The sequence below is a fragment of the Echiichthys vipera genome (assembly GCF_963691815.1).
Source record: "Echiichthys vipera genome assembly, chromosome: 20".
NCBI lineage: Eukaryota > Metazoa > Chordata > Actinopteri > Perciformes > Trachinidae > Echiichthys > Echiichthys vipera.
Genome location: NC_139845.1, coordinates 22675519 through 22747607, shown reverse-complemented (window position 1 = coordinate 22747607; position 72089 = coordinate 22675519). Strand labels below are relative to the sequence as shown.

General features: G+C 41.7%; 6 protein-coding genes across 6 annotated transcripts in view; 3 read left to right on the top strand and 3 right to left on the bottom strand.

Annotated features, from left to right (window-relative positions):
* Positions 1 to 45436: 45436 nt before the first annotated feature.
* On the top strand, positions 45437 to 46015 carry LOC310962881 (histone H1-like; the record flags this gene model as incomplete). Its single annotated transcript, XM_083935490.1, has 1 exon — positions 45437 to 46015. The coding sequence occupies one exon, from the start codon at positions 45437 to 45439 to the stop codon at positions 46013 to 46015; it is 579 nt and encodes a 192-aa protein (XP_083791616.1).
* Positions 46016 to 47272: 1257 nt separating this feature from the next.
* On the top strand, positions 47273 to 47647 carry LOC310962811 (histone H2B-like; the record flags this gene model as incomplete). The annotated part of the gene is made up of 1 exon (XM_083935389.1): positions 47273 to 47647. One exon carries the CDS (start codon positions 47273 to 47275, stop codon positions 47645 to 47647), a length of 375 nt encoding a protein of 124 aa, XP_083791515.1.
* Positions 47648 to 49055: 1408 nt separating this feature from the next.
* On the top strand, positions 49056 to 49466 carry LOC310962810 (histone H3.2; the record flags this gene model as incomplete). Its single annotated transcript, XM_083935388.1, has 1 exon — positions 49056 to 49466. One exon carries the CDS (start codon positions 49056 to 49058, stop codon positions 49464 to 49466), a length of 411 nt encoding a protein of 136 aa, XP_083791514.1.
* Positions 49467 to 51061: 1595 nt separating this feature from the next.
* Positions 51062 to 54676, bottom strand: LOC310962829 (histone H2A-like; the record flags this gene model as incomplete). Its single annotated transcript, XM_083935426.1, has 2 exons — positions 51062 to 51291; positions 54487 to 54676. The coding sequence occupies 2 exons, from the start codon at positions 54674 to 54676 to the stop codon at positions 51062 to 51064; spliced, it is 420 nt and encodes a 139-aa protein (XP_083791552.1).
* Positions 54677 to 60050: 5374 nt separating this feature from the next.
* Positions 60051 to 60638, bottom strand: LOC310962809 (histone H1-like; the record flags this gene model as incomplete). Its single annotated transcript, XM_083935387.1, has 1 exon — positions 60051 to 60638. The coding sequence occupies one exon, from the start codon at positions 60636 to 60638 to the stop codon at positions 60051 to 60053; it is 588 nt and encodes a 195-aa protein (XP_083791513.1).
* A 2367-nt stretch (positions 60639 to 63005) lies between these two features.
* Positions 63006 to 72089, bottom strand: part of LOC310962911 (histone H4-like) — a gene marked incomplete at both ends in the record, with an annotated part of 9411 nt that continues 327 nt past the window's right edge. Inside the window, one exon of the mRNA XM_083935523.1 lies at positions 63006 to 63166. Coding sequence (XP_083791649.1) covers positions 63006 to 63166 — 161 coding nt within the window. The remainder of the gene's footprint in view (positions 63167 to 72089) is intronic.

The window sequence follows — 72089 nt, the reverse complement described above, 5'->3', positions numbered from 1 at the left end:
AGCAGCTCTTTCAGTTCTTGTGTTGCCTTTATTAATTCCTTTCTGTTTGGGAAACACTTGCTGTGTCAGTGACAAACACTAACACTCACTATCCCTCTTCCAGGACAAAGCTACTTTATTTACAGCCCACAGCTGCCACTCAAGGGACTTTACAAAGATTGAATGACAGTTTTTATACAGAGGCTATAAGTCTTCACCGCAGCAGCTCAGGTTCAGCTCCCACCTGCAGAACTTTGCTATGTGTCTCAACTCTCTCTCTCTCTCTCTCTCTCTCTCTCTCTCTCTCTCTCTCTCTCTCTCTCTCTCTCTCTCTCTCTCTCTCTCTCTCTCTCTCCCATTGCCTATCAACTTTCAGCAGAACTATCAAATAGAAGCCCCCCAAAAAAGTTGAAAAAAGATCTAGGAAGAAGAAAAAGAGGCCGTTGACGATTGACTATTAAGAACACACCGTCACTTCTTGCAAGATTATGCTCCACCTGTAGGAAAAGGAGTGCAACTAAGAAACAAAACGTTGTCACCCGTTGATGCTTCTTAAAGCCATGTTACACCAACAGCTACAGAAAATACATTCACTCCAACGTGTCACAAATTAAGTCGAAGGTTATCCATAGGAAATGTAATTTAAAACAACTAAATCAGATAACGTTTTCCAAACTTTCACACTACTTCCCAGGTTTTCCATAACCAGAGGAGTCTCCATTCTTGTCTTCAGTATATGGTTGTAAATGTGGCTCTAAATGGATGGAAAATGTGAATGTGGAGGCGCAGAGAGTAAAACATCCTCATCCAGTGTATCAAGTACACATTACAAAGGAGGAAGCTTTCCAGAGGCAGTTAAACACGTTTTACTTTGTCATCTTTATTTTTTTCATAAATATTAACTAAAAATATAAAAACCCACACACTTCTAAATCTGGATTAGCGGGTTAAAAGAAATAAACTGGTGGATTATTTTCACAAAACAGGGTTGTACAGAAGCCTTTGATGCAGAAGAAGAAGAAGAAGAAGAAGAAGAAGCAGAAGAAGCAGAAGAAGAAGAAGCCGTTAGTTGAATCCGAATAACGGCAGAAAAAACGATGATTGTTTGTTCATCAGAGATGGACCGACACCGGAAACAGCTGGAGGTGGTTATCAAACCGGAAACGAAGCTGCAAGGAGGTTTATTTTCTTTCTACTGCTCTGCTAATGATGCTAAGCTAACGTTAGCTACAGCATTCAAACACATGCAGCCTGTTAGCCGCAGCAAGCTGAAGTTTCTCAGAGCATTTGCATTGATCCTCCAGGATTCATTCAGAGTCTTTACTGCCATCTTGTTCAAAGTGTGACGTTAGCCGCAGTAAAGAATACAGTTTCCAGGACAGATGAGCTTCAAAATAAAAGTCCAGAAGTATTACATATATGTAATCAGAACAACACACAATGATTGAAATATTTAATAATAACATCCAGTTAACTTTAATGTCCATTATTAAACCTGGAAACGAAAGCTTCAAAGCCTTTATCAACACAAACTCAGAGGCGGAAAAAGTACTCAAAGTGGAAGTAGTAATATGTGTAGAAATACTCTGTTACAAGCAAAACGTTAGCTAAGACAAAAGTACAAAAGTATGAGCATCAAAGTGTATTCAAAGTGCAAGAGTGAAATTTTGCATCATGCATATTGGTCCTTTTTAAGAATATTATATTATACAGTAAAGTGAATGTGTCTCAAAATTGTATTTAGGTACAATATTTGAGTTCATGTACTCAGTTACTTTCCACCACTGCACAAGCTCCAAATAAGTTGTTTCTGAAGCTTTCCATCTCAACCTGGGCCGTCCTCAGGGACTCTGTTGCTCAGATGTCATGGAGACGTCAGTAAATGACAAGTTAAAATGTCATTAATGTTGTGAATCACTGTGGTTGGACATCTTTTCAACAAGTAGAGAAAAAAAGGAATAGTATAGAAAGAATGAAGCAGCTCTTTCAGTTCTAGTGTTGCCTTTATTAATTCATTTCAGTTTGGGAAACACTTGCTGTGTCTCTGTGTCTCACCCTCTCTCTCTCTTTTCCCATTGCCTTTCAACCTCCAGCAGCACTATCAAATAGAAGCCAAAAAAAAGTTTAAGAAAGAGAGGCAACATAAAAACAGTTTTCATAAGAAGACAATTGATATCCAGGAACATGCTGTCATTTATTGCAGGATTGTGCTCCAGCTGTAGAAAAAAGGAGCACCACCATGAAACCAAACGTTGTCACCTATTCAGGGGCATATGTAAGGACGGTGCTTCTGGTGTGACGCACCGGGGCCCTTGACATCCCCGTGCAAAAACACAGGGCAAGATTACACTGTTCCATTACCATTCATTCATTTGATAGCCTGTGAACAGTTCCTTAGTAAATAACGTGAAGCTGACTGGTATTTCTCCACGTTCTCATACGTCACGGTCATGGTGGTATGTAATCCCACCCAATTCATATATTCATATATACACAACGCGTAAGCTCTGTTGTGCTAATTATATTTCATATAATTATATATTACTATTTATTATATTATAATAGCCACACTTACACCATGACTTGCATTATAGCCTACTGGCACATACGTTAAATGCTAACCTAGAGCGGGAGGATTCGGGCTGTGAATGTCGGCGTTTTACAGTCAATGTTCATGGTACTGTGTTGAATATCAATTTAAATCATAGATCATAAATGTTGCCTCCACTTCACTCCCAGAGCCGGTGTAATCTTCGTTAGAGACACAGAGTGCCGTGTCAATCTCTACCCTCTAAAAACCCTGTCCCCGTGACAAAATTTTTAAAAATGACTCTGAAACAATCATTGCAGGTATTTAGACATATATACAGATGGATCCTAAGATGAAAATGAATAAGTAGGAACAGGTGTATATATTCCATCAATGCACATCAATATTGTGAAAAGGTTACCAGCTCAAATTTTATTCAGCAGGGATGATGGCAATCATTACTGGTTTTCAGTGGGTGGAAGATGTTTGACCAGATAGAGAAGTGATCTGTGTTTATTCATTAGCAGCCCTTCTAAGTATACAGAATTCTAACTCTAACGGACAAGACTGTCTTTTAGAAATACTAAAAAGCTTATATTGATCACACAGAACATGCTTATCTGTAATGTTTGCTGGGTTCCTGCCCATGTAGGTATCAAAGGGAATGAGGGAGCTCACAAAACTGCCAAGAGAGCAACAAAAAATAATATTCTAATAGAAGTTAAAGCAATATTTAAAAAAAGAAGTAATAAAAAAGTGGCAAACTATGTGGGACAGAGACATCACTGAAAGAAATTTTTATAATATACAAAAAAGTGTGAGTGCAAAAAAAGGAAAAAATAGAAGGGAGGAAACAGCAGACAAGAATGTGAATAGGACACACAGGATTAAACATAATTTATATTTATATTTATATGAATATAAATGAATACAGATAAAACGTTGTTTTTAATAGGACAAAGTGGATCGTATGGGTGTGAATGTGGACAAACAGAAAGTGTAGCACATGTATTGATGGAGTGAGAGAGATACACAAAGGAGAGAATGAGACTGGCTGGTAAAGTACATATCATTTCTTATTATATCATTTTTTATTTATTTACCCATTTATTTTATTCCCTCTTTCTTTTATTGTGAAAAGACATAGATGGTAGTCTTACATACTCCGATACAGTTGGTGGCGGTATGCACCAAAGAAAATGATGGTTGCAACCTGCCAACCAAGAAGAAGAAGAAGAAGAAGAAGAAGAAGAAGAAGAAGAAGTTTCATATTTCCCGACCTAAACACCGGGAGCAGTCAGAGGAGAGAAGCCGTTAGTTGAATCCAAAGAACGGCAGAAAACCCGATGATTGTTTGTACATCAGAGATGGACCGACACCGGAAACAGCTGGAGGTGGTTATCAAACCGGAAACGAAGCTGCGAGGAGGTTTGTTTTCTTTCTACTGCTCTGCTAATTATGCTAAGCTAACTTTAGCTACAGCACTCACACACATGCAGCCTGTTAGCTGCAGCTAGCTCCTGAAGTTTCTCAGAGCACTTGTATTGATCCTCCAGGATTCATTAACTGTGGTCAAGTGAGCTGTCATTCGTTTATCCGTCTTCAAACCAGTCTTTCTTATATTTGTAGTGCGCCCGTACTGTTAAATATAAATATATATATATATATATATATATATATATATATATATATATATATATATATATATATATATTGAAACTGCTCATAGGAGCTGACATGAAGGTAAACACTTTACTGTCATTCTGTCTCACCCTGCAGTATAAAACTCTGACATGAAGGTAAGGCAATATAAAACTTAGTTACTTACTTGACTACAGTGATTAATTCAGAGTCTTTACTGTTAATGATTTGTTGTGTTCATGAGTCAAAGGAGCAGCAAAAGCAGCTGTGACTGTTTCCACTTCTTCTTCCACGTCTTCAGGAGCTGTGAAAGAGCTGTGGACTCACACTGATGTTACACCACTCTTTCAGTTCATGAGAACAACTTAAGAATCACTACTTTCCCTTGGGGAGGAAAATATAATAAATACTTATGATTCATTCATCATCCATCATCTTTTATGAGTTGATTATTGTGTGAGAGAATATCTTTACGGCAGTCACTTCAGGGTGTCGGGTCATTACAATGTTTTTGTGTTCAGATGAGAGAGTAGAAAAAAGAGATCCAGAGTCCAGATCTAGAGTTAAGATTCTCATCTCTCATCTTCATCCGCTTATCCGGGGTCGGGTCGCGGGGGCAGCAGCTTTAGCAGGGGACCCCAAACTTCCCTCTCCCGGGCCACATTAACCAGCTCTAACTGGGGGGTCCCGAGGCGTTCCCAGGCCAGTGTGGAGATATAATCTCTCCACCTAGTCCTGGGTCTTCCCCGAGGCCTCCTCCCAGCTGGACGTGCCTGGAACACCTCCCTAGGGAGGTGCCCAGGGGGCATCCTTACTAGATGCTCGAACCACCTCAACTGGCTCCTTTCAACGCTAAGGAGCAGCGGCTCTACTCCGAGTTCCTCAAGGGTTGGCTGAACTTCTCACCCTTTCTCTAAGGGAGACTCCAGCCACCCTCCTGAGAAAACCCATTTCGGCCGCTTGTACTCGCGACCTCGTTCTTTCGGTCATGACCCAACTTTCATGACCATAGGTGAGGGTAGGAACGAAGATTGGCCGGTAGATCGAGAGCTTTGCCTTCCGGCTCAGCTCTCTTTTCGTCACAACGGTGCAGTAGAGCGACTGCAACACCGCCCCCGTTGCTCCGATTCTCCGGCCAAACTCACGCTCCATCGTCCCCTCACTCGTGAACATGATCCCGAGGTACTTGAACTCCTTCACTTGGGGTAAGGACTCATTCCCTACCTGGAGTAAGCAATCCACCGGTTTCCTGCTAAGAGCCATGGCCTCAGATTTAGAGATGCTGATCCTCATCCCAGCCGTTTCACACTCGGCTGCGAACCGATCCAGTGAGTGCTGAAGGTCACTGACCGACGATGCCATCAGGACCACATCATCTGCAAAAAGCAGAGACGAGATCCTCAGCCCACCGAACTGCAACCCCTCCCCACCACGACTACGCCTTTAAATCCTGTCCATGAAAATCACGAACAGGATTGGTGACAAAGCGCACCCCTGGCGGAGGCCAACCCCCACCGGAAACGAATCCGACTTACTCCCGGGGATCCGGACACAGCTCTCACTTTGGGTGTACAGAGATTGGATGGCCCACAGAAGTGACCCCCTCACCCCATACTCCCGCAGCACCTCCCACAGTATCTCCCTAGGAACCCGGTCATATGCCTTCTCCAGATCCACAAAACACATGTAGACTGGATGAACATACTCCCAGGCCCCCTCCAGGATCCTTGCGAGAATGAAGAGCTGGTCCGTTGTTCCACGTCCAGGACGGAATCCACATTGTTCCTCTTCAATCTGAGGTTCGACTATAGGACGAACCCTCCTTTCCAGCACCTTGGAGTAGACTTTACCAGGGAGGCTGAGTAGTGTGATACCCCTGAATTGGCACACACCATCTGGTCCCCCTTTTTAAAAAGAGGAACCACCACCCCGGTCTGCCACTCTCTTGGCACTGTCCCAGACTTCCACGCAATGTTGAAGAGGTGTGTCAACCAAGACAGCCCCTCCCAACCCAAAGTTTTCAGCATTTCTGGACGAATCTCATCAACCCCTGGGGCTTTGCCACTGTGGAGTTGTTTGACTACCTCAGTGACTTCCGCCAGGGATATTGACAATGATACCCCATCAGCCTCCAGCTCTGCCTCTACAAAAGAGGGCGTGTTAGTCGGATTAAGGAGTTCCTCAAAGTGCTCCTTCCACCGCCCGATTACCTCATCGGCTGAGGTCACCAGTGTCCCGTCTTTACTGTAAACAGCTTGGACGGTTCCCCGTTTCCCCCTCCTGAGATGTCGAATGGTTTTCCAGAAGCACCTTGGTGCCGCCCGAAAGTCCTTCTCCATGGCTTCTCCGAACTCCTCCCACACCCGCTGCTTTGACTCTGACACAGCAGAGGCTGCAGCCCTTCTGGCCTGTCGGTACCTTGCAACTGCCTCCGGAGTCTTCTGGGATAGCATATCCCGGAAGGCCTCCTTCTTCAGTCGCACAGCTTCCCTGACCACCGGTGTCCACCACGGTGTTCGAGGGTTACCACCCCTTGAGGCACCTAAGACCTTGAGGCCACAGCTCACCGCTGCAGCTTCAGCAATGGAAGCTTTGAACATTGCCCACTCCGGTTCAATGCCCCCAACCTCCACAGGGATGCCAGAAAAGCTCCGCCGGAGGTGTGAGTTGAAGATCTCTCGGACAGGGGCCTCCTCCAGACGTTCCCAGTTCACCCGCACTACTCGTTTGGGTTTACCTGGTCTGTCCAGAATCTTCCCCCATCCTCTGATCCAACTCATCACCAGATGGTGATCAGTTGACAGCTCTGCCCCTCCCTTCACCCGAGTGTCCAAAACATGCGGCCTCAGATCAAATGATACGATCACAAAATCGATCATCGACCTTTGGCCTAGAATGCTCTGGTACCACGTACACTTATGAGCATCCTTATGTTCGAACATTGTGTTAGTTATAGATAATCCGTGACTAGCACAGAAGTCTAATAACTGACGACCACTCAGATTTAGATCAGGGAGGCCGTTCCTCCCAATCACGCCTCTCCAGGTGTCTCCATCATTGCCCACGTGGGCGTTGAAGTCTCCCAGCAGAACTATGGAGTCCCCTACTGGAGCCCCATGCAGGACTCCATTCAGGGTCTCCAAGAAGGCCGAATACTCTGAACTGCTGTTTGGTGCATATGCACAAACAACAGTCAGAGTTTCCCCCCCTACCACCCGCAGGCGTAAGGAGGCGACCCTCTCGTCCACCGGGGTGAACTCCGGTTTGTGAGTATCCCCACACCCGCCCGGCGCCTCACACCCTGGGCAACTCCAAAGAAGAATAGTGTCCAACCCCTATCCAGGAGAACGGTTCCAGAACCGAGACTGTGCGTGGAGGTAAGCCCCACCAGATCTAACTGGTAGCGCTCCACCTCCCGCACAAGCTCCGGCTCCTTCCCCGACAGAGAGGTGACATTCCACGTCCCAAGAGCCAGCTTCTGCTGCCCGTGTCTGGTCCGTCGAGGCCCCTCACCTTCACTGCCACCTGTGCAGCAGCGCACCCGACCCAAGTGGTTCCTCCTGCGAGTGGTGGGCCCACAGGATGGAGAGGAGGGAAGTGCCACATCACTTTTTCGGGCTGTGCCCGGCCGGGCTCGGTGGCAAACCCGGCCACCAGGCGCTCGCCGGCGAGCCCTCCGTCTGGGCCTGGCTCCAGATGGGGGCCCCGGGCTTCCTCCAGGCAGGATCTCTCTTCCTCTTTGTTGTTTGTTCATTGATTCTTTGTGAACCATTCTTAGTCCGGCCCCTCGCCTGAGACCACTTTGCCATGGGAGACCCTACCAGGAGCATTAAGCTCCAGACAACACAGCCCTCAGGTTCACAGGGACACACAAACCTCTCCACCACGATAAGGTGATGGTTCCCGGAGAGGTAGAGTTAAGAGCTAGAGTTAAGACTGTTTATCTTAATTCAGAAAAAGGCAGATACAAATAACAGTGCGTGTGTGAAATGGGTTTAATGAAATATTAATATGTTAAATTCAAAGGTTCATCACAGTTCAATTAACAAAATAAGCCCCCAGCACAGCGACTTCCTGGTTGATCCAATGAGGACGTGGCAAAAACTGCAGTTGTCTGAGTGCCCACTAGGGTAGTTTGCACAATAGACCAATTTCTCATTGACCCCCATGTTAAACAGGCCGTTTTCACAGCTAAGTTAAACCTGTTTAAGGCCTGGGACACAAAACATTCTAGTCTGTATGTTTAGAACACTGAGGGGGGTGATTTTTATTGGAGGTTAAAGACAGGTAGAGGTCCTAGGTAGAGAAGAGGACCAAACCATTACTTCTAAATACATGGGGTGTACAGAGGTTTGGAATTGTTACCTTTTGTCAGAAAACAGTGAAATTATTTCACTTAACATGAAACATTTTATTAATAGAAATTATTGATTAAGGATGACAGGTTAATTAAAATAAAATTTCCTCATGTTCTAATATTTTAGGGCCCCTGTCATGGGCCTTTAGAATCGTCCTAGCCTTTCCCCCCCATTACAGCGCCCCGTTATCAGAAACTGCTTTCCGACATAGTTTGTAGATTGGCGTCTTTAAAACATCTGTTTCTCTCAAAGCTAAACCACCTCCAATGCAAGTGAGGATGATCCACGTTTAGATATAAAATCTACCGTTATCGACTCTAAGGCTGGCAGAGTGTTTTTTCTCCTGGTTGGGTTTGTTCACTAATTTTTCATGTGTACATCAAGGTGCTGCTGAAGCTTTGCTCTTTGGCTCCGCTTGTATTTAGGGCAAAGGGGGGAGAGGAACAGCTTAAAGCAAGCAGTGCAACGTTCCCCTGTAAGCCCTGTACCCTCTTCATATATTGACTGATACATCTACATAACACAGAAAAAGTGCTGTTAAAATATATGTATTTCAATAAGTAATTATAGACCATATAAGTCAATTGTTAGCGTAAAAACTACAACCCATCCACGTTATATACTTTGGTAATTTGCGTGCGTAAGGCGGTTAGTAAAACCACAAATAGATAAACATTTTTTTTATACTGTTGGGTAACGTTAGTCAATATTCTTCTTCTTGTCTTCTTCTTCTTCTTTTTTTCTTCTTCTTTTGAAAAGGTCTAAGCTTTGAGAGAGAAGCAGAGAACCATAAACAAAATTATTTAAATATTCTACACTATTTGACAAATTATTTTATTTCTGAAATTCATTTTATGTTCTCTCAAATTCCTATTTTTGTTGGTTTTCATCAGTAGTATACATGGTTAGAGTGTGAACAAAGTACAGTTACCTCTCATGGCCACATGGTGCCATTGTTAATGCAGGTTTGATATGTTTTTTCCATATCTTTACAGAAGGTATTAGCTCTTTTATTGTTAATGCAAACAAAAAGTGCTGCTAATTTTATTTTTGATATTAAACATACAACCTGGTAAAATTATTTCAGTGTCTACCATGCGACCCATGGAGGTGATTCAATCCGGACCCGCAGGTCCACAGGCACGACGCAAGTGGCTGCTTGAGTGCTGCACAGATAGTAGTTTGAAAAAGAAAGTGTTGGTATTTGAAAAAGTAGATTTTGCATTTGTTCACATAATGCATGCATTACTCAATTTGGCATAACAGCCCCAGCTAGTGGCCGATTGACCTCAGATATTGCACAGAACCTCAGTGTGGAATGGGACATGACAGACACATGTTTTGGACTATTACAATTCTTTCGATAACTTTTCATCAATAGGAAAAAAAGATAATTCCTGCAAAGTTTTGCAGTGATTGGACTCTCAGTCTAGGAGGAGTATGAAAAAATAGGTTTTTCATTTTTGGGGGTTTTGTGCAAAAATAATAGGCTGAAATGTGTTCTAAATTTCAAGATTCAGTGCCTTTCAGAGAACATGTGGCTGTAAAAAAAGCAGTTTGCAATTTACGTGGAAGTTAGAGCACCGGTCTATACCTTCCCTGAAAGTTTTGAAAAAGTAGCTTTTGCATATATCACGATCCTGCGAAAAAAAGTCTAGGCTTGAATGGGTGTGGCCTATATCCTGAATTTCACGTAAGTTCAGGGAATGCCTGAATGTAAGAATTTTCAATGTGTGCGGTACGATGTGGGAGTCACAAGCAAAAACGCAATCAACTTGATTATAGCGCCACTTGCTGGTGAACATGTCATTTTTAGTGTCTGCCGTACCTGCGGAGGTAGCGTTTCAACCGTCATTTGTGGATGCAGAGACAAACTGTCCACAGACAATGGTTTTTGGAAGTGTTACTTAGCCCATGCAGTGATGTCCATTACAGAATGGTTTTCTGTTTTTAATGCAGTGCCATCTGAGGGCCTTGAAATCACCAACATCAAATGTTGGTTTTCGGCCTTGTCCTCTGCGTACAATTCCCTCCTGGGAATAAGTCAAGTGTTTCTATTTCTAATGAGCAAAGTATTTCTAAGATCACAATAATGCTCACATTTTTGTTTGTTTGTTTTTTCAGCTTTACCTTCAGATGTCCAGAAAGTGATTGTTGGGGAAGAACATCAGCAGGAGTGGAGCTCCAGTCTGGACCAGGACCAAGAGCCCCCATACATTAAAGAGGAACAGGAGGAACTCTGGATCAGTCAGGAGGGAGAGCAGCTTCAAGGTCTGGATGAGGCTGATATCACCAAGTTTCTATACACTCCCGTCCATGTGAAGAGTGAAGATGATGATGAAAAACCTCAGTCCTCACAGCTTCATCAAACACAAACTCAACAAATAAAAACTGATGGAGAGGACTGTGGAGGACAAGAACCAGCCAGAAACTCAGATCGGGATACTTTTGACAAGACTAGAGACTCTTCTGAACGTGAGACTGATGACAGTGTTGATTGGAAGGAGACCAGAGAACCTCAGTCAGGTTTAAACTCTCTGAATAATGATCAAGTTCCTATCAGTGATTTGAGAAGTAGTGATTGTGGGAAACCATTTATCTGCTCTGAGTGTGGGAAAAGATTTGCTCACAAGGGACATCTGAAGAGACACGTGATGATACATACAGGAGAGAAACCTTTCAGTTGCTCTCTGTGTGGTAAAGGTTTCATTGAAAATGGAGAACTGAAGAGACACTCAAGTACCCATACAGGAGAGAGACCGTTTAGTTGCTCTGTATGTGGTAAAAGTTTCATTCAAAGTGGAGAACTGAAGAAACACTCGATAATTCATACAGGAGAGAAACCATTCAGTTGTTCTGTGTGTGGCAAAGGTTTCATTCAGAAAGGTAATCTGAAGAGACACTCAATAATTCACACAGGAGAGAGACCGTTCAGTTGCTCTGTGTGTGGTAAAAGTTTCATTGTAAGTGGAGAACTGAAGAGACACGCAATAATTCATACAGGAGAAAAACCATTCAGCTGTTCAGAGTGTGGGAAACGATTTTGGCAAAAAAGACATCTAAACAGACACATGGGAACTCATACAGGAGAGAAACTATTCAGTTGTTCAGAGTGTGGGAAAAGATTTTGGCAAAAAGGACATCTGAAGAGACACATGAGCACTCACACAGATGAAACCTTTCAGCTGCGGCAGTGAGGAAGAACTTCTTTTTAACCTGCAGAAACCTTAAACTGACCCTGGTTCTGATGAACGCCCATAAGAGAGAAAGAAAGAGGTGAGAAAGCACAAGTTTAGTTTATAACATGCATTAATGAGACATGAAGACATGGAGAGAGCAGCTCAGAGTGTAAGAGTAATTCCCCAACGCTGCAACAGGAAATACTCTAGGACTGTTTAAGAATGTTTATGTTTACATTCTTGAAAAGGTCCATAGCAGCATAACTAAAGTCACGACAAACCTGAGCCAACCCTAACTATAAACTTTATCAAAGAGGAAAGTTTGAAGTCTAGCTGAAGGCTCTGCCTCCTATTCTCTCAGTCTCACTCTAGGAACCACAAGTAACCCTACGTTCTGAGAGTCTAGTGAGCTCTTTAAGATATGATCCTCTGACCATTAGGAGCTTTGGAGATGAGGAGAAGGATTTTACAGGGAGGCAGTGCAGAGAAGCTAATCCAGAAGAAATCGGATCTCTTTTCCTGGTTCTTCTCAGTATATGAGCTGCAACATTTTGGATTAAGTGAAGACTCTTAACTGATTTATTGGATAAGGAGTTACAATAATTCAGACGTATGTAACGATAAACTGAACTCACAATTCAATATGATTCACAATACTGACTTCACAATAGGATTCTTTTAACAAGATGAGATTGGAGACAAATAAGTAAAAAAAAAATTAAAAAAAACTTGATTGGAATCTACTAAATGCAGACGAATTAAGTCTTCACCCATGTTCCTAGTTTGGAATTTACATGTTTTTTATATATATATGTATATATATATATACATATATATATCAGCATATCTACATGTTCAGGCAGAAGCTGAGATCTCGGCACTTTGACCCAGAGTCAGAACTAAACATGGAGAAGCAGCATTCAGTTCACATATCTGGAACATACTTCCAGAAAACAGGAAACTTTTAATTCGACTGAAGACTTTTCTGTTTGCTGCTGCCTTTCAGTCAACAATACTATGTATTAACTGTTTATAATGCACTGTAACTTCTATTTCTAGTTATATTCATATTCTTGGTTTTATTAATGTTTTAAATATTTTATTGGCTTGATTTTCATTTTTTCTATTATTTTATCTAAATGTCAATTCATAGGTTTCTTTCCAATTATGTGAATGTTTTATGTAAAGCACTCTGAATTACCTTGTTGAAAAGTGCCATACAAATAAACTTGCCTTGAGTACGTTTACATGAATATCCTGTTTATGATTGGGTTGAATGGTGGTAGTAAATGTACAGTGCTGATAGACCTTGCTGCCATCTTGGCACCTCTGTCTGCTGAGTAGTAGTGTGAGTCTTGTTTTAGAAGTGCTCACAGTACTATCACTGCTGCTGTGGCTGTGACAAATGATCTCATCCGTGCCTTGGACAGAAAACAGCATTGTGCAGGTCACCCCCCAAAAAACTCAGCATACAGCGAAGCATGAATTTACCAACATGAAGGGGTGATATCTGGCTGGAACAGGTTCAAGAGTGAAACAATCTTCGGATGTCTCCCAGTACATTTAGGCACCTGGATGCCTTAAACCATGGGTGTGGTTAAAATAATTGAATTCATAAGGTAACACAGCGACACACGGGACATGTATGAGACGTGAACTGTGGTTTTCTGGGTGACAGTCCGGTGTTTTTTTGACCCAATCAACACCTCAACCTCATCACTACACTTGCTCTTAATTATGAATCACCCGCTCTGAGCATCTAATATTGCTGCAAATGGGTTTACAGTCGAAAGCCTGGTGCGTTTCATACAGACGTTCAAGAGTCTCTTCACTTGCTGGAATGTTTGGTTGGGCTACAGTCCCACCACAGAACAACCAAAAAAATGACATTCCATTTTCATTTAGGCTTACAATTTAACATACAGCCTGTTAACGTGTACAGCAGCTTCAAACATTGAAAAGACACATTCATTAGCTATAGAAATTAACTCTGCAGGATTCAAACTGTTTCCTCGTATTGATAGCTACACTCAAAGAAAGTTTGAAGTCTAAGGTTTGCAGGTAAACTGATACTTTCCCAAAAATCTTAAAGCAGAAAAGTGTCTTTCCTGAGTTTGTAGTTTGTATTTTCTCAGCTCTACCGCACCGTTGTGACGAAAAGAGAGCTGAGCCTGAAGGCAAAGCTCTCGACCTACTGGTCAGTCTTGGTCCCTACCGTCACCTATGGTCATGAAAGCTGGGTCCGGACCGAAAGAAAGAGGTCGCGGGTACAAGCGGCCGAAATGGGTTTTCTCAGGAGGGGGGCTGGAGTCTCCCTTAGAGAGAGGGGCAGAAGTTCAGCCATCCGTGAGGAACTCGGAGTAGAGCTGCTGCTCCTTTGCATTGAGAGAAGCCAGTTGAGGTAGTTCGGGCATCCGGTAAGGACCACCTGGCCTGGGAACGCCTCTGGATCCCCTAGTTAAGTTAGAGCTGGTTAATGTGGGGAAGGGAAGTTTGGGGTCCCCTGCTGGAGCTGCTGCCCCCGGGACCCGACTCCGGATAAGTGGTTGAAGACGAGTGAGTGATGAGCATTGTAAGAATGAGACAACGTGTGATCTTCCTTTAAGAGCTTGGTTGAAAAGTGGTTATTGATGTCCAGTTGTAGTCTGAAGATGGAGGACCATTCATCACAGAGTTTTAGCTCAGAAATTGAAATTCTTTGTTTACCAGGCTTCTATCGGAGCAGCTCAAGTAATGACCATTGAAAACATCTCAGAGCTTATGTCTTCATTCATGGTTTTGGTTCTTTAAGGTACGGTAAATCAAGAAAGGAAAGGTTTTTCTTTGATATGCTAATAAGAGCTACTGGCTATGGAATAAAAAAATTATAAAGTGAAAAGGGAGATTGAAGCTTTGCAATCTGTTCTTTGACAGTGATGAATGAAGCCCTTTCTTTCTCATATGAAGTCCAGACAGTGTCTGATGAATCAGGTCCTGACACTGTCATTAGTTGCCCTTCCTCACATGTAGCATCTAACAGGAGGCTGTCCTTGTCAGAAGCATTCTCATTTACTGGAAACACTCCGTTTGAACCACACTGGGCCAATTTCTGACCTGTGTCCTTAAGAAAATTATTGTGGAATTGAAAAGCCCTGCTGCTGTAGATAGAGTTTAGATTTTGAACTGAAAATTAAATCCACAATAATCCTGTGTAAACACATTTTAATATTAATAATAATAATTTAATATTTGACTAATGAGCAGAGGAACACAATGAGGAAACATCAGTGACATTTTCTTCATTGGTTTTACTCAGTCGATCAAACAACACAGTGACATGGATCCAGTTTGATCTGCATGTTCCTGATCCGGACCACTAGTCTGTGTATCCCGTCGTCGTGGACCGGCTCCGTCTGACACACTTGGTCCTCCCATTTCAGACTTTCTATCTCTTATTTGTTCTCTGAAGAGCCACCTCACATTCCACTCAAAAGCTGTTCTCTCTGCTGCTTGTGCCAATTCATATTTCTGCTGTCAGAGCTGCTGACAGCTGCCCCCCGGGGACAAATAAAGTTTTTTGAATTGAATTGAATTGAATTGTATATGCTACGCACATACACATAAAGTATATTATATACATACATACACCCTAAACATACTACATTTACATATTAAAAGTCCATAATGTGCAGGGGAGGTGCTGGGCTCAGTTCTCAGTTCTCCTCCTCTGGAGGTAAGTCAGTATGTGTTTATGACGAAGTCACTGTGCATGACAGTCTGCTGTAAACACATGATGCATCCTGTCTTCCACAGCTTGAGAGACATAATGCCATGTTTATTTCACCTGGATGACTGGACTAAGATAAAGAAACTCATGGAATATCTGCACAGTATTGGACTGTAGAACTAAATATAACCAGCTGTTAAAATAACCGTTATAACAAACTGGAGAGGGCACTGCAGAAGAATAAGAAGGATTTTATTTTGACGGTCCACCCCGGAAGTGACGTTTGATATTTCTCCACCGAAACACCGAGAGCAGAGAGCGGAGAGAAGCCGTTAGTTGAATCCAAAGAACGGCAGAAAAACCGATGATTGTTTGTTCATCAGAGATGGACCGACACCGGAAACAGCTGGAGGTGGTTATCAAACCGGAAACGAAGCTACCAGGAGGTTTGTTTCCTTTCTACTGATCTGCTAATGATGCTAAGCTAATGTCAGCTACAGCATTCATACACATGCAGCCGGTTAGCCGCAGCTAGCTCCTGAAGTTTCTCTGAGCAATTGTATTGATCCTCCAGGATTCATTCAGAGTCTTTACTGTTAATGATTTGATGTGTTTGTGAGTGAAAGGAGCAGTAAAAGCAGCTGTGAATGTTTCCACTTCAAGTCTTCAGTAGCAGGGCTGTAGTGCTACATTTGTTTACTACCGGGGCGCACCTGTGACGCACGCGCATTCTTAAAACGGCCCACCTTTTATAAAGGCTGTGTAAGCTACTGTGAGTCTACATAGACCTGATATGAGTCAACCGTTTAAAGGCCTCTGTACACAGAGATTTATAACTGTTGTTATATCATGAATACTTAAACAGAACGTTACGTTATTTTTTGGGATCACGGACAATTTTTCGGGACTTTCACACCGCAAATAAAAACATCAACCAATAAAACCACAAAGGTGTGCTGCTGGACCTCATTCATCTAAGGATCAGACGGAAAACTGTTTGACTTTCAACATCGACAAAGGCAACGCAGATAGCTTCACTTCTTCCGCAATGACCTTTCACAATAAAAGCTCTGGACACAAACACTACACAACAGTTAACTTTTTACCAGAGGAAATTTAAATTCATTCAGAGAATTTCACTAAAAGGAAAACTAAAGTATCTCAGTTTGAGCTTTTCCTGCTTCGCCTTCCTGACTGTTCAGAAATCAAAGGAGGAGACGCTTTTATTTTGTCTCCTGGACGAAGTCTCTGGAGTGAACCAGTCACTTCACTCAGCAGCATCTCTCTCTTGGATGAGAGGTGAAACGTCTTCCTAGACAAACAACCAGTCCAGTTGTTTTTGACTGAAATTGCTTTGAGGATAACGATGACCTGGACGAATGAGAACATTCACATGCTTATGCAGTAAAATGATAATACTAACTTGTTGACGGTAGTGGGTGGGTCTTTTGTGATTTTGAGTGAGTGAGTGTCTTTTGGTTAGTTTCACAGAAAATGATGACGGACACCACGGTCCACCAACCACTTAATGTGGAGCAAATGATGCCGGTCACAAGTAGTCTTTCATGTCTTCTAATTGGCTGTGTGAGTGACCTATGAGCTTGCAGTAAAAAGAATACAAAAGAGGAGAGTCTGCCATCTCTGGCAATATATAGATCAGGACTTTGCACTGTATAATCGCTAAGATATTGATATAAATAGTGAAAAAAACATCAGAAGGACGCGCGGGTGTCGTCCTCAGGGGGTTAAAGTCAGATCTAGCCTGTATCTGAGGACAGAATGGGTGTTATGCTAGCCCCCACCACAGCGACTTCCCGCTTGATCCAATAAGGATTTGCCAAAAGTTGCAGTTAGTCCAGTGGCCACAAGGGACAGGTTGCATGATAGAGCAATTTCTCATTAACCCCCAAACAGGCTGATTTCACAGCATAAATAAAACTATTGCAGGCTAGGTACAGAAATACATTCTGGTCTGTATGTTTAGACTTGGAGACTTAGGCTTAGACTTCTCTTTATTGATCCCTTTGGGATGAACTCCCGCAAGGAAATTGAATTTCCAGCAGCTTACAAAAACACGAGGGAGGTATATATATATATATTAAAAAAAAAATATATAGGATAACCAATAAACTCTTAGCTACATAAATACAGAAAGTATATAAAAAAGCACTGTATATGAGATAGATGTAAGAATACAGGTAAAATAAAATTCATGGGAAATGACATCTGAAATGTAGAGGAAATGTTTAAGATAAAATATGTATGACTGTATGTGACAGAAATTTTCTGGGGCATCAGAAAAGCAAAACAGGATCACACACAGAATAACATCCCACTTCAAAGACAGCAAAAATGCACAGTGCCTATGGCAAGGCATTCAAACTATCACAGACTATAAGCCTGCACCAAAGAGCTGCCAGTGTGACACCTCTCTGCTCAACAACCTGTACAGCTTCTTTGCACGCTTCGATGTACAAAACAACACTCGCCCACAGAAAACCCCAACACCTCCCCATGACCAAACTCTGTGCCTGTCAGAGGACACTCTCTACCATCAACGCCCGGAAAGCAACAGGCCCAGACAATATCCCTGGTAGGGTACTGAAAGACTGTGCAGAGGAACTGAAGGATGTCTTCACTGACATCTTTAACACCTCCCTGAAGCAAGCCATTGTCCCATCATGCTTCAAATCCGCCACCATTATACCTGTGCCAAAGACATCATTCCCATCCTGCTACAACAACTACCATCCTGTGGCACTGACACCCATCATCATGAAGAGCTTCGAACGGCTAGTCCAGTCACAAATCAACCACGATCAACAGAGGATGCAATTTGCTCTGCCCTCCACCCGGCCCTCACCCACCTGGAACAGAAAGACTCTTATGTGAGAATGCTGTTCATAGACTTCAGTTCCGCATTTAATACCATAATACCACAACAGCTCATCTGCAAACTGGACAAGCTGGGCCTCAGCACTTCACTCTGCAACTAGCTGCTCGACTTCCTCAGCGAGAGGCCACAAGCCGTACATGTTGGGAACAACACCTCCAGCACCATCACCCTGAGCACGGGGGGCCCACAAGGCTGCATGCTCAGTCCTCTGCTCTTCACTCTACTGACACATGGCTGCACACCAACTCACAGCACCAATCACCTCATAAAGTTTGCGGACGACACAACTCTGGTGGGTCTCATCACCAAGGGTGACGAGACACACTACAGGAAAGAGGTAGACCTTCTGACCACGTGGTGTAGGAACAACAACCTCCTGCCAACCCACCACTAACCATGTGCTGCACTCTCTCCACAGCAGCCCCGTCGACAACAAGAAGAATTGACAATAATGCAGACTTTTTGACTTTGATACGATCTAGGATTTAAACTGATTTTTAACACAGTATCATGTTCATAGACTGTAAAAGACCAACCCTCACAGCCTGGATCCTCCAGATGCTCCAGATTAGCATCTAGTGTATGTGCCATCAATAGTAGGCTGTATTGCAAGTCAAGGTGCGGCTATTTAATTAGCATAACAGAGTTAATTTGAACACTCCTAAACTGTCTGTTGGCGCAGTTGATCGAAGAACAAATCATCTTGTCTCTTATGGTAATATCACCACACGAATGACTGCAGTCCAGGTCAATGTTGGAGCTACGTAGTGTTTTTGTGTGTCACATCCGGAAAGAGTCAGGTGGGGTGGTACGTAAGCAGAATAATTAAAACAGTTTTTCTTCACCTGTTGATGGAATGAATGAACTGAGAGGGTGATGGGGGAAGGTCCTATTTTACTGACCGCTTTTGTACAATAATTTACACTGTTCACGATCTGTTTTTTAGTTAAATAAACACCTGTGAATCGACATTCCTCTGGAGCCTAATTTTTTAATGTGGAGGTATACAAATACCTCGGGCTGAGGCTGGACAATAAACTGGACAATAAACTGGACTGGATAACACACCAGCCACCTGTACAGGAAGAAACAAAGCAGGTTGTACTTCCTGAGGAGACTTCGCTCCTTCAACATCTGCAGAAAACTTCTGTTGAAGTTTTACCAGTCTGTGGTCACCAGTGTCCTCTTCTACACAGCGATCCATGACTGTGATTCCCGAAACAATCTGAACCGTGAGTTTTGCTGCCCTAACTAAAATCATTTAAATTTATTGTTTTCCTCAGTATGTACACACAGTACCTCATTTTGACAGAAAAACACAGACTTTCAGAAATGTTTGCAAAATTATTAAAAAACAAAAAGTGAAATATTACATGGCCATAAGTATTCAGAGGCTTTACTCAGTATTGAGTAGAAGCAGCCCTTTTGAGCTCATATAGCCATGAGTCTTCTTGGGAATGATGCAAGTTTTTCACACCTGCAGATCCTCTCCACTTCTGTCAGGTTGGATGGTGAATGTTAATGGACAGCCATTTTCAGGTCTCTCCAGAGAGATTGGGTTTAAGTCAGGGCTCTGACTGGGCCATTTAAGAACAGTCATGGAGTTGTTCCTAAGGGCGCACTCACACTGTCCTTCCGCACCGCGCCCCGTGCTTCAGGGTACTTGTCCCCCCTCCCTCTCCCCCCGCGCCCCAGCCCCGTTTGTACTCACACTGCCTGGGCCTCGCGCAAATGCTTCTTGCTGTCCATACGTCATCATGCCGTAACACGTCACACGCATTGATCGCGTGTGTGGCTTTGTTTACAAATCTTTCCACAGACCTCTGAGTTTTTGTGCGTCTTGTCGCCTGTTTTTGAATATTTTCATCCGACCAAAATCTGCAGTAAACACTCCTCCGCATCACACCAACGTGAACCTTTCACGTTGGTGTGATGGTTGGTGGATGGTTGGTGTGATCTATTTTCTATGTGATCTATTTTCTATGTCGAACAGGCGCACATACCGCTACCGCCGTAGGGCTCGTGCTTGTGCTCATACACGTGCCCACGCTCGTGCTCGTACATGTGCAAACGGCTCTACAAAAGCCCACCTCTTTCAAGCGGGCCGTGGATGGCCCGCTATCCCCAGTTATGCACGGAACGGGTGCACTGCTGGTTTTTCAGCTAAAGCCTAGTACGTTTAAGCAGTGTGAGTGCGCCCTAAGGTGGGCTTTTGAAGGGCGCGTTTGCACATGTACGAGCACGAGCATGCGCATGTGTACAAGCACGACGCCACCAACAATGGTGGCGAAAGGTTCACATTGGTGTGATGCGGAGGTGGAGGGTTTTGTCTGCAGATTTGGGCGGATGAAAATATTCAAAAACAGTCGGACAAGACGCACAAAAACTCTGAGGTCTATGGAAAGATTTGTAAACAAAGCGACCCATCGCGATGACGTATATCAATGCGTGTGACGTGATACGACGTGACGACGTATGGACAGGCAAGAAGCATATGCGCGAGGCCCAGGCAGTGTGAGTACAAACGGGCTGGCCAGCGGGGGGAGAGGGAGGGGGGGACAAGTACCCTAAAGCCCGGGCGCGGTGCGGAAGGACAGTGTGAGTGTGCCCTAAGACAATCCTTTGTCATTTTAGCTGTGTGCTTAGGGTCATTGTCTGGTTGGAAGATGAACCTTCGGCCCAGTTGGAGGTCCTTACCACACTGGAAAAGGTTTTCTTCATGGATATCTCTGACCTCCAACAGATAAACTTACACTGAAAAAAGTCTGTTAATGCTTTAAAAGCTCATTGTCCCACAGATTTCCCATGTTTCCACTTAGCAGTTGAGCATCAAAGAAGAGTGTTCTCTTGCTGGCTTGCTTCCTGCATGTTAGACACAGGTGAAGTTGTAAAACAAAAGGTGTCTTTCCTGTGTTTTCTGTCATTTACGATCGCTTTTCCTCTTCTCACCCTTGGTTGTTGTGAGTTCAACAGAGAGCAGCTACAGGGCGAACGCTAACTTATTGTGTTACCAACATTAGCTGCTCTGTTTTAACAATGTTGGCTTAAAAGATGTGTATTCAGTTTAGAGTTTTATTTTCATGAGACTTAATGAAGAGAAACACAGACTTCATCTAGGGGCCGGGAACCGACTGGCTCCTTCCAGATTGCGACTGCCCTCTTTTCTGTAAACTTAATTTCCCTCTCGTCTTTTTAGTTAAATAGTGTAAATGATGATGCGTTTCTGTATTTTATTTTGTTCTGCAGACGTCCAGAAGCTCTTGGTGGTTAAAGAAGAGGTTCCCCCTGAGCAACATGGTTGGAGCTCCAGTCTGGACCAGGAGGACCCAGAGCCCCCACACATTAAAGAGGAACAGGAGGAAATACAGACCAGTCAGGAGAGAGAGCAGCTTCAAGGACTGGAGGAGGATCACATCAAGTTCTCATTCACTTCTATCCCTGTGAAGAGTGAAGAAGAAGATGAAGAAGAAGAAGAAGCCCAGTCTTCACAGCTTCAACAAAGACCAACTGAACATACTAAAACAGAAGCTGATGACTATCCACATCCAGGAAGACATCCACAACCAGATGCTGATGAAGGGACCGGAGATTATTCTGAATCTGAGACTGATGACAGTGATGATTGGATGGAGACCAGAGAACCTCAGTCAGGTTTAAACTCTCTGAGTAATGATGAAGTTTCTGTCAGTGAGTCCAGATGTAGTGATGTCGGGAAACCATTTAGCTGCTCTGAGTGTGGGAAAATATTTGGCATCAAGGGGAATCTGAAGAGACACATGAGAACTCATACAGGAGAGAAAGCATTCAGCTGCTTGGTCTGTAAGAAATATTTTGCGGAAAATGGAAAGTTACAGGTACACATGAGAAGTCACACAGGAGAGAAACCATTTAGCTGCTCTGAGTGTGGGAAACGATGTGCCATCAAGGGGAATCTAAAGAAACACATGAGAACTCATACAGGAGAGAAACCATTTAGCTGCAAAGTCTGTAATAAATCCTATACACAACGTGGTAATTTACAGATACACATGAGAATCCACACAGGAGAGAAACCATTTAGCTGCTCTGTCTGTGATACAAATTATAAAAACAGAGAAAGTTTAAAACACCACATGAGAATCCACTCAGGAGAGAAACCATTTAGCTGCTCTCAGTGTGGTCAAACCTTTGGGTTCAAATGGTCTCTGAAGCACCACATGATAACTCATACAGGAGAGAAACCCTTCAGCTGTTCAGTCTGTAAAAAATGTTACAAACACAGAGAAAGTTTAAAACACCACATGAGATCCCACACATGAGAGAAACCATTTAGCTGCTCTGAGTGTGGTCAAACTTTTGGTTTGAAATGGTCTCTGAAAAAACACAGGATAATTCACAGGAGATAAGCCTCACACCTGTTCAGTTTGTAATGATTGTTATGAATAAGGAATGATGAGTATCAGTACCACATGAGAATCCACACAGGAGAGAAACCATTTTGTTGCTCAGTTTGTGGTAAAGGATTCTCAAGAAAGTGCTAGTTTGTCATTTGAGAACCAGGTTCCCAAGGTTATGGATGGCCTGGTTCACTAATTATATTTGGGAAGTCATTGGAACATCATCTAATTTAATTATTTTTAAAGACATTTTTGTGGATAACCTTCCACTTTATTAGTAACATCAATGCAAATGTATGTTCTGTAGCTGTTTGTGTAATGTAGCTAATAATAATAATGTAATAATAATATCATATATAATCTTTCATACATTCTCTTTTTTTTGAGAGAGAGAGAGAGAGAGAGAGAGAGAGATTTTTGATTTTTGAATCAACTTTATTTTTCGTTCTTTTTTCAAAAACATAATAACGATATATTATATTTAAATCTTTACACTCTTACTCTTAGAGTAAATAAATTAGTGAAAGAATAAATAAATAAATACATAAATACTTGATTCACATGAGCACATCTCCAAACTGCAGTGTGTGGTTCTCCACAGAACACAAGGCCTGATTAAAACACCAAACCTGCTGGAAGGAGTCCAGATCTCCTGCTGCGTTAAAATACTTAAAATCAATGAGGAGTCTGGACTTCATCATATTAACACACACAGTGACAGGTTTTTGTTTTTCCTGTTGTACCATCCAGTGGTGCGGGGTGTGTGTATTCCATTAAAATCCCAGAGCAGTCTTTAAAATCCGGTGCCAGGAAAATGGCAGGAAAGGGATCGTCATCTTTCACTGCTGGATTAAAAGAGGAGTTTAAAAGCAGGCGGTCGTGTCCCGTGAGTCTCTCTTTCCAGTGTTGCAGGAGTCTTTGTGTGACCCTCACTGATGTCAGTCCCAGCTGGGCAGCGAGTCTAGAGGGGTCATCCATCTGGGGCCCAGTCAGCGCCACCACCTGCCCTAGAGTAAAAACCCCCGCAGTCTGCAGTCTCGTAGTTAAATTCTGACCTGCCCATCTGGGAAGGTTCAGACGGGTCCCCCACAGGACCGGCTCTTGAAGGATCCAGTATAGGGAGTCCGCTTTATCTCTCCTCTCCTTCTTCAGCAGGTTCCACACTCTAAAAACACTTTTATAAAAAGCAGGCAAAGGAGATGTGCTCATGTTTGGTATGTTCATTAAAAACAAATTAAAATCATGACCAAGGCCTTTAAAACCCTGCAGAATGCAGCGGGACAGGGGTCTCCACAGAGTGTCCTTTGGCCCGGTCAGCAGTCTTTGAATAAACTGGAGGCGGAAAGCCGCTCTCCCTGCTGGCCAGATGGACCAGGCCTTGCCCCCCCTCTTCTTTAGGTAAAAACAGGACACTCTGTGGGACCCAGTGTAACTTGTCCCAAATAAAATCAACTAAAACCGACTGAACTTTTGACAGGAGAGAAACTGGAGGATCGACGCAGGCCAGCCGGTACCACAAGGAGGATGAGACCAGGTTGCTGGCTATTAAGGTTCGGCCTCTGTATGACATTTTTGGGAGGAGCCACCTCCACTTCTCCAGCCGACCTTTCACCTGCTCCAGGACATTGTCCCAGTTTTTATTTTTATTGGTCTCATCCCCCAGGAAGACTCCAAGGTATCTGAAGCCTCCTTTTTTCCATTGTAGTCCACCAGGCAGCCTGAGCCGACCACCCAGCTATCCCCCAGCCATCAGAGCCTCGCTTTTCCCCCAGTTCACTCTAGCAGATGAAATAAAACCAAAGTCTTTTACAGTGTTAGTTAAAAAGTCAATATCTTTTTGTGATTTAACTAAAACAACGAGATCATCCGCGTACACAGACAGTTTAAAAGACACGGGACACTGGGGGAAACACACACCTGACAGTTTAGCTCTGAGTTTGTGGAGCAGAGGCTCGATGGCGATCGAATATAACATCCCAGAGAGAGAGCAGCCCTGCCTCACCCCTCTCTCGATCTCAAATGGTGCGCCCAGTCCGCTGTTAATTTTCAGAACGCGTGCAATGTCACTAAAGAGAACCCGGACTATGGCTATGAAGCCAGGGTTGAACCCAAAAGCAGCCAGAGTCTGCCACAGGTAATGGTGTTCAACCCGGTCAAAAGCCTTTTCTTGGTCTATTGAAATCAGACCAGTCTCTATACTCAATGAACTGGAGAGCTCCAAAACGTCCCGAATTAAAGTGACGTTGTCACTGATGAGCATGCCGGGCACACAGTAGGTCAGGTCAGGGTGGATGATGGACGCAATCACCTCTCTCAGTCTAAGGGCCAGAGCTTTGGACAGGATCTTATAATCTGTGCACAGCAATGAGACCGGCCTCCAGTTTTTAAGTTTCTGCAGGTCTCCCTTTTTAGGCAGCAGGGTTATTGCGGCCCTCCTGCAGCTCAGAGGCAGTCTGCCGGTCTTTTGACTTTCATTTAAGACCTCTAGAAGATCTGGTCCTAGGCTGGACCAGAAGGACTTGTAAAAATCTGCAGGAAGGCCGTCCATGCCTGGAGCTCTGCCGCTCTGCAGGCTCATGGTGGCAGTGTGGAGCTCCTGCAGCCTCACCTCTGCTGCCAACTCCCTGTTATCAGCCTCGCTGACCTGAGGGAGACTGCTGAGGAGGCTGCTGCACACATTTGGATTATTTGTCCACTCACTCTTAAAGAGGTCTCTGTAGAAACCGGGAGCATACTTCCTAATCTCAGATGAGTCTGAGATTCGGGAGCAGCTACCCGTGCGTAAAGAATGAATGGTCTTCCTTTGTCCATTTTTCCGCTCCAGCCCAAAGAAGAAGCGAGATGGGGCGTCCATCTGTGTAATGTTCATGAACCTAGACCTGACCAGAGCCCCCTGTGCTGAGACGCCCAGCTGGTTGGCTATGGCCGACTTTTTTAACTTGAGGGAGTCTAAAAGCCCTCGGTTTGCTGTGGAGTCTGCTAAGGTCTGCAGCTCCAACACCTGCGACTCCAGATCTTTCATGGACCGGGTTAAGTCTGTAGTGACACCACAAGTGAACTGCTGGCAGAGCTGCTTTATCTGGGTCTTACCAAAATCCCACCACTGTTGTATGTTAGTGAAGGCAGGCCTGCTCTCTCTGTAGGACTCACAAAAAAACTTAAAAGCAGTTCTAAAAGCCTCGTCATCTAAAAGGGCCGTGTTAAAATGCCAATAGGCGCTCTTAAAACGGATGTTTTTGATAAAAACATGACAGGAGACTAAAAAATGATCACTAAAACCCACAGGCTGAATAAAACACCTCTTAAAAATATTTAAATGGTGTTTAAAACAATAAAAGCGGTCCAGTCTGGCCAGAGATAAAACCCCCTCCCTACTGTGGCTCCAGGTGTACTGTCTGTGCTGACTGTTAAAAACCCTCCACACATCACTCAGCTCATGGTTCTCCATAAGTTGTTTGAGTGTGTGAGATGAAGGAGGGTGTGGCTCAGGATGGTTCCTGTCCAGGGCTGGATTTATTGTGCAATTAAAATCCCCCCTTAAAAACATAAAACCATCATCCTCACAATTTTTAACACAGTCACTTAAAATGTTTAAAAACGCTACCCTGTCCACTGCATTAGTGGGAGTGTAGACATTTAAAAACACAAGTTTTACGTTTTCAAAGACAGCTTTAACTTTCAATAAAACACCTGGAACGACTTCATCAATAGTAAAAGAAAAAGGTAAAAAGCTCTGAGCAAATAAAATCCCCACTCCTCCACTCAGACTGGACCTGTGACTTAAAACCACCTCCCCTTTAAAAGCCCTCTTCCAGTCACTTTCATTGTCTACAGTGCTGTGAGTTTCTTGAACAAACATGACATCAATTCTTTTAGTCTCCATCAGTTTAAAAAGGGTGGCTCTTTTAAAATCAGACCTGGCACCGTTCAGGTTTAAGGTGCTGATGTTAAAATCACACATGGATAAAAAAAGAACAACAGTAAAAAGAGCAGTCAGTAAAAGAAAAAAACATCTAACAATCCTCTTCATCATTGACGATTTGAGCTCTCACCTTCAGTATTAACTTTTTTAATCTAAATATTTCTTGCTCGGTTAAAATTTCCTCTCCATAGCTCTTCCTGGTGAGCGGCTTGGCTGAACTAATAAAAAGGTGCAGGTCAGGAAAGAACTCACCTACATTAGTCAGCCTGGCTCCTTTCGTTTGTTCTAGGAAGGCTTTAATTTTCTCGGGAGAGTAGTGAGACTGAGGGTCCAGCTGAGTCAGGAGGAGATCACTCTCTGACTCAGTGGACCTCTGGGAACTCGTTTTCTTTACTTTACTGTTTATTTTTCCACTTTCAATGTTCTTTCTTTTCTGAGATATTTTGAGGAGATCGTCTTCTGACAGATCCTCCTCCATCATTTCTTCACACATATCGTTTGTCGTATTGTTTATTGGTTCATTAGTCGCAACCACGGGGACCGGCGCCGCGGGAGGATTCTCCGCGACGGACGGTCCTCCACCCGGAGCCGCAGCCGCAGCAACGGCCGGACCCCCACCCGGAGCCGCAGCAGCAGCACCGGGCGGACCGCCCGCCGGAGCCGCAGCAGCAGCACCGGGCGGATCTCCCCCCGCAGCAGCCCGCTGCGCTCCGCAGTCCTTCGGACAGGACCGGACCAAGTGCCCCTCGCCCCCACAACCAAAACATTTCATCGTTTCCGATGAAACAAAGACGACATAATTAAAACCATCAATTTTGAACGAGAAAGACAGGTTCAGATCGGTGTTTCTTTCTTTTAAAACCATATAAACATATACACATATAACAGTCTCCTGTGACAAACAACATGTTTTAATTTCAGGGATTTACATCCCAGCGAAACCATTCTGATAGGTGAGACTATCTGTCCATATTTCGACAGCTCCCTCCCCAACAATTCATTTTTTATGAACGGGGGAGCGTTTGAAATCATGATTTTCGTGGCCGGGTTGACGAGAGGGGAGCCGGGAGTGAAGGTGTCTCTGATAACCACTCCCCTCTCCACCACCTCGCCAACCTTAGCCGTGCTATCTAAAAACATGACAATGGCCCCGTTCATGCGTGAGGCAGACCTAACACTGTCGTACCCCACCACCTCACCTACAGCTAGACAACCAAAATCCTTTAGATTAGATTATGAGATGAATGAAGGGGAACTGCTGGCTAAGATCCAGAACCTGAAGCCCAGGAAAGCAAGTGGCCCGGATGGCATCTTAAATGAAATGCTCCAGTTTAGCAGCCAGAAAATCAAGACTGCCATGTTAAAATTATTCAATCTCATACTCGACATTGGACATTTTCCTGACACCTGGAGCCAAGGGCTCATCACTCCAATATTCAAAAGTGGAGACAAATATGATCCAAACAATTACAGAGGCATATGTGTCAGCAGCAACCTGGGGAAGTTATTCTGCAGCATCTTAAACAGTCGACTGCAAAACTTCCTCAGGGAGCACAAAGTCCTGAACAAGAGTCAGATTGGTTTTACACCACAACACAGAACCACTGACCACATCTACACCCTGCACAGCCTCATCCAGAAACACGTCCACCACAACAACAACACCATCTTCTCTTGTTTTGTAGATTTCAAGAAAGCATTTGACTCAATTTGGCATCATGGTCTGTTTCTGAAATTACTAGAAAAAGGTATTGGAGGAAAAATCTACGACATTATCAAGACAATGTATATAAATAATAAATGTGCTGTCAAAATTGGAACTAGGGAAACAGACTTCTTCCCACAACATAGAGGAGTGAAGCAGGGCTGCAGTCTGAGCCCCACCCTGTTTAACATTTACATAGACGAACTGGCCAAATCCCTGGAAGAGTCAGAGATCCCTGGTCTCACCCTCTCCGACACAGAAGTCAAATGTTTAATGTTTGCAGATGACCTAATACTGCTCGCTCCATCAGAGGAGGCTCTACAAAAGCAGCTAGATCACCTGCAAAAGTTCTGTCAGACCTGGGCCCTGACCGTAAACCTGGAGAAGACAAAAGTCATGGTCTTTCAGAAACGACGCAAGAGTCAGAATCATCCCCACAGGTTCCACCTGGACCTTACGGACATAGAATACACACACAGCTACACATATCTAGGACTAAATATCACATCGACGGGAAATTTCAATCTGGCCATTAAAGATCTCAGAGACAAAGGCAGAAGAGCTTTCTGGACTATAAAAAAGTCTTCAAACATCGACATCCCTGTCAAAATCTGGATCAAAATATTTCAATCCATAATCGAACCAATCATATTGTATGGTAGTGAAGTGTGGGGCCCGCTCATGAACCAAGACTTCCAAAAATGGGACAAACACCCAATCGAAAGCTTGCACACTGAGATCTGCAAAAGCATCCTCAAAGTTCACAGGAACACCCCCAACAACGGATGCAGAGCTGAACTGGGCCAATTCCCCCTTTTAATTCGGATCCAAAAAAGAGCAATAAAGTTCTACCAACACCTCAGAGCCAGTGAGCCCAGCTCCTACCACTACAAAGCCCTACAATGCCAAGAGGAGAGCAAAGGAGGGAGTCCCCTCAGCCAGCTGGTCCACAGGCTGAACTCCAACAGCACCGGGCACCAAGACCGCCCTCACACCATCCAGCCCCACCAAATTATAGCAAAAGAAAAAGACAATTACATCGACTATTGGACATCCACAACCAAAACCCAGAGCAAACTTCAATGCTATTTGGCCCTAAACAGACGATACTCCATGGCAGAGTATCTGAGCTCTGTAACTGAGCCCAGACTGAGGAAAACGTTGACCATGTACAGACTCAGCGACCACAGTCTGGCTTTAGAGAGCGGCAGACACAGGCAGACCTGGCTGTCCAGAGAGGAACGGCTGTGTCGCTTCTGTCCACACAGACAGGTGGAGACAGAGCAACACTTCCTGTTGTACTGCGACACATACACTGATCTCAGAACCCTGATATACACTAAAATCACAGGTTCAACCCCAGACTTCCCCAAACTATCCGACCAAGAAAAGCTACAACATTTACTGGGAGAAAAAAGTGGCACTGCTGTAGATGCAGCGAGATATGTGAACGCCTGCCACAGGAGAAGAGACGACCTGCACAACACCTGACATGATTTCCTCCACATGAGTTGACCTGCACACTGATATGCTGCTTATTATTGTTATTGATCTCATCATTATTATTATTATTGTTGTTGTTATTGTTATCATCATCATTATTATTATTATTATTGTTATTATTATCATCATCATTATTATTGTTACTTTTTTCTGTAATTCTGTACGCTTTGGCAATATTGTGAACCACAGTCATGCCAATAAAGCTTGTTGAAATTGAAATTGAAATTGAGAGAGAGAGAGAGAGAGAGAGAGAGAGAGAGAGAGAGAGAGAGAGAGAGAGAGAGAGAGAGAGAGAGAGAGAGAGAGAGAGAGAGAGAGAGAGAGAGAGAGAGAGAGAGAGAGAGAGAGAGAGAGAGAGAGAGAGAGAGAGAGAGAGAGAGAACACCCACAACTGTCATTTAATCTTTGAGTGGCAGCTGTGGGCTGTAAATGAAGTAGCTTTGTCCTGGAAGAGGGAGAATGAGGTTTAGTATCTGTCACTGACACAGCAAGTGTTTCCCAAACTGAAAGGAATTAATAAAGGAAACACAAGAATTGAAAGAGCTGCTTCATTCTTTCTATATGATTCTTTTTTTTCTCTACTTGTTGAAAATATGTCCAACCACAGTGATTCACAACAATAATTTTAACTTTTCATTTACTGATGTCTCCATGACATCTGAGCAACAGGTACTCTGTTGCTGAGGACGGCCCAGGTTGTGATGGAAAGCTTCAGAAACAACAACTTATTTGGAGCTTGTGCAGTGGTGGAAAGTAACCAAGTACATGAACTCAAGTACTGTACTAGGGTAAAATTTTGAAGTACTTGTACTTTACTTGAGTATTTCCATGTTATACTACTTTAAACTTCTACTGAACTATATTTTAGAGGGATTTATTCCACTTCATTTGGTAACTTTAGTTACTTTACTTGTTCCACCTCTGAGTTTGTGTAATTAAATGGTTTGAAACTTTTGTTTCCGAAGTTTAAGATTGAACATTAAAATTAAATGTATGTTATTATTTTCAATAATTTGTAGAGTTTTCTGAGTAAATATATGTGGCTGGAGTTTAATTTTGAAGCACAGCTAATACGCTGTCCTGGAGGCTTTATTCTTTGCTGTCGCGAACTTCACACATTGAGCAAGATTTAAAGTTTTGAAAAAAACAAAACTTTGAGCAAGACGGCGTCCAGAACAAACTTGTGGCCACTGACTTCTGTGCTGTATTGGATATCAAATTGGAAAGTAAACGGCACTCTACAAAACTGGAGGAATCTCGCTTAGTTTGGCAAGAAAGTCTAAAAACATATTGGAAGGCCCTCCGTAATGCCAGAGCAGTCTATTACTCATCTTTAATAGAGGAGAATAAGAACAATCCTAGATTTCTTTTCAGCACAGTAGCCAGGCTGACAGAGAGCCACAGCTCTATAGAGCCATGTATTCCTATAACCCTCAGTAGTAACGACTTCATGACCTTCTTTAATGACAAAATTATAACTATTAGAGACAAAATCAACTCGCTTGGCACCAATTTTTCTTCAAACCCAGGAACCTTAGAAACAACTATACAACCTGATATGTTCTTGGACTGCTTTTCTTCAGTTGACCTTAACAAATGTACCTCTACTATTTCAGCTCTATTCCAACTAGGATACTTAAAGAAGTGTTACCTTTAATTAGCACTCATGTATTAGATATGATTAACATGTCTTTATCAGCAGGTTATGTACCACAGTCTTTTAAAGTAGCTGTAATTAAACCTCTTCTTAAAAAGCCCAGTCTTGATCCAGTGATTCTAGCCAACTATAGACGTATATCTAACCTTCCTTTTCTCTCTAAGATCCTCAAGAAATTAGTTGCCAATCAGCTGTGCGACTTTTTACATAATAATGAGTTATTTGAGGATTTCCATTCAGGATTTAGAATGAATCATAGCACTGAGACAGCACTGGTAAAAGTTACTAACGACCTTCTAATAGCTTCAGACAAGGGACTTGTCTCTGTACTTGTTTTACTAGATCTAAAAGCGCATTCACACTGTCCATCCGTACCATGCCGAAAAAGGTTTTACGGGTAAAGCCTAGTTCTTTTGACCATAGTGAGTGCAACCGCACCGCGCCTAGCTGCAGCCCGCTTGCCAGCCACGGACCGTTTAGGAGAGGTGGGCTTTTGTAAAGCACATTTGCACGTGTACGAGCACGGGCGTGCGCACGTGTACGAGCACCAGCACGAGGCAGCTCTAATGTCATTTTATGTGCACCTGTTCGGACATAGAAAAAAAAAGGACGGACCATGAGCGGACATTTAAAACAATGGCGGCGAAAGTTTCATGTTGGTGTGATGCGGAGGAGGATTGTTTACTGCAGATTTGGTCGGATGAAAATATTCAAAAACAGTCGGAAAAGACGCACAAAAACTTAGAGGTCTATGGAAAGATTTGTAAACAAAGCGACGCATCGCAATGACGTTGATCATTGCGTGTGACGTGTTACGACATGATGACGTATAGGCAGCAAGGAAGCATTCGCCGAGGCCCAGGTAGTGTGAGTACAAACAGGCCTGGCCCTGGGGGGGAGAGGGAGGGGGGGACAAGTACCCAAAAGCCCGGGGCATGGTACGGACGGACAGTGTGAGTGCGCCCTTAGTGCTGCCTTCGACACTATTGACCATCGCATCCTGCTACAGAGACTGGTGCATCTAACTGGCATTAAAGGAACAGCATTAAACTGGTTTAAGTCGTATTTATCAGATAGATCTCAGTTTGTACATGTTAATGACAAATCCTCCATGCACACCAAAGTCAGTCATGGAGTCCCACAGGGTTCTGTCCTTGGACCAATTCTATTCACTTTATATATGCTTCCCTTAGGCAATATTAAAGGAAAGCACTCATAATACATACTAATGTCTTTCTATTTATTCTTTGTATTCATACTTTTGATATTAGTAGCCTTAAGCTCTTCTTTAATTATTGTGTAAATTGTATAATATAGCATATCCTTCTCCCAGTTAAACTATTAATTTTGAAAAATACAAAAACATTTCCCCATAATTAGGCATTAAATGACTAAAATAGACCCACTGTTTTGTTCATATATCAAAAGCACAACATTTTAATTATTATTCTATTTCTTTTACCCTCCTGTTGTCCTCATTTTCTGTATACACCCTGTGTCCTCTGGGTCAAAATGACCTGTCTTCACTAAACCCCTAATATAAGCAGCTTAATTGAATTTAAACACCAAATTTCATCCTGATTGAAGAAACAACTTGTCATTCACCACAAAATGGGTGAATAACTGCATTTCCCCTCTTCACTTCATTTCTATAGCTTAAGAAAAGAAAAAAAATGTGCAAAAAGGAGTTTGGAATGCATTTTTATTCATCCCAATGACTTATTTCTTTCTTTTCTTTCTCCAGTGAACAATTGTAAACAATGTACAATACAAGATATGAAAAATAACACAACCCATTCAACTAATTGGCACATGTAGGGCAGTATGCAAGTGTGCAGCCTTTGCAGATATATTTCTTACACCTGCAGCACACAGTATGTATTTTGCAGTCCTTCTTTTGAGGGCAGAACTGACATCTCTTCCTCTTACTTGCCCTAGCTGGAGAAGTGGCTGTGATAGCTGGTTCCTCAGGTTGATCAGGAGCTCCTGCACTCTGAATAGCTTTGACAACTGCTGCTGAGGCTTCTGTGCGGGGGACATGCTTCCTTCTTTCAATGAGTGGAATACAAGTGCCTTTCCCAGCTACTCCAGGAACACCCTCCTCTTGTTCTGCTTACGAGACATCCAGGTCAGGTTGATCTCTCTCCAAACACAAAGACACTGTAGGAGGAAACATCAATGATTTTGTGGAAGATGACCAGGGGCCAGCAGGCAGTTATCCTTCTGCAGCTGTATGTTCTAATCACCGTATCTAGGTTGTCAACACCTCCATTGTTGCGGTTGTAGTCTAGGATGATGACTGGCTTCCTGTCCAAACGATCACTAATGTCACTGTCAGTGTGCAGTGTGCTCAGAAGAACTACATTCTTGTTTTTCTTTGGGAGGTGAGAAACTAGAGTGGTGGTGGGCGTGAAGGCAAACTTTGATGAGAAAACCTCTCTCTCCTTTGACGCAAGCAGTGCAGGTGGGAGCTCAGGCTTGTTCTTTTGAACTGTACCAACCATGGTGATCTTCCTCTTCAGGAGCTGCTGTCTGAGTTCATAAGATGTGAAGAAATTGTCACATGTCAGAGTGTGACCCCTCAGTCCCTCTTTCACATCAAGCACAACTCGCATCCCCTGGTTCTTCTCTTGGCATCCACTGGTCGGCTTCCCGGTATAGACTTGCATTTTCCAAGCATAGCTTGATTTGGCATTGCAAGCCACCCATGACTTGATCCCATATTTTTCTGGCTTGCTGGGCATATACTGCCGGAAAGGACAACGACCTTTGGCCAGAAGACATTAACATCAGTGATTAGTATCAGTGTCTCAGAAAACAGTCAAACAAATCAATAGTGAAAATCACTTTTGTTACAAATATGAAAATAGATTACCTCTAAATGGAACCAGTTTCTCATCCACTGTTAGGTTAGGTCCTGGATTGTAGAGGTAGGGCAGCCGCTCCACCCAGTTGTCCCAGACCTCTCTTATGGCTGCAAGTTTGTCTGTCACGCGTCTTGCTGGTCTTGACTAACGGTCATCAAATCGTAGCAGTCTTGAGTAGGTGTGAAAGACTTTGAGTGGCATTGTGGCTCAGAAAATTGGCCTTTCACTCTCTGCATACCATAGACTAGCTGCAGCCTATCTAGCTGGCTATCTACCTCCACTCCTGTCCTCAAAGCTGTGAACTACTGGTTGATTCACAATTCCACTTATTCTGTTCACTCTGTTTATAATGTTACTGGTCTGTTGCACTACGCCACTTATTTACTCTGTTTATAATGTTACTCCGGTCTGTTGCACTACTCCACTTATTTATTCTGTTATTATGTTCACACCGGACATATTCTGTTACTCTGTTCTTACTGGTCCACTTGATTCTGTTAGTTATGTTAATTTATGGTATTAATGCACTGCTCCACTTTATTGTGTCTATCAGGTCTTATATTGTATCCATGACAGCACTGTGGTCACTTTATTTTTCAGTATTCATCTGTTACACAGAGCTAGCATATACTTAGACTGCTGTTTTCCTGCCATGCACCACCATCACTTTATTATTCACTTTATTATCTAGCTTATAGTTATATATTATATTGATACTCTATTACTGCACTATAGTTCTGTTTACGTCTGCTCATTACACACATGTATCATGTCTGACCTCATCTGAATCCGATCACTGTCCACTTATATCTTCTCTGCACTACAGTTCTGTTTATACCTGTTTTAACAGTCTACTGCATGTTTACATTGTTTACATCATAAACACCCGTTCACATGTCTGCTTACATCCGATACACACATGTCTTTCTACATCTCACGCCGACGATGTTCTCTGTATCTAACCTGTACTAACACACTAACATCCTGACACTTATTCTACCTGTACTAACACACTAACATCCTGACACTAACTCTTCTTTTACACTTTATTCTTGTATTAGGTTAAAATGTTTTTGTATAATTGCACTGTCGTTATTTGCTGCTCTGTGTGCCCTGAATTGCCCCCCGGGGACAAATAAAGTTTTTTGAATTGAATTGAATTGAGCCTCACGTTGGGACCTGTATACACCGGCTAAGATTAGCAGCCCTAAGTAGGCCTGCAGGTCAGTCTCATCCATCTTTTTCCAGCTGCCTTCGTATTTGCGAAAACCCTCAAGATTTTTTATCTCCAGGATTATTTTTTCTATTGCTGGTGTGATAAACACGTAGAATGTAGAGACAATGTCATGGGCATGAGAACAGCATACCTTGTGGGTCCTGGGGTCATCTTTATGACGTTTTGTTCTGTAGCCTGCCGTGTTGGTCATATGCTGCTGAGGACCATGTTATCTTGACATTTTTTGAAAGGAAAGTCTCTCTTTCAGCTTCAGGGTTTTCTTCTTCTTCTGAAGATGATTCATCATGCTCTGGGTTGTATTCCTCCCCATCTTCTTCTTCTGATACATCCTCCACTTCTTCTTTTGAATCAGAGTTGTCTTGCTGGACATCTGAAAAAATCAGCTCTAGAGCCACTTCAGCGTTATATCGCACACTCATGGCTTCAGCACAGACAGAATTCGGGGCCCTGTCATCTGCAGCACCTTTATAAGCTCTGCAATCTGCGATAGCGCCTTTGTGTTGTTTACGTCTGCTACTGTCTTGTTCACGTCTACTACTAATTGATCTGAGACTGATCAAAGGCACAGCAGTCCGCGAGAAGACCACATGATCTGTCTTGTTACGTCTGCTACTGATTAAAACAACTCAAACATTGAAACATTCTGTGGTTTGTAAATAACTCTGTGACCTTGATTTCAACTCTTTTTGCCTCACAGGTCATTTTGACCCGAAGGCCACCTTTGTACCTTTTTTTGTACAGTTTACATGGAATTGTGAATAAAAGCAACATTTCACTTTTTCTACTGTTGGTGCCAATCTAGGAAAAGTCATAAAATTTCAGGTTAAAAAAATATCGTTTAGGGGATTTTTTTTTTTTTTTTAACACAGTGCTGGGTCATTTTGACCCGAGGACAACAGGAGGGTTAAGTATTTTCTAATTCCTGCAGCAATATCTGCAATAAAAATAAAAAAAATTGTAGAATTTAGTTCATTTCATTAGAAAATGCCTTTAAATCTAACATTTAGAAAACGCCTGCTCATTATCGCCTCAGTGTTTTCTTTTTTTCTTTTTTATGCAGATAATATTCTTTAAACTTCACACAAAAGGAAAAAAAAATTTCATCAGTCCATCTGACTAGAAACCAGTTTATGAACTCAACCACAAGTCAATGAAGTCAATGGTTGGTTTAAATGCAACAGCATTAGCAGTAACTTGTATTTTTCTGTGGACGTAACTACAAAACTAGTCATGCTTGAGTTTATCAGCTGCTTGAATCTGACCCCCAATCAGGATAATTTATGTTTGAGTTAATTTCACTGTGATATTAGTGTGATGTACTTTAATCATAAGTAGCCTAAATTAAGAGTTCCTTACATTTTATACTTAATATTTAAGTTTTAGTTCTCTTTTTAACCTGGAAATACATTTCAGTTTGCTCAGTAGTGTGTGCTTATGTCACATTTTATACTGACTGAGGGGGTTTCCAACAGAACCAATGACCAGCCTTCACCACACGTTTTGGCACCGACCAACATTTTTATTCTTTAGAACTTTTTTTCACTAAAGAACTTTCTTTTTTGAAAAAAACCCAAAACAAAACAAAAAAAAAACAGGTCATCAATGTCAAATCTGTACTGTAAAGCCTTTTTTAAAAATGACCTTTACTGAATTTATTTTTTAATTTCTAAATGATTTTTCTCAACATCTGGACAGAGATATTCAGCATCTAAAGTTTACGTTTCAATCCTAGGATGACTTTTTCTTTCTATATAAATCTACAATGATTTGTATTGTGATGACATGGGGAAAATCCTTATGAAATATAATTTCCCAGTTGTAAATGACACAAAAATACACATCACATAAGTTTATGTAGTCTCAACTAGAAAAACAAACTCGGTTGATATTCAACAATGTAAAGTAACTTAGACTTAGACTTCTCTTTATTGATCCTTTGGGATGAACTCCCACAAGGAAATTGAGTTTCCAGCAGTTTACAAAAACACATAAAATACAGTATAGGATAACCAATAAACTCTTACGGTAGATTGTTTTATAGTTTCTGTATTTATTTAGCTAACAGCCCAGAAGTGAAGTGTGTTGCCGTCCCCCACATCCAGACAATGTGTGACAAAGTGCTCATTAAGTGTCCGTAAGATTAAAGTGTCAAATGTAATGCACATTCTACAGGTTTAGATTTAGTTAGCCAGAACTCTTTCTGCTGTTACTTGCATAGTTTCCATTAAGAGTCCTTTTACCGTACCATGTTCACCTTTTCTTTAGCATGCAGACCATAATCAGTGGAACTTGCATGTTTACATTCGTCATTAATTAAAATAGTCTGTACTCTGTCAGCCCACAGAGTTCTACCAGTTATACCTGAATGATGTTTTAAACCTTCCTACCTCTATGTTTACTGAAGGTCTGAACAGAGACTGTATGGGGGAATCTGTCAGACAATGAATGCACCATAGAAACTACTATTCACCCACATGCCCTTCTAATGCAGCACAATAGTTGACCTAAATGAAGGCGCTCTTCTTTAGAAATGCTTCACAAGTTGAACACAAATGAAAAAGCTCAACAGTTGAGTTTTAGAGTGATCACTTCTTACTGTCCTCTGAAGTGTTGATTCATTTCATTCAAAGACATTAAACATAGTTTACAACCATTTATGTCAGAACCAAACTAATAAAGCTATAACTATGACTTAACATTCATACATGAACAAACATCATTACAATAATAAAGTTGATTGTATTCAACTGTGTCATAATAATGGAAGTAAAAACAAAGTACATCAGAGCCTCTCTTTGATCAGTAAAGGAACAACATGCTGCAGTCAAAAGTTGGGAAGCCTTAAAGGCTCATACATACATTTTATTTCCTCCGTTTTCCCATGATAGCTAGATAGTTAATTTGAGATAATAAATGAAACGTGATTGTCCTGAGATTTCCATCACACCTGACATGTGATGCCTCCTAAAGACATCTCACATCTTGAAGAACACTGAGGAAAACGCTGACACATGATTTCAGTTGGTGATTTGCTGTTAAGAAATTAAACTAGAATCCGTATATTTATGTGCACATTGTAAAACTCCTCCCTGTACTGGTAATTACTGTACCTTGTTGCAATATAATAATTTTGACAATAAAGTTAATAAGCTGTTTCATGTGTCAGGCCTTGATTAAATATATATTCAATTCAATCTAATTCAATTCAATTCAATTTTATATACAGTGCCAAATCATAAATTAAGTCATCTGAGGACACTTTACAGAGAAGGTATAGACCACACTCTATGACTTATTTATGATTTACATAGACCCAACAATTCCCCCGTAGAGTACTGTGGCAACGAAAACCTTCCCCTCTAACAGGCAGGAATGTCAGACAGACCCAGCTCTGTGGAGGACGGACATCTGTCTGCACCGGTTGGGGAGGAAAAAAAGAAGAGAGAAAGAGAGAAAAGAGAGATAGATGGACAGAGATAAACAAGGACAGACACAAAGACAGAGACAGAAACACTTCCAGTAACTATAATAATATTTATAGTAATGTGATTATGACTTATATGTTATGGCAGTTAATACAGCAGAATAGTAGAAACAAGCACAGCTAAGGTGATGGAATATAATAATAATTATGGTGACAAACATGATCAATAATGAGTAGCAGCAACAGCAGCTACGACACAGCGAGACATACCACTGATGGTGCCTCTATGGCTACAAATTCCATAGTTTTTTAGACTAGTGATAGTATATATGACTAATAGTTATAAAAGACGCAGGATGTGTCATGCAAGACCACGGCGGCAGCGACCAGCGCAATCAGCAGAGACCTGCAAGACGACAAAGAACAAACAACACCGGGGAAGAAGTTGAATTAGTAACATGCATTGATGAGACATGAATGGTACAGACAGAGAGGAGAGAAGCTCAGAGTATCAGGGAAAGTATTATCCCCCGGCAGACTAGGCCTATAGCAGCAGAATTAAGCAGAACAAAAATCATTTAAAGAATAACAACATTGCTAAGGGCTCGTTAGCCCTAGCTGAAAGTTTTATCAGAAAGGAAAGTTTTAAGTTTACTCTTAAATAAGGGGACATTGTCTGCCTCCCGAATAAAACTTGGGAGTTGGTTCCACAAGAGAGGAGCTTGGTAGCTGAAGGCTCTGCCTCCCATTCTACTTTTGGAGACTCTAGGAACGACAAGTAGCCCTGCATTCTCAGAGCGCAGCGATCTAGTTGGGTAATACGGTACTATGAACTCTTTAAGATACGACGGAGCCTGACCAATAAGAGCTTTTAGGTGAGGAGAAGGATTTTCAATTCTATTCTAGATTTTACAGTTAGTCAGTGCAAAGAAGCTAATACAGGAGAAATATGTTCTCTTCAATTTGTTCTGGTTAGTACACGAGCTGCAGCATTTTGGACCAACTGGAGACTCTTAACAGACTTATTGGAGCAGCCTGATAATAAGGGGTGCAGTAGTCCAGCCTAGAAGTAACAAATGCATGGACTAGTTTTTCTGCATCTTTCTGAGACAATTCAATTCAATTCAATTTTATTTATAGTGTCAAATCATAACAAAAGTTATCTCAGGACACTTTACAGAGTAGGTAAAGACCACACTCAATGACTTATTTATGATTTACATAGACCCAACAATTCCTCTGTAGAGTACAGTGGCAACGAAAACCTTCCCTATAACAGGCAGGAACGTCAGACAGACCCAGCTCTGTGGAGGACGGCCATCTGTCTTGACCGGTTGGGGAGGAAGAAAAGGAGAGAGAAAGAGAGAAAAGACACACAGATGGACAGGGAGAGACAGACAGACACACTTCCAGAGATGCAAGCAAAGCCTAACAGTAACTATAATATTTATAGTAATGTGAATATGACGTATATGTTAAGGCAGTTAATACAACAGAATAGTAGAAACAAGCACAGCTAAGGTGACAGAATATGAAAATGATAATAATTATGGTGGCAAACATGATCAATGATGAGTAGTGGCAATAGCAGCTACAATACAGATACAAATTTTATAGTTTATTAAACTTGTGATAGTATATATGAGTAACAGTGACAAAAGCAGCAGGAAGTGTCATGTAGGACCACGGCAGCAAGCACCACCACGATCAGCAGAGACCTGCGAGACGACAAAGCACAAACAGCTCCGGGGAAGAAGCTGAATCAGTAACATGCATTGATGGGACATGAATGATTCAGACAGAGAGGAGAGAAGCTCAGAGTATCAGGAAAAGTATTATCCCCCGGCAGACTAGGCCTATAGCAGCATAATTAAGCAGAATAAAGTCTTATCGTAAGCCCTAGCTGTAAGCTTTATCAAAAAGGAAAGTTTTAAGTTTACTTTTAAATAAGGGGACAGTGTCTGCCTCCCGAATAACATTTGGGAGTTTGTTCCACAGGAGAGGAGCTTGGTAGCTGAAGGCTCTGCCTCCCATTCTACTTTTGGAGACTCTAGGAACGACGAGTAGCCCTGCATTCTCAGAGCGCAGAGATCTAGTTGGGTGATACGGTACTATGAGCTCTTTAAGATACGACGGAGCCTGACCAATAAGAGCTTTGTACGTAAGGAGAAGGATTTTAAATTCTATTCTAGATTTTACAGGTAGCCAGTGCAGAGAAGCTAATACAGGAGAAATATGTTCTCTTCTATTTGTTTTAGTTAGTACACGAGCTGCAGCATTTTGGACCAACTGGAGACTCTTAACAGACTTATTGGAGCAGCCTGATAATAAGGAATTGCAATAGTCCAGCCTAGAAGTAACAAATGCATGAACAAGTTTCTCTGCATCTTTCTGAGACACAATGTTCCTAATTTTTGCAATATTACGTAGGTGAAAATATGCAGTCCTTGTTGTTAGTTTTATGTGAGAATCGAAGGACATATCCTGATCAAAAATAACACCCAGATTCCTTACTGTGGTGCTGGAGGACAACACTACATCATCCAGAGTAACAATATCTTTAGCTATTGAATTTCGGAGGCCTTTGGGGCCAAGTACAATAATTTCAGTTTTGTCTGAGTTTAACATCAGAAAATTGCAGGTCATCCAGCTTTTTATTTCCTTAATGCACATTTGAAGTTTATCTAACTGATGGGTTTCTTCTGGTTTGATCGACAAATATAATTGTGTATCATCAGCATAACAATGAAAATTTATGGAGTGCTTCCTTATAATAATTCCTAAGGGAAGCATATATAAGGTGAAAAGAATCGGTCCAAGGACAGAACCCTGTGGGACTCCGTGACTAACTTTAGTGTGCATGGAGGATTTGTCATTAACATGTACAAACTGAGATCTATCTGATAAATAAGACTTAAACCAGCTCAGTGCGGTTCCTTTAATGCCGATCAGATGCTCTAGTCTGTGTAGCAGGATGTGATGGTCAATGGTGTCGAAGGCAGCACTAAGATCTAGTAAGACAAGCACAGAGACAAGTCCTTTGTCTGAAGCTATTAGAAGGTCGTTAGTAATTTTCACCAGTGCTGTCTCAGTGCTATGATTTGCTCTAAATCCTGACTGGAAATCCTCAAATAACTCATTATTATGTAAAAAGTCACACAACTGATTGGCAACTAATTTCTCGAGGATCTTAGAGAGAAAAGGAAGGTTAGATATAGGTCTATAGTTGGCTAGTACCTCAGGATCAAGACTGGGCTTTTTAAGAAGAGGTTTAATTACAGCTACTTTAAAAGACTGTGGTACATAACCTGCTGATAAAGACATGTTAATCATATCTAATACAGGAGTGCTAATTAAAGGTAACACTTCTTTAAGTAACCTAGTTGGAATAGAGTCTAGAAGACAAGTAGAAGGTTTTGATGCTGAAATAGTAGAGTTTAATTTGTTAAGGTCGACTGTAGAAAAGCAGTCCAAGAATATTTCAGGTCGTACAGTTTGTAAGGTTCCTGGGTTTGATGAACAAATAGTGCCAAGCGAGTTGATTTTGTCTCTAATAGTTATAATTTTGTCATTAAAGAAGGTCATGAAGTCGTTACTACTGAGGTTTATAGGAATACATGGCTCAATAGAGCTGTGGCTCTCTGTCAGCCTGGCTACAGTGCTGAAAAGAAATCTAGGATTGTTCTTATTCTCCTCTATTAAAGATGAGTAATAGGCTGCTCTGGCATTACGGAGGTCCTTCCTATAGGTTTTAAGACTTTCTTGCCAAACTAAGTGAGATTCCTCCAGTTTAGTTGAGCGCCATTTACTTTCCAACTTTCGCGATATTTGTTTTAATTCACGGGTTTGTGAGTTATACCACGGAGCTAACTTCCTCTGTTTTATTATCTTCTTTTTTAAAGGAGCAACAGAGTCAAGTGTTGTTCTTAGAGAGCCTGCAACACTTTCAACAAGGTGATCAATTTCAGAGAAACTAACGTTAGTGCAGGAGTCTTGAATATTAGGATGAGGCATTAAAGTAAATGCAGATGGAATCGCTTCCTTAAATTTAGTTATAGCACTATCAGATAAACATCTGGTGTAGACACTTTTACCCAGTGGTGAGTAGTCCTGTAATATGAATTCAAAAGTTATTAAATAATGGTCTGATAAAATAGGATTCTGTGGAAAGACTATTAAGTCATCAATTTCCACACCATAAACCAAAACAAGGTCGAGGGTGTGATTAAAACAGTGAGTAGGTTTATGTATACTCTGACTAAAGCCAATTGAATCTAATAGAGAGATAAACGCGATACTGAGACTATTATTATCGCTGTCCACATGAATATTAAAATCACCTACAATGATTACTTTGTCGGATTTAAGGACTAAATTTGACAGAAACTCTGAGAATTCGGACAGAAATTCAGAGTAGGGACCGGGAGCACGGTACACTATAACAAGTATAATTGACTGCACAGTTTTCCAGGTTGAATGTGAAAGACTAAGAACAAGACTTTCAAATGAATTATAATTTAGTTTAGGTTTAGGGTTTATTAATAGGCCTGAATTATAAATAGCTGCAACGCCTCCTCCTCGACCACTGCCTCGAGAAATATGAGTATTAATATGACTGGGAGGAGTGGATTCATTTAGGCTAACATATTCTTCGGGACGCAGCCAGGTTTCGGTCAGACAGAGTAAATCAATATGGTTGTCTGATATCAGATCGTTTACTAATACAGCTTTAGATGAGAGAGATCTAATGTTTAAAAGTCCACATTTTATTTTCTGATATTGTTGCATTGTCGCAGATTTTGCGTTGATTTGTATCAAGTTTTTATTTATAGCTCCTCTTCTGTTCATTTTTGATCTGTTTAATTTAAATGATCGTGGGGCAGACAGTGTTTGTATACTAAACTGAGCTGGAAAATGCTCCACAGGGAGCGCAGAGAGGTGTGTAAGACTGCCACTCTGCTTCCTGGGCACCTGCGATAAGGGCAGCGCAGAGAGGTGTATTAAACTGCGACTCTGCTTCCTGATCCCAACACTGGGTTGTCATGGTTTTAGACCGCTAACAACTGCGTCCAGGTTCTTAGATATGAGAGCAGCACCCTCCAAAGTAGGATGAATACCATCTCTCCTAATAAGACCAGGTTTTCCCCAGAAAGACTGCCAATTATCTACGACACATTAAATATATCTATATCACCATATAGATTTGTGATGGTGATCCATATTCTCCTGCTCCTCTGACATTGTTACACTGAACAATGTTTCCTGCTGATGATTGATGAATGATTTAACAGACTACACTGTTGTTGGTTTTTATCAAGATCTGAAATGTGTTGTTATCACGAGAAAACAGATAAAATAAAATGTATGTGATGTCTGACCCTTTAGGGGTTCCGTAGTTTACTGAACATCTGAATCGTGTTATATTTTGGTTTGAATCTAATAAAATCTTTACTCTTCAACATGGTTGATAGGACGTCTTCATTTCTACACGTTTGTGAAACGATACAACTGATAGAAAGAATAATAGTTGAAGGGGAATCTACTGTAAGATCCTACAAAGTAAAGTCACAAGTATTTAAGGAGAACGGAGCAAACAGTGAAAGATGAATTTGTCTCATTAATATGTGTTCCTTAGATTTTGTCCAGTGTTTCAAGTAGTTATGTGTAATAATGATATCTAATAAAATCTAGAAATAATAATAATGAAATATAGAAAGCACCTCAGCGTTAGAGACACATGAAAGTGTTTTCTGTATTTCCTTCTTCACTTTTCCAGCCAGAGAGCTGCAGGTCTCCACACAAACTGAAGCTGAGCACATTGATTTCACTCAGAATGTGACTTTATTTACATCTTTATCTCACACATCTTTCATTATGAACCTGTTGAATTGGGCTGGTAAATCTACACACACAGTGAATCTGGAACAGGAGTCTAACTGTCCAACTGACCGAGGCACGGACCGTGTGTTTACCTCCACCGGAAAAGTCCTTTATTCAAACGAAATAAATCACAATACTGACGTTTTTTTCGGTTTTGTTACATCCAGACACGTCTCTGCTAACTGCAACAACACTGAAACGTGTGATACAGATCACTTTTACACCCTTTCAGAGACCAAATGTGCAGTAAACTCGCCGCGAGTTGTCCAAAGTGAGCGTGTGAGAGGTTTGAAGCCTCCGGAGATGAAATCAAAGAGTCCTTGTGACCAAACACGAGCTCAGTGTGGAGGGAAGGACCTTTTCTCGCTGCTACAGTAAAAATCGCGTTTTAAAAAGGTTATTTTATATTAACTTAATCACCAAACTGTGTCGGAGAAAACACAAAAGTGTCGCCACATTTCGGCAGGGCGGCGGAGCGGCTGTGTGAGTTGACTCTCCACGGTTCTCACGTGCTTTATAACATCCGCCTCCTGCCCTCGGCTCAGTCACTCTCAGACGAACACAGCACACACGAAAATGGCAGAAGAAGCTCCAGCAGCAGCTCCGGCGAAAGCCCCCAAGAAGAAGGCTGCTCCCCGCCCCAAGAGTGACGGACCCTCCCTCCCGAAGCTCATCCTCAGCGCCGTGGCTGAGTCCAAGGAGCGGAAAGGCATCTCTCTGTCCGCCATTAAGAAGTTTCTGGCCGCCAAAAACATCGACGTTGTTAAGTCCAACAAACGCATCAACTCCGCGGTGACTTCTCTGGTGACCAAAGGGACTCTGACGCAGACCAAAGGCACCGGGGCCTCCGGATCCTTCAAGCTCACCAAGGTCGAAAAGGCGGTCGTCAAACCAGCGGCGAAGAAAGTGGTGAAGAAGAAAGCTCCCGTTAAAGCCAAGAAGCCCGCGGCGAAGAAAACCCCGGTGAAGAAACCTGCAGCCAAGAAAGCAGCAGCTAAGAAACCGGCAGCCAAGAAGTCTCCGGTGAAGAAGGCGGTGAAAAAGCCTGCAGCCAAGAAGAGTCCCAAGAAGGTGGTCCCCAAAAAGGTGGTGAAGAAGACCCCTGTGAAGAAAGCTCCGGCAAAGAAAGCTGCAGTAAAGAAATCCAAGAAGTGAAGCAGCTCCTGAATGCAGCACTCCGGTGCATCTAAAGGCTCTTTTAAGAGCCACCACAGATTCACTCAAGAGCTTTTTCCTTCCAACAACTTCTCCACTTTCTCTTTTTCTTTATTTACATCACAAGATCTCAGAGTATCAGCATGTGTAGTTTCACATGTTGATGCTTAAACTTAATATTCCTTTACACAGTTAAAGACCCATTATGTGATACATGGTAAATGACATCACTCCATGTTGGTGGGAAACACTTGAACACAACACATAAAACAAATGATGGCTCCATAATAACAATAATGATGATGATGATGGGTTCTGTGAATGAATCATTTTGACTCTGAAAGGTCCAAAGTCGTCCTTTCTAACTCCACACTGTTCTGTCTGAATCTGTTTTTAGAGCCACCATAGAAACAACTGAACAGTGTTTTCTTCCAAATCACTGACTCAAGGAGAACTCCAGACATTTGTGTCCATTTGGGAAAATGTGTCTTCATCTGCCATCAGTTTGGCTCTGTTGGTTTATACGGCATAATATTGTTTAACAAAGTCTCATGATACATTTTTGGTTCATATTCTAATCGATCAATAGAAGACTGAAACAAATGTACGACCTTCTTGACTCAACAAGGACGGAAGTGTCCACTTGGCAAAAACTTTTTCTGCATAAATCTCTAAAACAATTTCAGCCCTGCTCAGAAAACATTCAGACATTTTTAGGACTCAAACCCTTTAAATATCAGTTTGATTATCTGTTGTTATTCATGAAAAAAAAAACACCACACTGAGTTATTTTCCATGAAACAAATGTTTGGCTGCTGGGGGATTTTATAAACTCAGTCTTCCATATGTCAATGATTAGCATTAGATGAGATCAGTTCTCTTGAATCTGTTTATGGGTGATATTTCTAAAAAGTTCTAATTGTATAACTGGATGTATGAGAGAATTTCGTGTCTTAATGAAAATTGTGACTTCATATATTAATATTTTGAAACACTAACTTATTATTTTGAGAAAGTTTCTCATTATGAACATACTTTTTTAACACATTAGCAGAAATAGGCTTCCATATGTAAAACCATAAAGATCTATATTTTCATCACCATCTGGTTTGTTTGTGTCGGCGCATGCTCAGTGTCGGTCACACAGCTAAGCCAATCCGGGACGCGCAACAGCACACTGATATTTGCATATAGGAGCGAATAAAGAAAGCATCAGCTGAGTAGCTGAGAGTCATCCGTTTCCAGAACAACCCAATCATGCCTGACACAGCTAAGCCTGCGCCCAAAAAGGGTTCCAAGAAAGCCGTGACAAAGACCGCCGGGAAGGGCGGCAAGAAGAGGAGAAAGAGCAGGAAGGAGAGCTACGCCATCTACGTGTACAAAGTGCTGAAGCAGGTCCACCCCGACACCGGCATCTCCTCCAAGGCCATGGGCATCATGAACTCCTTCGTGAGCGACATCTTTGAGCGCATCGCCGGTGAGGCCTCCCGTCTGGCTCACTACAACAAGCGCTCCACCATCACTTCCAGGGAGATCCAGACCGCCGTCCGCCTGCTGCTGCCCGGGGAGCTGGCCAAGCACGCCGTGTCTGAGGGCACCAAGGCCGTGACCAAGTACACCAGCTCCAAGTAAAACTGCTGCTGGACCAACAACACAAAGGCTCTTTTAAGAGCCACACATTCAGTTCACTGAGAGCAAGGATTTTAATCACTCAGAATTGTTAATATAATATATTTCTCATTTAGTGTCACATTAGTAGAAAGGAACTACATATTGAGATTAACTTGTCATAGTGATAAATATCATTGCATTCCACACATTGTAGCTTACTTGGTGACTTAAAACCTGAAGTGCTTATCTTGTATGTGAGGTCCCACATTGAAAATATGAAACTTTTTAAATCACATGCAAACACATGTGAAACATATCTACTTTACAACAAATGTCTAAATTGGGTAGATCACTGAACACATCATGGATTAAGAATCCATTACTATTGGTGCAGTGAAGAGTTTGTGCTGTAATAAATCTGCTTTATTTACTAAAGTAGCAAAGAACCTTGTGTCTTGGAGCGGTGGAATGTATTTGTACTGAACAAATGTTATTGGCAGGTAAATAATCTACCCAGCAGTAAATCAAATATAGACCCGGTAAGAAAATGAAGATTTACTTTTTTTTTAACTTGATTTTGTTCAATCCGGCAATGCTGCCGTCTGTATATAAAGTATCTAAACTTGCTTTCATATTGATAACAATATTACTCGTACGTGTCAAATGTTAATGGTGAATAAGGAATAATATATTCCATAACAGTATCCATGTTCAATGGATTAAATTGTAAATGGCATGTTTTTGAATGAATCTTAATGGAGCACATTTTCCTCCAGATTACAGGCCTAGCAATAACGTGGATCAACTCAATGAAAGAACCCGTTTCTGACTACGAATGAGAAGTTACTACATTTCTTTTTTCTCTTACTTTCTCCGCCAATTCAATTCAAATGCAACATTGTAGTTGAATATATACATACAAATATAATATTCTTATACGGTACATATTCAACCCCTTGTATATTATCCAATACTAATAAAGTGTATTTATAGCATTTCTTTGTATTTAACTTATATACAGACAACTTTTGTAAACCCTTCGTATTTATATAAGTTGTATTTATTAGTCACAGTAATATGGTTAAAGATTATAATAGTTTTTTTCCCTTACATTTTCTCTCTCCGTCAATTAAATTTAATCTAAAAATAACTGACACATAGACCTGTAAATCAAAGTAGAAAAGTGTGAACAGTTCAAATATAAGTGAGAACTGTGGAAACAGGACTTTTCTCTCTCTCGTTTTCCCTGCCGCTGTGCGCGCGCTTTAGTTCAGTCCCTGTTGTCCAATAGCTGATCAGCTACAGCGCGCGAGTCACCCGAGCTGGACCAACCAGCGGGTGCCGTATCTCCGGCGGTTCCTTTATAAAGCCGCTGTTCTCAGGCAGACTTCATTCTTTCTTTAGCTGAACACAGTGAGCAGAAGCAGGCATGGCCAGAACCAAGCAGACCGCCCGTAAATCCACCGGAGGAAAAGCTCCCAGGAAGCAGCTGGCCACCAAGGCTGCCCGTAAGAGCGCCCCGGCCACCGGCGGAGTGAAGAAGCCTCACCGTTACAGGCCCGGTACCGTGGCTCTGAGAGAGATCCGTCGCTACCAGAAATCCACGGAGCTGCTGATCCGCAAGCTGCCCTTCCAGCGCCTGGTGAGAGAAATCGCTCAGGACTTCAAGACCGACCTGCGCTTCCAGAGCTCCGCTGTCATGGCTCTGCAGGAGTCCAGCGAGGCTTACCTGGTCGGCCTGTTCGAGGACACCAACCTGTGCGCCATCCACGCCAAGAGGGTCACCATCATGCCCAAGGACATCCAGCTGGCCCGTCGCATCCGCGGAGAGAGGGCTTAAAGTGTCCGCTGCTCCACAAACTCCAACGGCTCTTTTAAGAGCCACATACACTCAAACTGAGAGCAACAGACCTGAATTATCCCATAACACAGAATCACACTGTTGATCAGTGCAGAACTAAACTTATATTTAACTTACAGTACACATCTACTACTGTGAACATCCGCCGTTTGCTGAGTCTGGTATAAAAACAATAGTTAGACAAACTACTGCTGACTAAGTATGAGACACTCTGGCTTCTCTTTATTGACTCCTGCGAGGAAAAATTGATTTTCCAGCAGCTTATAAAACATGAGGGAGGTATTACAAGTATGATAACTAAAACTCTTAGCTTGATGGATACAGAGATTGTGAGTAGTTTAACTCTTAGTTAAACATGAGGTAGATTTAAGAATCCAGGTCAAATACAATTCATGCAAAATCATATCTGGTAAGTTAAATGTAGAGAGTAAGTTAACTTGGACGTGCTCATCTTTGGTTAGACGCTACACATGTACCACTGCGGACATCGACTGTACCACTGGAACCACTCCTGATTGTAGACATGATGTGTTTATTTTTTTTTATTAATAAATGAACCTGTCATGATGTGTCATTTCCACCGTGACTTAGGGAAAAATCTTCTAAATTAAATTGTGGTATCTTGTGTTAGAGCTAAATCAAGTATAAATTAATTTGTGGGAAATATTCTAAATAATGGAGAGTACAGTAATGCACTCACCGGCCACTTTATTATATTGGTGCCTAATAACGTGTCAGTGTGGTCGACTGCTGCTGTAGACAACCCGCCTCAAGGTTCTACGTGTTGTCTGTTTACAGATGCTCTCCTGCATTCCTCTGTTGGAACCAGTGGATGTTTGAGTTACTGTTGCCTTTCTATCAGCTCCAACCAGTCTGGCCATCCTCCTCTGAACTCTGGCTAAAACAAGGCATTTGCGCCCACCGAACTGCCGCTCACTGGATCTTTTCTCTTTTTGGGACCATTCTCTGTAAACCCTAGAGATGGTTGTGCGTGAAAATCCCAGTAGATCAGCAGTTTCTAACACTCAGAGCAGTTGCAAGTGTTAAAAGGTGCACCTAATAAAGTGGCCGGTGAGTGTTAAATGTCCATTTGCTTACTACAATTTTAAAACAAAAGTTCTGTTAGTCTTGTGGGGAAACATCTCATGTAAAGTGCTTTTTTCAGTTACAGGGGTCAAATCCTATTAAATGAAGGTATGACGTGAAATAGTGGAGCTGCAATTCAGAGTAAAATCTTCGGAATCGGATGAATCTCCTACTACCTGATGAATCCCCTTTGTTCTTTCAATAACCGAAACAAATGTATGAGAGTAAAAGTGTGTTTAGAGGCTTCACTTAGAAACACACCAGTCTACTGTTGAAAGCATGATTATGAATGAGCGCGTAAATGCAGCTTTTCTTCTCTTTCACGTCCTCTATTAAATTGTATGGCATTTAGATTTTAATTCTACAATGTTCCCTCAATAACATTACGTTTAATTAAAGCTAAAAGTAGGAGGATTGTCTTTAGTGGTAGTTGGTGGCTCTTAAAAGAGCCGTTGTGTGGGTTTCCCAGCAGTCAGCGAGTGTCCACTTTACTTCTTGGCGGCCTTCTCGGTCTTCTTGGGCAGCAGCACAGCCTGGATGTTGGGCAGCACGCCGCCCTGAGCGATGGTCACTCCGCCCAGCAGCTTGTTGAGCTCCTCGTCGTTGCGGACAGCCAGCTGCAGGTGACGGGGGATGATGCGGGTCTTCTTGTTGTCGCGGGCAGCGTTTCCAGCCAGCTCCAGGATCTCAGCGGTCAGGTAGTGATGGGACAAATGAACTGAGGCATTTGAGGCTTGTCTCGAGTAAAAGTGGGCGTGTCAAATGAAGCCGCGCTTCGAGGCCTGTATCGCTTCCGGAAAATGACGTAACCGATGACAAACGAGGCCTCGGTTTGGACAGATCACGTCATTGGTTCGTTCACCGTATCACTTCCCAATAAAACGCTTCAAACCTCGAGGCACGCTGTGGGTGTTGTAGGCGTTTATGGTGAGAAGAGTTGGAGAGAGTAAGTGAGAGTAAGTGAGAGTTGGAGAGAGTTGGAGAGAGTTGGCGAGAGTTAGAGAGAGTTAGAGAGAGTTGGAGAGAGTTAGTGAGAGTTAGAGAGAGTTAGTGAGAGTTGGAGAGAGTTTGTCAGAATAAGAGTAGCAGTAGCAGGAGAGTAGGAGAAGTAGAAGGAGTAGTGTAGATCATTTCCCCCACTGTAGGGCTTTGATGTGAGCTATATATTTTTCTTTCCTTTTACACTGGTTTGTGTTTGTTTGTGTGTATGTCAGTTATTATGTTTGTAAATGTCACTCCTGAGTATATATGTGCACCTTCTGTCACTTTCTTCATTCACATACACTCTACTTTGACTCATGTATGTAAAGACGTCACTGGGAAGCCACAGTTTGACAGCAGTGTTGTGTTACTCATTCTTAAAGATAACATGTTTAAGTGAAATATGTACAACTGTTTTGTGTATCATTAATAAAATGAGTTGAAAAAATAAACACTGGTGTTGGGGAATGATTTATTCATGTGATGGCGCATGTATATGTTAAGCGTGATTTTACTACAAAGCACTGTAGGAGCATTAACATTCCTGCCAGTTCCATTTTTGTTTGTTTTGCCACAAATTCCTTTTCACAAAGATGGAGCCAGCAAGAAAGAGGAAGTCCTCACCTGTATGGGAGTATTTTGAGTTGACTGATCATAATAAGGTTTGTATGTGTAATGATATACATAAAATAGTGAATATTGTATACTCGCTATACACTGAACTATCAGTCCTAATATGTATGACTTCCTTAAAGGTGAGGTGCTTGCTGTGTGATAAACAGCTAACATACAGCAACAACACTTCCTCCATGCTTCGCCATTACAGAGCACTGCATGAGCATGCCCAGCCTGCCAACAGGCCGGATACAAGCCAAAGTACCATCAGATATTTTTTTGCATGTTGTCAAAATCTCGTGTTCAGCTCCTACAACACACCAGCATCACTGTTAATTGATAACTGTTACAGGTTCCAGAAAAGCAATGGTGGATGAGGCTGTGGTCAACATGATCATCAAGGACTCCCAGCCGTTCTCCGTTGTGGAGGATGTGGGCTTCAGGGAGCTCATGCACCTAATGGATCCCATCTATATTCTCCCCAGTAGAAAGGTGTGTGAACAGAGCCAATGTGGTCATTTTTATGTTGGTCATCATAACAGCTCTTCTTTTCACCCTCAGGCTCTGAAAGCAATGGTGGATATAAAATATCAGGAGGCCAAGGAGAAGGCCAGAGAGCAGGTCCAGAAGGCTGTGGCTGTCAGTCTCACGTCTGACATGTGGACGTCCATCAATATGGACGCCTACCTGGCAGTGACGTGCCATTTCATTGACGATGAAGACCAGCTCTGCACTACTCTGCTTGGGGTGCAACATTTTCCAAAGGCCCATACAGCAGAAAACCTTGCAGCGGGGCATGTACAGCTCATGGAGGAGTGGGGCATCAGAGATAAGGTGAAGTGTCTTGTCACTGATGGCGCATCAAACATGAACGCTTGTGTGAGACAGCTAAATGTGAGGCATGCAATATGCATTGCTCACACAATAAACCTTATTGTTCGCAAGTCCTTCGATGATGTGGAAGGACTAAATGAATTAAGGCAGAAATGTAGGAGGTTGGTGACCCTCTTCCGCACAAGCACTACTGCGAAAGAGCGACTGGTCCAAGTGCAGGAGCAGATGGGAAGGCAGCCCTACAAAATGATAATAGAGGTAGACACTCGTTGGAACAGCACATTCCTTATGTTGCAGCGGCTGTATGAGCTAAGAGAGCCAGTGGGGGCAGCCCTGGCCTCACTGAAAACAGACATTACCCCCCTTACAGCAGCTGAGTATGACTCTGTGAACAACACTCTGAGTGTACTCGCCCCATTCCACCAAGCAACAGTTGAGGTTTCTGCTGAGAAGAGGGTATCCTCCTCAAAAGTGATACCTCTCATGAAGATGTTGCATCATGCAATTACAAACAAGATGCACACAATGAATGCATCCACCATTGCGAGGCAGCTGGGGGATAACCTTGTTCGACGTCTGAGGGACCACATGAGTTCTTTGGAGTCAGCAGGTGGCCTGACAATGCCAACTTTATTGGATCCAAGATTTAAAAAATTAGGATTCGAAAATGCAACCAGGAGACAAGAAGCAGTGAACCGGCTGAAAAATGAGTGTGCAAATGTGATAAGGCATGAAGCCTCATCTGCCCCCCCAGACCAGCTGCAAAACACTCGCGTGGCTCAATCTGGTGGCAATAGTAAGTATCCCCATCTGTATCCTTGATTATGACAGTGGTATTGTGCATGACACCCCACCCCCCTTTTTTGTTATTAGGTGAACTTTGGCGGCTGTTGGATGACGCCATAAACAGCAGCGGGAGCAGCTCAAGTGTGGTGGCAGATGCCGTGATTGAAGTGGATCGTTACTTGGCAGAGATGAATATTTCAAGGGATGAGGATCCACTGGTATATTGGCATGGACATAAAGCCATGTATCCCCACCTTTACAAACTGGCAGTAACCTGGTTATGTTCGCCAGCGTCTTCAGTGCCATGTGAGAGGGTTTTTTCGAAGGCTGGAGAAGTGTTGTCCAAAAAAAGGAACCGCCTGAATCCAAAAACATTGGAAAAACTAGTGTTTTTGAATAAAAATACAAACTCTTGAAATGTTGTCATTGGTATTTTAATTAAGAACAGAGCTCCATGTCTGTGTTGTTGTCCACATACTTACACATGATCATACTATAGAAATATCCATTGTTTATTGTTTCTGCACACATAAGTAAATCATACATTTCAGCTCAAGTCGTGGTACAATGGCATTGACTGTAATTTAATTTGTCCAGCAGATGGCAGTATTCACTGTTTCATTGAGGCCTCGATGAGTGAACCTTTTGGTGAAGCAATGGGCTGGAAAGCCTCAGTGATTCACGGGGCTTCATTTGCCCATCACTACGGTCAGGTACTCCAGCACCGCCGCCAGGTAGACGGGGGCGCCGGCACCCACACGCTGGGCGTAGTTTCCCTTCCTCAGGAGCCTGTGAACACGGCCGACTGGGAACTGGAGCCCGGCACGTGAAGTACGAGTCTTCGCCTTTGCTCTGACTTTTCCTCCGGTTTTCCCGCGTCCAGACATCTTTACGTTTCCTCGAGTGAGAGAATAAATGTTACGGCGAAGCCGAAACCGCTGCTTTATTTACCCAGCTGCTCTCTGATTGGACAGAGTGTCCGTCCAATCAGAAAGAAGGACAGTGAATTCCTGTATTTACCACAAGACCTCCGGAAATACTGCTCGGTGTTTCAAAATAAAGGCTGCAGTTTAAACCGAAAACAGCTGAATGATTTTCCTATTGTTGTTGTTGACCCTGTTCCCTTTCTTCTTCTGTAAGTTTCCTTTGTGTTTGGTAAAAACACGGTAGTAGACCTAAATGAAGGCGCTCTTCTTTAGAAATGGTTAAAAGTTGAACACAGACGGACAAATCAAAAAGCACAACAGTTAAGTTTTTAAGTGTTTGATTCCTACGATCATCTGCAATGTTGATGCATTTTATGACAATTATCTAATCTGTCAGTACAAGAGAATATATAAAATACTTTAAATGATTCCTGTTGATAATAAAGGTGATTATGAGTCATTCTGTCGTATTAATGGAGGCCAAATCAAAGTCCATCAGAGCCTCTGTATGATCCGTCAAGGAACAATATGTCTAATGGACACTTTTTGCACTTTAACAATAAGTTATATTGGCCGTTTATAAATTGTCTGTAATTGTATTTTTTTTTAATTTTATTTAAAATTTATTTTACACCACACACCAAGCCGGTTTGCATCTCCTATGTTGTTGCTCTGCCACAAAGACAACAAAGACATCTGTTCTAAAGTGCTTGAAATTTAGGTCACATGGGATGGAAACCACATTTTCTGACATTTGCATGAAAAATTACTTTCATTTGAGACTTAATTCCTTTTGTAGAGAGTTGTCCTGAAACATAATTGTGGTTGTTTAAAGCACAATTACATCTAATTTAATGTGACGATCAAGTGCATTATTAAGTAAACTGAATATAAAGTATGTTCTGGACACAAACATGTAGTTCACCACAGCTGTGAGGAGCTGCAAACGCACCTTGAAAAGCTTGAAAAGTGCTTAAATTTGAATGTGGAAAAGGTGTAGGAACCTTGATTTTACACCGGTGTGCCAAAATGTAACTTGTATTTTGTTTTTAAATGTTTGAAACTATGTATATAACTAGTGTCCTGTGTTTTTAGTGTAATAAAATCTCCATGGATAGATAAAAAAAAGATCTATATGTTGATGTTTGGATTTTGTGTTTTCTGAAAACACAACACTGTGATTACATAGAAGTACATTTTCCAATCATTCCAGTGCATCATGGGAACTTTTGACTGCAGCTGTACAGTACATAGATATTCTGATTGTAACACTTCTCATGTGTTTTCCTCATGTTGCTCATCAGCTTCATGTTCAAACATAGAAAGTGAGAATAGCAGCCTGTGATTTGTTCCACTTGGAAATGATTCCCTCTCAGCTCACCATGATGTCATCTCCTGCTGCCATCTTGTGTTCAGCAGCCTGGTACATTCAGCAGTTCTGAACCTCTGTGTGAACTGGATCATACCAACAAAGAACCACTTTACCAGCTGATTGTGTTCCACTGCTAATGTAAAGTCAAGTGTTTCTCCTGGAACAAGACTGAAGCAGGCAGGTCGCTGCTAAACTCAACACAAATAAAGCTGAAACATGTCAAATGATTACTAACAGGACTTTAAAGAGTTATTTAGAGAAAAATTCTCTTCCCAACAGGAAGAACAGGAACAGTAGTTGTTCACCATATGTTAATCATCATTTACTTTTCTTTACATAAATTAATAATAAACACTAGGAAAGAAAAAAAAGGTTAAATTTTGGAAAATAATGTGAGGCTATGCTGGGTTTGACTCCGCCCACCGAAGCTACACATGTCACACAAGAGTGCATTACAGTTTTTTCTGAATGCTTAAGCTCTAATCGTGATTCTTGTAGCACAATTTCTAAAACTATTACAGTTTTTCTCGATTGCTAAGACACATTTCTTGAAAGCTTCTCTCCTTTTCTCTAAACTGTGAACACAAACCCCAATTTTCAAGCTACATTCACAAAACCTCAGACTCTTCTTGCGAAACCAAACTTTCACCTCAAAACAGTTCAATCTGTGCCCAAAACTGAACTTTGTTGTCAAATCGTGCCCCAAGTCAGTGAAAATTAAAAACACTACTGAGCAGTCACTAAACACTACATAGAAAAATAGAAAACACAATGCTCAGGACATGAAGGTGAATGCATGTTGCAAAAGAAAAAACCTGTGCATTTAGCACTTTACAAAAAGACAAAAAACAGAACTCTTGTGCATTTACACGCAGCACTTGTACAAAACAAACAGAAATCATATGCATTTGCCACTTGTGTACATGTGCCACCTGTCCTCCCACCCCCATGTGGCAGTCAGCAGAAAAAAAATGCATAGAGAGGGAATGCTCTTTGATCATGTGGGCAGGGCTAGGGGAATGGGCGTGGCCTCGGAATTGGAACGCATAAAACACAGTGAGGTCAACTTTGAGTGTTCTGACATGGAAGATTAAGTTTTTCTGCTGTTCCCGCTAAGAGGGCCGTACTCTATTTTCTCTCTCTTCATAATGCACAAGTCTTATGCCTTTTGCTTAAGATTTCTGTGGAGATGAACACCAATGGAGTTGTGGCGTAACATTCTACGCAGCAGCCATTGTTATGCCCAATTCAAAGTACTGGACCGTGACAAGTAAGAACTGTGCCAGGAAGTCGCCGCTGGCCCCAAACCATTGGTGTCATCGCTTCTCGGCCTTTTGGCTAAGATCAAGTGTAGTATCTGTTCTTATCAGTTTAATAGCTGATATGTCCTCTATCAGGGGACCACATATTAAATGGAGTTTTAGCATCTGGAGTTGAAAAAGGAGCTTGTCCTGCTCGCTCCACGCATCGACCTGGTTTTGCAGTGGTGCTGGGAATGGTGCGCTCTCTTTCTACCTTGTGGAAAATGAAGTAGCTATGTAAAATGAGTGCATTAACAGCCTTTAGTTGTGGCATAACATTCTCTGTTGATTTCTCACTAGTAAAAACTTGTTGCCCTTCCCATCTCAAATCACTGGGCATACTATAAGCCATGACAAGTAGGGCAAAAGTGCATGCCGAATCAACAGCAAGATGAAGCCTCCCAAAAATGGAGCAAAACTTGCACCTTTAATCAGTAAAAAAAATATCGGCAAAATATTGGCAATATATGGCAATATTGCCCCTGTGATAATGTGGGCAGGAGAATGGGTGCGACCTCCAATTTTGAACGTTGCACACAAAGTGAGGCCCACCGTGAGGGTTTTGAATGGGGCGACTAACATCTTTGGCTGTGCTCGCAAAGAGGCCTGTACTTACTCTGGTTTCTCTTCATAGCGAACCAATCTTTCGCCTTTTACTAAAGGTTTCCGTGGTGAGAAACACCAATGAGTTTAACCTATTTTTGGCAGGATTTGCCATTTGGCTGAGCCTCATGCATTTGTATAAAGCAAAAAACTCTTGCTAAAGAAACTTTATTGCCCTACCATGGAGTGCTTGGGTGGGGATGCTCAACAGCAGCAATTGTTATGCCCAATTCAACTTTACTGTAACTTACTTCAGTAAGAAAGGCTGCTACACTTCACTGTGCTTTACTGTAACTTACTTCAGTAAGAAAGGCTGCTACACTTCACTGTGCTTTACTGTCACTTACTTCAGTAAGAAAGGCTGCTACACTTCACTGTGCTTTACTGTCCCTTAGTTCTGTAGGAAATGCTGCTACATTTTTAACACTGTTATTACTATTATTATTACTTATCGCTCCTTCTCACTTATTTAGTTTGTACTTATTTTATTTCAATCTGCTGCTAAACTGCACGCTGCGTATTGTTGTATATTGTATATACCTACACTTAACCACAATGTCTGTTGCACTCTGTCACACTTAGTTAATTGTTTGATTTATTTTACGTTAGCTTTATTTTAATTTGATTATGTTAGCTTGTTGTTACTCTGACCCTTTCCCATCTTTGTATTGAAACTGTTGCACAATAACTTCCCTCGGGATAAATAAAGCTTCTTGAATCTTGAATCACTACCTAATGTCAACATAAACACGTGACGGACATTCCTCTCTCACGTGAAGAGCCATCAGTCAACTACACAGCAGCTGAGAAAGAGCTACGTTAGGTTAGCTTCATGCTGCGCTAGCAAATATTAACATCGAACTGGCACAGGAGCGTTATTAAACTCACATGAAAGTAATAACAAAGCAGCAAACACTTACTTTCTGTCAAGAACTCAATACTCGGAGTATCACTCACAGGAGAAACACGGGGGGGGGGGGGGGGGGGGGCACAGGAATAATAGGCACAAGATGATGCGCACTGCTTTCCAGCGCTTACTCTCAGCAGGCAATGACAAAACGAAACTTAACTCAGGGACGCCATTCTCTCCGGTGAGGAAGTATGGGTAGAGGCTCCTAAATGACACTTACTCAGGGAAGTAAAAGCCTTTCAAACAATATGGAAGCCTATTTCTGCTAATGTGATAAAAATAAGTATGTTCATAATGAGAAACTTTGTCAAAATAAAGTCCTAGTTTCTCAAAATAATAAGTTAGTATTTCAAAATAAAGATATAAAGTCATAATTATTAAGATACGAAATTCTCTCATACATCCAGTTATACAATTCGAACTTTTTTGAAATATCACCCATAAACAGATTCAAGAGAACTGATCCCATCTAATGCTAATCACTGACATATGGAAGACTGAGTTTATAAAATCCCCCAGCAGCCAAACATTTGTTTCATGGAAAATAACTCAGTTTGGTGGGGTTTTTTTTTTTTTTTTTTCATGAATAACAACAAATAATCAAACTGATATTTAAAGGGTTTGAGTCCTAAAAATGTCTGAATGAAGAAGACACATATTCCCAAATGGACACAAATGTCTGGAGTTCTCCTTGAGTCAGTGATTTGGAAGAAAACACTGTTCAGTTGTTTCTATGGTGGCTCTAAAAACAGATTCAGACAGAACAGTGTGGAGTTAGAAAGGACGACTTTGGACCTTTCAGAGTCAAAATGATTCATTCACAGAACCCATCATCATCATCATCATCATGATTATTGTTATTATGGAGCCATCATTTGTTTTATGTGTTGTGTTCAAGTGTTTCCCACCAACATGGAGTGATGTCATTTACCATGTATCACATAATGGGTCTTTAACTGTGTAAAGGAATATTAAGTTTAAGCATCAACATGTGAAACTACACATGCTGATACTCTGAGATCTTGTGATGTAAATAAAGAAAAAGAGAAAGTGGAGAAGTTGTTTGGAAGGAAAAAGCTCTTGAGTGAATCTGTGGTGGCTCTTAAAAGAGCCTTTAGATGCACCGGAGTGCTGCATTCAGGAGCTGCTTCACTTCTTGGATTTCTTTGCTGCAGCTTTCTTTGCCGGAGCTTTCTTCACAGAGGTCTTCTTCACCACCTTTTTGGGGACCACCTTCTTGGGACTCTTCTTGGCTGCAGGCTTTTTCACCGCCTTCTTCACCGGAGACTTCTTGGCTGCCGGTTTCTTAGCTGCTGCTTTCTTGGCTGCAGGTTTCTTCACCGGGGTTTTCTTCGCCGCGGGCTTCTTGGCTTTAACGGGAGCTTTCTTCACCACTTTCTTCGCCGCTGGTTTGGCGACCGCCTTTTCGACCTTGGTGAGCTTGAAGGATCCGGAGGCCCCGGTCCCTTTGGTCTGCGTCAGAGTCCCTTTGGTCACCAGAGAAGTCACCGCGGAGTTGATGCGTTTGTTGGACTTAACAACGTCGATGTTTTTGGCGGCCAGAAACTTCTTAATGGCGGACAGAGAGATGCCTTTCCGCTCCTTGGACTCAGCCACGGCGCTGAGGATGAGCTTCGGGAGGGAGGGTCCGTTACTCTTGGGGCGGGGAGCAGCCTTCTTCTTGGGGGCTTTCTTGGGGGCTTTCGCCGGAGCTACTGCTGGAGCTTCTTCTGCCATCTTCGTGTGTGCTGTGTTCGTCTGAGAGTGACTGAGCCGAGGGCAGGAGGCGGATTTATAAAGCACGTGAGAACCGTGGAGAGTCAACTCACACAGCCGCTCCGCCGCCCTGCCGAAATGTGGCGACACTTTTGTGTTTTCTCCGCCACAGTTTGGGGATTAAATTCACATAAAATAACCTTTTTAAAACACGGTTTTTACTGTAGCAGCGAGAAAAGGTCCTTCCCTCCACACTGAGCTCGTGTTTGGTCACAAGGACTCTTTGATTTCATCTCAGGAGGCTTCAAACCTCTCTGATACACGCTGACTTTGGACAACTCGCGGCGAGTTTACTGCACATTTGGTCTCTGAAAGGGTGTAAAAGTGATCTGTATCACATGTTTCAGTGTTGTTGCAGTTAGCAGAGACGTGTCTGGATGTAACAAAACCGAAACAACGGCAGTATTGTGATTTATTTCGTTTGAATAAAGGACTTTTCCGGTGGAGGTAAACACACGGTCCGTGCCTCGGCCTGTTGGACAGTTAGACTCCTGTTCCAGATTGAGTGTCTGTGTAGATTTACCAGCCCAATTCAACAGGTTCATAATGAAAGATGTGTGAGATAAAGATGTAAATAAAGTCACATTCTGAGTGAAATCAATGTGCTCAGCTTCAGTTTGTGTGGAGACCTGCAGCTCTCTGGCTGGAAAAGTGAAGAAGGAAATACAGAAAACACACTTTCATGTGTCTCTAACGCTGAGGTGCTTTCTAGATTTCATTATTATTATTTCTAGATTTGATTAGATATCATTATTACACATAACTACTTGAAACAGTGAAAGATGAATTGGTCTCATTAATATTTGTTCCTTAGATTTTGTCCAGTGTTTGCTCCGTTCTCCTTAAATACTTGTGACTTTACTTTGTAGGATCTTACAGTAGATTCCCCTTCAACTATTATTCTTTCTATCTGTTGTATCGTTTCACAAACGTGTAGAAATGAAGACGTCCTTTCATCCATGTTGAGAAGTACAGATTTGATTAGATTCAACCCTCAGACTCTCAGCTGAACCTGAGCTTGGATTTGATCTGTTCTGATATTTTGTGCACGGAATGAAAGTAACTGTTATTTTCTTTCTTTTCATAGTTTCTTTAGTAGATTCTGCTTTGTCTGTTGGTTATTTGTTTTCTATTGTTTTTATGTTGTTGATGAATTTGACATGTTCGTATTAAATAAATACACACAAACATGTTGACCATTCTATTTTTTAAAGTAAAAAATGCTAAAAGTATTTGTTCTGTTGGAATTTCAAACAGTTAATTTAATCTAAATATAATCTAATACATCATTACATTTAAAAACGTCAAGTGTACAGATTACACATGTGAAATTATAAAAAATGTCTCATTTAATTCAATGTATGGCGTGAAATTGTGGAACAGTGTGCATGTCAAACTCAAGCAGTGTCCACACATTATCCATTTAAAAAGACAGGATACAGATATGGATGCTCACTAAATACAGGTGTGTGTGTGTGTGTGTGTGTGTGTGTGTGTGTGTGTGTGTGTGTGTGTGTGTGTGTGCTATTTAAATATGCAAATGTTAATATAAGAACAAATATTAATGAGACAAATGGATCTTTCACTAAACAGAACAAACTGTTTTGTTCCTAACGCAGCAACACTTGGAACAGAAATGTGAGACAATGGATCTGTGTTGTTTCCACTTCAGGCTTTTAGTCCCGTGATCGTCATGACCCGTTTCATTTGGATCCTTCAGTTTGGACTTTCTTCCTGTTATGAAAACCAAAACTAAACAATACAGTGGATTTGAATCTTACTACTCTTCAAGGGAAGCATCATATCCATGAAGCTAAATCCTCCAAATCTCCACCAAACTTTAATCCCTTCAAAATTGAATTACGTAACTATTTTGAGTCTGTCCAAATTATGAATAACAAATGTAATTACACCACAGATACGTTACATGAGCTTTGTTAAAGATGTATAACAGTATGGTCCACGTATTAAATTAAGTTCATTACATGGATTTGTTTTTGCCTTATTTATTGTCTTTTTCCTCTGTGCCTTTGTATCTTATTAGGTATTTATGTATTTTTATGTAATGTCCTTATAATTTAATGTGTATTGTTTACTGAAAGGAGAACTGACCACACACGCGCGCGTCAAATATGATGCCATACTGTTCAGCCTGTACTATGTTATGTGTTATGTAATATTATAATAACAACAGTTAGGACTTTGTGTTCAGTGAAGAACCAGAGGTGACGGAGTTTGATGGGACTGAGGAGAGGAAGCGTGTCTTCAGATCAAGTGTGTGGCTCTTAAAAGAGCCGTTGGGTTTTGTTCCGTCAGGTCGTCATCGGTTTAACCTCCGAAACCGTACAGGGTGCGGCCCTGCCTCTTCAGAGCGTACACCACATCCATGGCGGTCACCGTCTTCCTCTTGGCGTGCTCGGTGTAGGTGACGGCATCACGGATCACGTTCTCCAGGAAGACCTTCAGCACACCGCGGGTCTCCTCGTACACTGAAAAAAGGAGACTGGCCAACTCTTGGATTTATGTAAGCATCTTGGGTGCGTTTAACACAATGACCTCATGTTTTAAAGTTAAACATAACTATATAGTGTAGAAACTACATAATATGCAGAGTGGGTACACGAATGTGTTCGGAACGTGTTGAGATAAAGTAAATCAATAAAGTTGCAATGTTAATTATCGCGATGCCTCACGCGATTTGGGATGGCGGGCTTCGCAGGTAGAAGAAAGCAACGCAACGTCATATTCAAGTGCTACTCCACGCCATTATTCGGTCGGTAAGTTTTGATTTTCTAATTAAATATTGTCAAAATCTCAGCCAAATGTAGTTTAATGTCTTGAGAGTCACTACCTAACGTTAACGTTAAATATGTGCCGTGAGCTTATTTGCTCGCGCTTATTTATCACCATGTTTCATTTGAATTAGTTTTTCGAGCAGAGCCGTTCATGTTACAGTCAACCTAACTTTGCGACGCTACTTTATTCTTAAGTTTGAATTGGTTTGCCAACTGACTGTTCAGTTACATTGTGTGTTAACTGTACCGTGACTGTAACGTTAGCATCAGTGAGATTAGGGCATCGAGCAGCCTCTGCTAATGTCATCAGCGGCATTAAGCTAGCGAGCAGAAGTAGAGGAAATTCAAACTAAAAAGGACACATTAACTGGTGTGCGTCGGCTCTGCCTGAATAGTGGTGGCAATAATCATGTCGGGATGGTCTGCCGCTGCCTAACTTGCATAATGAAAACTCTGTTCTCATCAGAGAAGTCAATATTCACATTAATTATTTGATATACCGTATTGACCCAAATATAGGACGATGAAAATTATGTGAAAAAGTGGGGTCGTCTTATAATCGAGGATGTCCTATATTCGGGTCAATACGGTATTACCATGGTTTATGCAGTGTACCTAATACAGTTGCCTATGAGTGTACATCTAATGTGGGTTTATTGAAATACAGTTTTGTCATGCCTAGATTATTTGTTTCCTGTTTTGCTGCAGAGTGACAGACAAACTCAAGATCGCATATCATCCTGAGTCAGCTGATGGATCATGGGCTCAAGTTTTTGTGGTGAGACAAGGATGTTGTATTTGCTCTTGTAGTTACTGCAATTATTATTATTGTTATTCATTCTTAGTATAACTATCATTTATCTAACCTTTTGCAATCAGTTGATGTGAACCCAACACTGAACAAGCAGTGCGTGTTCTTGCGCTCTCTAGGGGAGAAGTCTGAGGAAAACAACTTGGACTTTTGTCTGTGTATATTCAAAATGTGACCTGCTTGAACTGGTTTTCCAGGATCTCCAACTCTACCTTAAATCCGTCTTTGTTTCCATTTCCACAGTGAATGGTGCTATGTTCCAGTGATGGAGTAAATGTGGCAATGCAAGACCTGCCCTTCAGTTTTTCCAAGTAGGTCCCATATTCTGAAGCACTATCGAGTCAGTCATAGACATTATGGTAATAACAATCGTATTCCATGTGTGCATGCAAGCTGCCCATGCACTTTTAGAACGTGGAATGCATTATTAATTCATTTGAATAGGTGTCATGATATTAAAACTAGTAGTCATCAGTCAGAGAAATTAACATTTAGTTGCCATTTGTGTCCTTGTAAGGATCTCGTGGCTGAGAGGGAATACTGGACTCACATTAAGGCACATTTAAAGAAAAATGAGGTTGTGACGTGTATGTTCTTGGATTGCAAATTTCAGACAAACATACTAGGATCTTTTAAGTCCCACAAGAGCAGAAAACACAGGTCCTTTTCCTCAAAAGAGTTTAAACCAGGAATTGTAGCATCAGCAACCCTTGCTCCTCCAGAATCTGCTTCAAATACATCTGATGATGATATTGGTGAGGATGCTCAACCCGGTAGCTGTACAGGTGCTCTAAATGACCTCCCAGATGTAATCGAGCACAGTTTGGCAGCAGCTTTGTTAAAATTAGAACATTTTTCCCATGTACCAAGCAGAGCAATCAATGATTTTTTAGTGGAACTTCACCACGTGACTGGCTGTCTCTCAAAATCTCATGCTGAAGGTATTGTAGTTGACATTTTTCAGAAGCACAAGCTCCAGGTTGACAGAGCTATCATAGATGAAATAATCTCCTCCCTGTGCTCAGCAAATCCTCTAAATAAGGCCATAGAGAAGAATGGACCTTTGAGTTCTGCATATCAACGTAAGCAATATTACAAGGCAAAATTTAATGTTGTTGAACCACTTGAATATATTTTGGATGCAAAAGGGAACAAAACATTCCAGTATGTCCCCATCCTAGAATCCCTGCAAGTGCTGCTGAGTAGGAAAGATATTATAGATAAGATAGTTAGTCATCACGAAACACAAAGGGAGACAGAGACTGGAAAAGAAATTCTGTACAGGTCCTACAAGGATGGTCTGCATTTTAAGGAAAATGGTTTGTTGTCAGGGAAGGATCTAAGTTTATCCATAACTTTGTATGCTGATGACTTTGAGGTCTGTAACCCTTTGGGCACCTCCCGCAAAACCCACAAACTTTGTGCTGTGTATTGGGTACTAAGTAATCTTCCCCCAGGGTCTCATTCTAGTTTATCCTCAATTTTTTTGGCCATTTTGTGTAAAACTGACGCTGTAAAGTCTTTTGGTTATGAAAAGGTTTTAGAGCCCTTAATACACGACCTGAGGTCTTTGGAAGTTGAGGGCATTTTTGTCCCACAACTCAACAAAACACTGAAGGGTACAGTGCAGACTATTGCTGCTGACAATTTAGGAGCACACGGAATAGCAGGTTTTGTGGAGAACTTTACAGGCCCCTACTTCTGTCGTTTTTGTACAGCACCAGCTAAAGATATTCAATTGCATGAGGTAAGGTCAGGAACTTTTAGCCTCAGAACAAAAGAAACACATGAAACCCATGTCAGAGCAGCGTTGGATAGTGGCAGTAGCTTATTTGGAGTAAAAAGAGCCTGTCCTTTTACTGGAGCACTGTCTCATTTTCACGTTGTCAGTGGCTACCCTCCTGACATTGCTCATGATCTTTTTGAAGGCATTGTGCCTGTTGAAATAGCACATTGCCTCACATTACTAATATCAAAGAAGTATATCACCTTGGGTGATATAAACAGTTCCATTCTGCATTTCCCATACAAGTGGACAGACAAAACCAATAAGCCTCATACTTTGCCACAAAATCTTTCAAGCAGGAAAACCATAGGGGGCAATGCCCATGAAAATTGGAGCTTGTTAAGATTGCTCCCATTTCTAATTGGCCCCAGTATTCCTGAACATGAGCCAGTATGGCAGGTCTTGTTGGATCTAAAACAGATAGTTGAGCTAGCGGTTGCCCCAGTTCACAGTGATGAGTCTATCGCCTACCTTGAGAGCAAAATTTCAGATCATCGACAAAGGTATCAAGAGGTGTTTCCTAACAAAAGATTGCTGCCCAAACACCACTACATAGAACATTACCCACAACTGATAAAGCTTTTGGGGCCTCTTGTGGGACTTTGGACCATCAGGTTTGAGGCAAAGCACAGTTTCTTTAAAAAAGTTATAAAACACACCAGTTGCTTTAAAAACGTGCCTCTGTCTCTGGCTGTGAAACATCAGATTATGATTGGCTATCACTTGTCATCTCCAAATATTGATAAACCAGTGCTCGATGTATCGGATGTATCCACTGTCCCATTAGATGTTTTGAAGGAAGAGCTAGCTCAAGCTTTTAAACAGAGAGATCCTGATGTATCTGAAATAAACCTTGCAAAAAATGTTTGGAGCAAGGGAATAAACTACAGACCAGGTATGATAGTGCCATATGGTTCTGAGGGTGGCTTGCCTGAATTTGGGGAAATCCATCAAATATGTATCCTGCAGCAGAGACTATTTTTTGTGTTGAAACTGTTGTGTGGATGGTATTGTGAGCATTATGGAGCCTTTCAGCTGACTCCATCTCCAGCACGAGAATTTGCTCTTGTGGAAATATCCGAACTGGTTGATGAGTATCCATTGGCTGCCTATGTAGTTGGGGGTGTGCGGATGGTGACCTTGAAGAGATCAATCTGTATGTTCTGGTATGTAAAATGTATGTATATTCTGTCTAGATTTTGAAATGGTTTGTAATTATTATTTTACATTTAACATGCATAGATGTGGGCCACCTCTTTCTTTCCTCCTGTTCTGCTCCTTCCTTCTCATCTTCTCTCCTCATCTCTTTTCTTTATCTTTCCCCCTTTCTGATTATCCTATCTTTACTTCCCTCAATCTCTTTCCTCCTCCGTCTCCTGTCTCAGTTCCATCTGCTCTTTTCTTCCCCTCTTCATCTCTTTAATTCTCATCCTTCTTTTGCCTCCGCTGTGTACATCTCTTAAAAGTTTTAAAAATGAATGTATGGAAACCCTAGAGACCACTCTTTTTCAATTATGTTTTGAGCCTGTAGTGCACTTCATCACTCCTCTGGTATTGTCCTGTGTTCTCCTCAGCCTCTGAATGTTATCACTGGGATATGTTTGTTGTACTCTGTTTAACCTTGTTTGTGTGTGAAATGGTGATGGGATTGGCAACATATACTCATGTATAGATCAGACTGTGATGAAGGAATTGACTGTGTTGGAAAACACACACAAAAAAAAAAAATCCTCTGCTGTCACGTACTAATTTGCATGGGAAACCCTGTACACACTTACTGGTGTTTTTTTTAGTTAAGTTGTCAGATTGTTAGTGTTTTATTGGAAAAAGATGAGCTTTGTTGATTAACAATACCTCTTGATTGATACTAATTACATTTCCTTATTCTTTCCTAACAGACAGTCAAGGGAGACCATGACAACTCCAGCTGTTCTCAGAGTTATCCTTGGACCAGACAGTAGTCAGAGGGTCATGTTTTCTGCTGGTCTGCCTTCAACTGTGGCTGAACTAGAGACTAACATAAAGACTCAGTGTAAAATAATGGAACCCTTCCGACTACAGTTTATGGACACGCTTTTTGGCAACGAGTTTGTTAACTTAACCTTAATGGAAGAAATACAACACAAAGCAACACTCAAGGTTGTATACATATCCTGCCAACCTCCAGACCAAGGTGAACACAGTTTCTCCTTTTCATCAACGAGTGCACTGGATGACACCTCATCCTGTTCTGGTGATAGCACCGTCATTCTTTCATCTCCAGAGTCTACGTCATCACGGGCTTCATGGCCAGATTTGTTCTGTGTTCCCCGTTTCACATACGATGCGGAAATTAAGCTTGAGAAGGCCCACGTAGCTTTCAAGGAAAATGGGATGCTGCTGATACCTGATCCAAAGCTGAAGTCTGACATATTAGAGGGGTTGATCCAGGAGGTAGTCAAGTACACAGTCTATCTCAAAGACAGTAAGTTTGAAGAAGTTGCAGAGGCACTCATCTTGAAGCATCCATGTTTAAAAGAAAAAGGCTCACCCTCTGGCTATGAAGGATGGAAGATGAGCCTCAAATACAAGTTGTCGAACTACCGCACACATCTCCGTAAAGTAGGATGTCCTGAAGTATGTGTGAATTCTTTGAAATTTAAGCCAGCTGAGAAACGCTCCCCTGCTTTTGACGTTAAGAAACCAAAGAGGGGTGAAGTGGAATACTGCCCTTCTTTTCCACTTGGAGAATGTGCCCAGTCCCTGGAGAAGATGAGGGTCGAACTCCTTTCAGATGTCAAGAAGCGCAACAACAGAGAGACAATTAAAGCTAAAATGGACAGAACATTTGCATTAAGAAGACAAGAAGTAATTTTTGACGCTCCTATGGTCATAAATGTACAAGAGAGATGGCCAGCTCTTTTTAATGCAATGGAGGTAATTTAACAAATGATGCCCTGACTAGTTGTGTCATAGATAATGTGTTCATTTGTAAAAAAAATAATGCTCGATTTTATTAGGATGTGTTTCCAAATATTCCATAGCAGAGCCCAGATGATTAACCATGCAAAGTGCACGCCATAATATGGCGGGCAGGTGTAGTTTTGATGTTGTAGAAAGGTCTTCTAAAATCTGTGGACTGTGCTGTTTATATAAAAATAATTTTATGTTCCAGATAAACACAGAATTTAAGCGCATCACAACCATGCCTCTACAATCAAGGTTTCTGTCGCAGCTTGACCTGCTTTCTGAGCGTCTACTGAGAGTGTTTGCCAAGCAATCGGGGGAGCGTGGCAAAAAGCTGAAAGACGTAGCTGCCATGATGACAGTAAGATTTTTTAACTCTAGATTGTTTAGCTCTAAAGTGTTTATGCATTGCATTAGTCAGAAAATATTTATATGCATCCATTTCCAAGCTCAACTCCCTTTACCTGTGAGTGCTGTCTATCTATCATCTCTGGAGATGATATAAAGGTCAGGTCCAAAAGGCTGGTTCTAATGTTTTGTAGATATTTGTGTCACATGCTGTTTAAAAAAGTCAAAGAGTTTTTCTTTGATTACTTTCTTCTGTGTTTTTTAGTTCAAATATCTCTATTTTCTTTGTTATAATTCTTAAGGATGACGTTGATGCTGGAAGGGAGTCCCTCATTAAAGGACTCTGCATCTATCTGAATGAGAATCCCGACGTCTTGGTGCAGGAGTACATGGTGAGTGTTTTGTGAGTAGATTGTGGCTTTGCTACATTTTAAAGTTAACCCTATGATCCTACTTGGACTGTTTAGGTCAATTTGCCTTCTTTCGCAGAATTGGGACCAGGATACAACCCTGGACTAAGTCCAGGTTAATAAGTCATCCAGGAACATGAAAAAAACTTCCAGAAAAATTCCAGAGAACTTCTTTCTCTTAGAAATTGAATATGAATTGCAGCATAGCAAGACAATCTGTAGTAATCTGCTATGCTGTTTACATGGGTTTGAATAAACTATAGCATTAGAATTGCTGCATTCACAAGCGATCATGTATTTATTTGTTTTTTAAAAAGAAATGTTTTATCTGTAACCAGGACATGACTGAGGCCACTGCACTGAGTGCCATCGAGAAAACGACAGTGGGAATCTACGTCACCAGAGAAACGCCAGGCGATGGCTTTTCTGATGTTGGCATCATCATCGAGGGTGTGGTGGTTCTTCAAGATCTGGATAATGTGGCCCTCGCAACAGCCTTGCTGTTTGGACTTTTTTACTCATTGAATCTGAGGTACCCGCCACAGCTCCGCTACACTTTCGAAGTGATTCAAAAGGTGGTAATGGAATTGGATGTGACTCAACTCTCGAGGAAAGCCCAATGCTTAAAGACAAAACTGCTGCAGTAAGGAGAGATCACTGTTGTTGGGGTTGAGTTTGAATTTCCAGGTGAACAATCAGCAACCAACGACAAATCACAGCATCCATTGTTAAGTCCACCATCCAAAAGTGTCAGTCAGTGTATACTTCTTCACCAAGTGTTTATTCCCTAACCCTAACCCTGCCATGTGGACGGGGCCAGTTTTTTCCCTCTTCCTCTCTACAAGTTCTCTGATTGGCAGCATTCTTCAATCTTTGTAGTAGTTTCAATCTGTCTTTACAGGTGAGGGGGTGGAGAACTGTACACAGTCTAAATAGTGCCATAAGGGCCGTGTGAATCAGGATGTTAACTTTTAAGCTCAGTTGGAGTAAAGAATGTTCAATACTTCTGAGAATAATACTACTTCTAAGAATACAACTCAGATTTGGCTCTTGTAGGAATCGTTTTTCTTTGTGTGCAGGCCCAACCTGTGGGACCAGAGGTATGTTTAGGTTAGATGGGTTTTAGCCTAATGTGTAATGTAAGAAACTTTAACATTGTGTTGATTATTTCAAGGACAAGTGCTGTTCCAATTGCTACAACAGTATTACATTAGATATTGACAGTTCTTTAATCTTATATAGAGGGTGAATTCATTGCTGGACTGAAGGCAGTACAACAGTTTTTGAAATATTTACTTGTTAATTGTATAAGTGTCACTTAAACCTTAAGTCTTGATTGATAACCGTATTTTTATTTATTTTTTCATACATGGCATCTTTCAGATTATTGAAGACAAAACATTGGGGTTTATTTTATTGCACTCTTTGTACTCGGTTCTGTAGATTACAGTTACATATTTTTAAGGCAGTTGTTTCAAAATGAATGTATGTTTGCTGTACACTTGTATATTTCATAGCTGCAGTTATAAAAAAGAATTTTATTCATAAAACCTTAACTGCCATGTGGATGGGACAAATTTTTTTCCCATCTTACTCTCTTCTTAAAGTTCTCTGATTGGCAGCGTTCTTCAATTTTAATTCCGAGTTCTCTTTACTAGTTAAGAGATGGAGAACTGCACACAGTCTAAATCCCACCAGGTCCGTGTGAAATGGGATATTTCAAGAATTTTAAGTACTGTTTTGAACCAAGATGTCACAATGAGGTCTGTTTTATCCTATGACTCTTGAATAAAGGTTTTGACATGCAACTGTACATTTTTTATTTTACTTGGGGTAAAAATGGGCAATTGTAATGATTAAGAGAGATAATAGAAAGGTATCAGACATTAAAATAAATTATTGCTGGAATGGCAAAGGTAACTAACATTTTTGCATTTCAAATTGTTTAATTACAATTGTTATTTAATTTTGTATTATTTAATTACTTGTTCACTATTGATTTGTATTACAGTGGAATAGTAATACCAGTTCAATTGTTTACCTACGCACTGCAGTGAAATTAAACATTTTATTTTGAAAGGTTACTAGTGGTTACAGGCAACCATCTTCAGAGAACAATGCAAACAATCTGTTTTAAGGCCTCCATTGTAAAAATGTGTAATTGACAATAGAATATAATACTAACATGTAATATGAAAATAACGTGTAGTATTTAAGTGACCAAATAGTATTGGGGTAATGTTTATTGAATAGTGTTGAAATAATGTGATAAAATTATGAAGGATTAAAATGTTCCAAGAGCTCAAATTACTTTAT